The sequence below is a fragment of the Diabrotica virgifera genome, chromosome 10 (assembly GCF_917563875.1).
Source record: "Diabrotica virgifera virgifera chromosome 10, PGI_DIABVI_V3a".
In the NCBI taxonomy this organism is placed as follows: domain Eukaryota; kingdom Metazoa; phylum Arthropoda; class Insecta; order Coleoptera; family Chrysomelidae; genus Diabrotica; species Diabrotica virgifera.
The window spans coordinates 65355652-65427740 of record NC_065452.1 but is presented as its reverse complement, the minus strand read 5'-3'; the positions used below and the strand labels follow the sequence as shown (position 1 = coordinate 65427740).

At 33.6% G+C, this 72089-nt stretch overlaps 2 protein-coding genes across 2 annotated transcripts; one reads left to right on the top strand and one right to left on the bottom strand.

Moving 5' to 3' along the window:
- Window positions 1-30216: 30216 nt before the first annotated feature.
- LOC126878678 (uncharacterized) lies at window positions 30217-36762 on the top strand. Its single transcript, XM_050641530.1, has 2 exons — window positions 30217-30719; window positions 30779-36762. Exons 1-2 carry the CDS (start codon window positions 30467-30469, stop codon window positions 31981-31983), a joined length of 1458 nt encoding a protein of 485 aa, XP_050497487.1. The 5' UTR covers window positions 30217-30466; the 3' UTR covers window positions 31984-36762.
- LOC126878679 (uncharacterized) lies at window positions 35212-40012 on the bottom strand. The gene is made up of 6 exons (XM_050641531.1): window positions 39347-40012; window positions 38906-39240; window positions 38628-38846; window positions 38266-38525; window positions 37576-37857; window positions 35212-35727 (listed from the first exon to the last, which is right to left on the bottom strand). Exons 2-6 carry the CDS (start codon window positions 39232-39234, stop codon window positions 35438-35440), a joined length of 1380 nt encoding a protein of 459 aa, XP_050497488.1. The 5' UTR covers window positions 39235-39240; window positions 39347-40012; the 3' UTR covers window positions 35212-35437.
- Window positions 40013-72089: the final 32077 nt, after the last annotated feature.

The following is a 72089-nucleotide window of genomic DNA, read 5'->3' as shown; positions in this document are numbered from 1 at the left end:
GACATTGATGTCCACAACGTGTTTGTAGACTTCAAACGGGCATACGACTCAGTCAAAAGGAACAAACTCTACAATATATTGGCTGAATTGGCAATACCACACAAGCTAATTAGACTCATTAAAGCCACAATGGATAAAACTCAGGCATGTGTACGAATACAAAAACCACCGGACAGACTTTTTCAAAATTTCGCAGGGACTAAAGCAGGGAGATGGGCTGGCCCCAACTTTGTTTAACCTGGCACTGGAGTATGCGGTTAGGCAAATGCAAACTGGACGAGGAAACCTACTGACCAACCGAACGGTTCAACTGGCTGCTTATGCCGATGATATTAATATTATGAATAGAACATCAATAGGAGCACAGGAAACATACTTTACGCAGAGTTAAAAACGCAAACAAAAAGGCTAGGTCTGGAAATTAACACAGAAAAAAACAAAAATAATAATACAGAAGAGAAGAAATATAGTCCCACAAAACATACATGCAGATGACATTGAAACGGTTGGAAAGTTTACACACCTGGGAGTAAAACTATATGCCGACGGATCAGAAGATGGAGAAATATAAAAGAGAATAACGCAGGCAAACAGAGCTTATTTTGCCCTCTCCCATATATTTCGGTCTAAAAATGTCCACCGAAATACAAAGATCAGAATCTATAAAACCATAATTCGACCAATAGCCATGGCAGTGAAGCATGGGCCCTGAAAGAAGCATCCAAAAACAAACTCGACACATTCGAAAGAAAAGTACTGAGGAGAATACTAGGACCTGTGAGGGAAAACGGAATCTTCAGAAGCCGATACAACAAGCTTTATCAACTTTATAAGGAAACACCCCTGTCAGACTTCATTAGAATACAAAGATTGCAATGGGCCGGACATGTGATAAGAATTGGAGAGGATAGGCTACCAAAAAGAGCACTGAATGCTAGAATGCAGGGAAAGAGATCGGTTGGAAAGCCAAGAAAGCGCTGAGAAGACACAGTAAACAGCGACGCACAGACAAGCAAGGGTGGAGGCAAAAAATAAAGGAGGCTGAGGCTGAGAAAGAACAATATTTAGTCTGCTAATCACTTTACATGCTGTTACTTTGTTATTGTTCACACAATGTTGCCTAACAGAACTTTGTTATTTTCCCCTTAAATTATCTAGCCGAATTCCAAATCTACTTCAATGCTAGTCATCTGCATATAACAAATATCTCTTTGGTTTTATATAAAGCATTCTTTTCATCTCTTGAGCTAGGAACAAAAATTAGAATTTTCTTCATAATAGTATATCTAAAATATTATTTTGTTTGATGTCTTTTTTATAGGGATTTTAGAAGGAATCTAGAGTCTAGCTAGAGGATTGCTAGGGTACCTGTATTGTTTATGTATAAACATATCTAAAGATTTTCATATCCTGCTTAAAAATATCTTGTACATTCCCATAATGTGCTGTTTTCATATCTAGTGACATACCATGGTTATTAATTTTCACTTGGATAGTATAAATCTATAAGGATATTTAGGCCAGGGTAATGAGAAAAAAATATACCCTGTCCGTGACACTTGAACAGCCAGGATACTGAAGCGTTTTTTAGACAGGTAATACATATAAGAACAAATTGTAACTATTTCCTGCTTAGGATCTGGCGGCCATTTTTATTTATAAACAATTTAGTGTCAAAAATGGTCTTTTTTCCTGTTTTTTCAAATCAATGGAAAACAGTGAAACTTTGGGTTTTTTAGTACAAACATCTTTGAGAGCATGGAAAAAGCTTTAAAATGGCGTATTACAAAGTATGATATACTCATTTATTGTTAATATAATTTCGAAAAAAGGTCAAAAAAAATTATTTCGCAATAACTAGGTATAAAAATTAGTGTACAGCTTTGAAATTTTTGTCAAATGAGGGTTCTTTGGTGCTTAATATGTGATAAAAATTTCAAAAGGGATTCATTCAATTGTTTAAATTTTATTTAAATTGTTTATCCCAGAGAGCTTTTTTTGTAATAACATAAGTCAGAAAAAAGATTTTAGAACCATTCTACAGGTGTCAAATGAAAGTACATGAGCTAAACTTTCAAATTGGTTCAAAAAAAGTAAATAAAAATGCATTTATTAGTAAGAAATAATTATGCAAAAGTATCGTCAATTTTTCCTTATAAACTATTTGAAAATTTTTTTCAAAAAAATCTATTTTTTACCCTGTTTTAGGTTCACAACTACCAAGTAATGTTATTTATATAATAATTGATAAAAAATTGGAATAAAATGTTGAGATATACAACAATGTACAAACTACAGGGCTATAAAACTGCTTAGCCACACCATGAAAATATGGGAAAGAGTAATTGATAGACGGATACGTGAAGAGACCGAAATATCCGAGAATCAATTTGGCTTTATGCAGGGCAGATCAACAACAGATGCAATTTTCATTATAAGGCAGTTGATGGAAAAATACAGGAGTAATATGGAAAAATACAGGAGTATAAAGAAACAAACGCTCATATGGTATTCATTGATCTTGAGAAAGCATATGATAGAGTTCCTCGAGATATTCTGTGGTGGGCCCTCAATAAGAAAGGAGAGACTGATAAATTTCATGTGAAAGTAGGATTGCACCAAGGCTCTGTGCTTAGTCCGTATTTATTCTCATCAGTTTTGGACCAGATAACAGCGAAACTACAGGGTAACATTCCATGGTGCTTAATGTATGCTGATGATGTCGTGTTAGTAGGAAATAGTGAAAGAGACTTACAACAAAAACTGGAACAGTGGAGGCAAGCTCTGGAGGAAAAAGGTTTAAAACTTAGTAGGACAAAAACAGAGTATTTGGAATGTTCATTTAAAGATGGAGTTACTACAAATAAAATGGTATCTTTGGATGGTGAACTGATTGTAAAAAGCAATAGTTTTAAGTACTTGGGATCGGTATTACAGAGTAATGGAGAAATAGATGGAGATGCATGCAGTAGAATTAGGGCTGGATGGATGAAGTGGAAAGAAGCGAGTGGTGTGTTGTGTAACAGAAAAATTCCAATACAGCTGAAGGGAAAATTATATAAAACAGCCATAAGACCGGCCATGATGTACGGAACTGAATGTTGGGAACTGAAAAAGAAAGAGGAACAACGAATGCATGTGGCGGAAATGAGAATGCTTAGATGGATGAGTGGAGTGACAAAGAAGGATAAAATTAGAAATGAGTATATTAGGGGAAGTCTAGGTGTGGCACCAATTGATGCCAAAATGAGAGAGCATAGGTTAAGATGGTTTGGTCATGTTCAACGTCGATACGTTAATCACCCAATACGAAGAATAGCTGAAGTGCAGATTCCTGGAAGGAGTAGGAGAGGAAGACCAAAGAAGACTTCGGGGGAGACAATAAGGCAGGACATGTTGGTAAATGGGATTAACAGTGATATGATCCAAGATAGAATTGTGTGGAGAAATGCAATTAGGGAAGCCGACCCCGCATAGGGATAAGGCAAAGAGAATGATGATGATGATAAATATATATAATTTATTATATAAAAAAATAAAAAGTTTATAAGGAAATATTGACTATACTTTTGCAAAATTATTTATTACTAATAAATGCATTTTTTTTTAACCAAGTTGAAAATATAGCTCATGCTCTTTTATTTGACACCTGTGGAATGGTTCTAACATCATTTTTTCTGACTTATGTTATTGCAAAAAGTGCTCTCGGGGATAAACAATTTGAATAACATTTAAACAATTGAATGAATCGCTGTGAAATTTTTATTACATATTAAGCAACCAAAAAATTGACAAAAATTGACAAAAATTTCAAAGATGAGCACTCATTTTTACAATAGTTATTGCGAAATTAATTTTTTTTTTTGCAATTTCGATCTTCTTTCGCAATTATATTAACAATAAATGAGTGTATCAAACTTTGTAATACGTCATTCTAAAGCTTTTTCCATGCTGTCGAAGATGTTTGTACTAAAAAAGGCATAAGTTTCACTGTGTTTATTGATTTGAAAAAAAAAAGGAATAAATGCCGTTTTTTGACACTAAATTGTTTATAAATAAAAATGGCCGCCGGATCCTACGCAGGAAATAGTTACAATTTACTCTTATAGGTATTACCTGTCGAAAAAACACTTCAGTGCCCTGGCTGTTGAAGTGTCATGGAAAAAACCATGTGATACATGTTTGAAGTGATCTTTATTTGAAAATTATTGTGAAAGTAATAAAGAATTTCTTGTCTCAAAAAACTTATGAAATTAGTGAATTATAGACTCTGTGGGAACACATTTCTCTATTTTATTAGTAATTCCATATAATTTTGTCTGCCATTACCTCCGTTTCCGTATACTTAACAACCTTATTAACATTAAGTTTAGAAACGGAATAACTAAACGGAATGTGCTAAATATAAATTTGATATTTTGTGAAATTCACCCAGTTGATAAGGTTGTTGTTTTACTTTTTCAGAATTAGAAACAGAAGTGGGAATGTCATTTGATTGTAAGTATTTTGATGTCTGCTTGAATTGTGTTTTAGTTCTAAGATATTTCAGCATATAGCCATGAGAAGTTTTTCAGACACTCTAGGCATGTGTGTATATTATGTATTCTACCATCACCAATATGTATTTTATGACCATTCAATCAGGTAACATTATGTATAATATATATATATATATATATATATATATATATATATATATATATATATATATATATATATATATATTATATACATACAGGGTGTCACCACTAACGGGACGGAAGATTACAGCGAAATGGTAAAAGATTTGAAAAAAATTTTAAATTAATAGTTTGTAAGTTGATAAAAGCTACATTTTAAAATTATTTTGAAATATACAGGGTGTCCCAATAAATGGCGGCGTATCAAAGTTATATTTTTTCTTATGGAATACCCTGTATTTTATTGCATTTTTTAATTGTCCGCAAAAAATAAAGTATAGTTTCATAAGGCTTCCCTATACCTATGTACAGAGTGTTCTGAGTTATGTGGACTTTTCTTAAAATGTAAAGTTTTAAAAGAAGGCTTATTCTCAAGTTATTTAAGAAATTATAAAAATATTACTTCTACACCTAAATTGTTGGATATTGGTTGAATGTATTTAATGATTCATTATTAAACATTTGTCTACAGGGTGTTCAAAATTTACAGTTTCATTATTGAAGTATTTAATGTGTCATATGATGCTTATTTTAAATGGAACACCATGTATATTAATAAATAATTATACTAAACAAATTTACCTCTTTCGAATGGTATATGGATGTCCTATACCTAGCTGTCATAGTTTTTGCGTAATTTACAATTATTTAAATTCGTAATCTGTAAATCGATTTGAAAACAAAAGATGAAGTTAATTAATGTCATTTTATAACATTGTCAGTTTATGATAATACAGTCTGGTAATTTTTTTTGAACTTAAAAATGGCTTTGGCAGAGCCAATTACATCCAAATTTAATTGTTACTAAAAATGAATAATCACGCTATCTATGAAAGAGTAGACATGCTACTTTGCATTGGGGAATATTTTTAAAATTGTCTTTTAGCTTTTAAAGTTTACGCTTAAACGTATCCTGATATTCAGATTTTCGTCAAAAAAATATAGGTCGATCACGTACTCGCTCAGAATACTGCCCCAAACATTAACACTTCATCGATGTTGGCGATCAACAGTAAAATGTTTGTTTCTGTATCATAATACATAAAATGAAAGATATGTCTATTAACAAGACGATTATTAGGAAAAGTAGGTAGATGCGTCTGTACACAATAAATTCTTAACAAAAAATCAGGATCTTCTTCAAAAGTCTATAAACAAAAAGTTAAATGTTCCTGTTCTGTCTAATTCTGGTGTATTAATTGAGTTTTATACGGATGATAGTGGTTTTTCTTATGTATTCTACATACACTCGTTTGACTGATTTCCAATTGACTCGAAATTTTTCACGTATTTGGGTTTTCCGTAACAGAAAGCAGGACATCAAGTTCGTTGACGTCATCAAAAATAAATGGTTTATTTTTATTTAACTTTTCGTACCTATACAACATTACCAGTAGCACAGAATCTATCGAGAAATCTCTCAAAAACGTCCTTTTTGGGTGTGTTCTATCAGGATACGTTTAAGCGTAAACTTTAGAAGCCAAGAGACAATTTTAAAAATATTACCAATGCAAAGTAGCATGTCTACTCTTTCATAGATAGCGTGATTATTAATTTTTAGGAACAATTAAATTTGAATGTAATTGGCTCTGCCAAAGCCATTTTTAATTAAAAAAAAATTGAATATCATATACGGATGTTTATAGTTTTGATAATTACCAGACCATACTATCATCAACTGACATTGTGATACAATGACATTAATTAACTTCATATTTTGTTTTAACATCGATTTACAGATTAAGAATTTAAATAATTGTAAATTACGCAAAAACTATGACAGCTAGGTATAGGACATCCATATACCATTCGAAAGAGGTAAATTTGTTAAGTATAATTATTTATTAATATACATGGTGTTCTATTTAAAATAAGCATCATATGACACATTGAATACTTCAATAATGAAACCGTAAATTTTGAACACCCTGTAGACAAATGTGTAATAATTAATCATGAAATACATTCAACCAATATCCAACAATTTAGGTGTAACAGTAATATTTTTATAATTTCTTAAATAACTTGAGAATAAGCCTTCTTTTAAAACTTTACATTTTAAGAAAAGTCAACATAACTCAGAACACTCTGTACATAGGTATAGGGAAGCCTTATGAAACTATACCTTATTTTTTGCGGACAAATAAAAAATGTAATAAAATACAGGGTATGCCATAAGAAAAAATATAACTTTGATACGCCGCCATTTATTGGGACACCCTGTATATTTCAAAATAATTTTAAAATGTAGCTTTTAGCAACTTACAAACTGTTAATTTAAAATTTTTTCAAATCTTTTACCATTCCGCTGTAATCTTCCGTCCCGTTAGTGGTGACTCACCCTGTATACAGGGTGAGGCAGATAAAGGGCCTATTAGAAATATCTCGAGAACTCAAGGTAAGAAAATTATGAAAATCGGAATACAGGGGTTTTGAGGTGTGAACTATTTAATGAAAATATTTTGGTCTCTTTGCTACTTCCGGTTATACCGGAAGTTGGTTGTAACTTCGTTTTTTTAAATGGGACACCCTGTATATTTTTACATTTTTGGATTCTCCTTGATTTCTTCTTTCTTAAAATATAAGTTTTGGTAATATTATACAGGGTAGGTTAAAAGATAATTACGTTTTTTTTTATTAATTTCGTAGCAAAATTCACACCCTGTAGAATTGTAGTAGTTTGACATAATAAACTCTGTTTATGTTCAAATGATTTTTAATATAGTCTACTATGTTAATAATTATTGGTATAGTTAAATTTTTCCTTTTTTGTATACAGGGTTGGTCGAAACTCAGAATGAGTATTTTCTGAGTTTTCTTAAATGGAACACCCTGTATTTTAGTATTGTAATGAAATGTTATTTTAGGATACTTTTTAATTTCTTAAGCAATCCCTATACCTAACTGCTTCAATTTGTGAGTTATTGGTGATTCAAGCCAAACATTAATTGCAACACAAAATACCTGAAATTTTATTAGGTTGGCAGTAAAAATTTTTAATCACAAATAATTTTTCGGAAATTAATACATACTAATCGAGACTGATACTTAAAATTGCCAATAATGGTTGAGCTATCAAAATATCTACGTAGTTAAGATTGTTGGTGCGATTAACAATTAAGCACAAATTAAAGCAGTTGGGTATAGGGAATGCTTAAGAAATTAAAAAGTACCATAAAATACCATTTCATTACAATACTAAAATATAGTGTGTTCCATTTAAGAAAACTCAGAAAATACACATTCCGAGTTTCGACCCACCCTGTATAGTAAAATTCAAAATTTAGCTATACTAATAATTGGTAACAATGGTAGACAATATTAAAAATCATTTGAACATATACAGAGATTTTGATGTAAAGCTACTACAATTCTACAGGGTGTGAATTTTGCTACGAAATTAATAAAAAAACGTAATTATCTTTTAATCTGGACTGTATAATATTACAAAACCTTATATTTTAAGAAAGAAGAAAACGAGGAGAATCCGAAAACGTAAAAATATATAGGGTGTCCCATTTAAAAAAACGAAGTTACAATAAACTTCCGGCATAACCGGAAGTAGCAAAGAGACCAAAATATTTTCAATAAATAGTTCACACCTCAAAACCCCTATATTCCAATTTTCATAATTTTCTTTACTTTAGTTCTCGAGATGTTGATGTGATCTTTATTATTGATATGAGATAATATTCTTATATGTTACTTAATTTAATCAATGTATTAATACTAATCTAATTAATTAACCAGATCACATATCAATATGTTTTCAATCTCAGGGCGAATTATAAATTAATTACTTACTTCCGTGGCTTCTAAATATTTCTTAATGGTTCCTAATCGGGATAGAAAAGAAAAGAGTAAAAAAAATACACATATGGGTTACAATTATAATCAAAATATTTTTTATTTTATTTAAAAGGCAATCAATGCTTAATATTTGCTATTTCTTATTATTCTTAAACATAACATTTACAAATGGGAATCTTATTTCCTTTTGGTTTTCAATTGAAAGTTTTTATTAACATTTAACTATTAGGAGTTATTAGGAACAACTCTATTTAAGTTTGATGAAGCTTTTCTGATATTATTGATTATGTTATTCAATTTTTTTATGTGGAATTTAATACGAAAACCCATACATTCATGTCCAAACAAATGAGACTGACCTTTTCCTGGTGAACTGAAAATGTCCTCACACAAGACCCTTTCCTGCTATCCTTGGCTGCGATCAAACCTCGTCCTGGCTTCCAGTGATGTTCTCCTTTGAAAAACTAGCTCGAATAGCTCTCGTTCCTGCTTTTGTCGTGATGCTGTGTTCTACCTTTTTCGAAACTGCTATCAGCTACCGGGACACTCTGGGCTCAAGGAGGTTCTTTTACTCTCGACCTGGCCTACTTCTCGTTCCACGATAGATACTCCACACTCACGGAACTACACCGGCTTTCTCACTCCTCGAACACTACCGTCTACTACTCGACTTCACTTCTCGACAGCTCAAAACATTCTGCTCTCACTTTGTCATCCATTCCCCTACTTTCTAAATATCCCTTCCAGATTCACAAATCAATCTTCCACCACCAACTCTTATTCGCAGTATTCCTCAAAACCAATTTTTAAACTTTCTAAATATGCTTAATGGATTTCCAAAGAAAATATTTAATTCCCATTCTAAAATACTTTCTAACTATTTACAAATTTTAATGACCTATTCTCTCTTTCAAATGAGTCTTATTTAGCATAGGCTAATGATCGAAACCTTCCGCGAAAAACGATAATGAACTATCATCTATTTCACTGAGTTTTATTTAGCATAGGCTAATGATCGACCTTCCGAGAAGAACGATAATGGTACGCGTCATTCACTTTGTTTATCTAAGCACATTGTTCCGAGTTTCGTACGCTTATTCTAATCACTTCTTAAAATTAAATATAACAATTTGTTGTATACAGGTTGTTCTAAATTTATATGCCCGAGGTTGAGAAAATTAAAAATATTTTATATTAAAGTGAATTTTGTTTATAATTATCAAATTTTAATTTTTATATCAAATAGAAATATAACAATATATATATATATATATATATATATATATATATATATATATATATATATATATATATATATATATATATATATATATACACTCACTGGCAGAGAAAACGGGCACCCCAAAAAATGGGTCATTTTTATTTCTTGTATTTCCTAAACCTGATGTCCGATTTAAGTAATTTTTTAATATGTTATAGCCTTATTCTTTATCAATATCGCTGTAATAATATTGTTGCTAGACAGGTACATTGTCATTGTATACAGGGTGTACGAATCAAACTGTGTTTTTTTCTCAAAATATGGAACACCCTGTGGAATGTTCTAGCTTTTATAAAATACTGAAATTATAACCAAACTATAGCCTCAGGTTTTCTTAACATTCTGTTTTTTGATTCATTCGCTTATGTTGGATAATAAAAAAGTTAAGCACTTTAACAACTACCCCTGTTTTTCGTAACTACAGGGTGTTTTTAAATAAGTACGGCAAACTTTAAGGGGTAATTCTGCATGATAAAATAATGACAGTTTGCTTTATAAACGTATGCCCGCAAATGCTTCGTTTCCGAGATAGGGGGTGTTGAAATTGTTCTTACAAACTGACGATTTATTTATTTCTCTAAAACGGTTTGTGATATGCAAATGAAATTTGGTAGATTTTAAGAGGTAGTTATTGCGCATTTTTTGGCATACAATTAAGAATTTTATATTCATCATTGACGTGCATACGGGTATAAATATTTTAGATATATCCCGTATTGTTGCGGAGTAAGGCTGGATGTGTCCATTTTGTCAGTTTGACCCTCTTCCGACTTAGTAAGATCCTTGTCGTTGGACCTGAGAACATTTCGAGTGTCCATGATTCGTATTCGAACAAGTAAGACAAGAATTTCTTATATCTCGTGTGTACAGAGCGTTTCTGACACGAAGAAAATAATATATAGGTGAGCGTTTGATCCCGTAGGGAAATATCACAGACCTGGAGTTGCTGTGAGCTCGGGTGTCTGATCCACAGAGTGGAAATATCACCTGAGTTGCAGAGAAAGTCCACAGAAAGCAATAAACAGCTCGGATGCGTGACTTGCTGCGGCAAGAATACCACTGGAGCGTGTTTATGTAATGGTAAGCAATGATAATCAAAAAAAAGTATTGTGTGATTCCTTAACTTACGGAAGGAATACCTGGCACAGAAATATATATCGTAAATATAAAACGAAAGGTTAAATTTTATACTGTTTGATCTTTTATATTAAAAATGAACAATGCCTGAAAAAGAAGGTGGGCAGGGCATATAGGAGGAGTTTTGGTTAGTTCTGATAAGAACAAGTCAAAACAATTTCTTACATTCGGAAACACGGACCCTAAAAGAGAACAGCATGGAAATATGAAAAGATAAATGCGAGAATAAGCGGAGGTGGTTCCTTAACTTACGGAAGGAAAGACACCTGACCGTAGATATTCTCGAAATCAAACAGTAGATCAAACAGTAGAAGGTGAAATTGTGAAAATAGGCCAAGAGGTTCCTTAACTTACGGAAGGAAGAGCACCTGGGCCGTATTTTCGAAATAAAATTAAACCACAAAGAATGCACAGGTAAAATGGGAAAAATAGCTCTAAGTGTTTGACCTACGGGAGGAATATCACTAGACACTATTTTTCAGCAAGAAAAAAAAATATAAAGTATTGCAACTATAAAATGGCAAATAAATGGGGTATGTTTCTAGCGCGTGGTCTGGCAAGCAGAGATTCCGCTGGAAACAGTACACAAAAATATACAAGTAAATATTATATATCAAGAAATATCAAATATTCAAATAAATGGCAGAGTTTCGTTTCTCTGCAATATACACAAATAGCAATAGGTAAAAGAAATAAAAGTCAGATTCTAGGTGGGTAAACAAGTACCGAACCTAGGAGTCTTCGATTACGAGGTACAGCTCGAACTGATTTTTGATGGAAAATCCACCTCCTTTTATATCCATATTTTCCTTTGTTCTAAGGATTATGACGTAGGAGAGTGGATTTTCCAAGTGGTTGGACCAATCGCGTTTCGAACAATTTGTGGGACATGTTCTCTCTACGCTGATTGGTCCGCGACTGAAGCTCGTCCGATCTCATCCCCCCCCCCCCTTCGAAGACCCTAGGTGTGGTAAAAAGGTTATATTAACTGTGATAAATATATTTTTTACAAAGTTTATATTTTGAATTTGTTTTAGTCTTCTTGTTTCAATTCTTCGTCTCTAGGTGGAAGGGCAGGTCTAATGTCGTCTCCATGGATGGTACGATTTACATCCTGGTCACGGTGAACTTCGTAGGTGTTGTTGCCGAGGACCTTCAGGATTGTGTGTGGTCCTGTCCATGTAGGTCCAAAATTTCCCTTATGGTGGTTTCTGATTCTAACTTGCTCTCCTTGGATGTAGCGTCTGGGGGGTGGTTCGTTTGGGTTGTCAGGATATAGGTTCCTGGCGTACACCGTGGCTCTTCGGACTGCTTGTTCTACTCGTGCTTGCCGTCTGGCTGCGGTGTTGGCCTCTCTGATTTCCTTTTCGCTCTCTTCCGAGCGTCTGGGAAGGTATCCTAGTAATAATTCTGCTGGTGTTTCTTTGGTGGCCTCGTTCCTCCTGGTTCTCAGGCTGAAGATGATGTCGGGTAGGTAGGTGTCCCATCGGGGGTCGTCTGGAGATTTGACCCTGGCCGTAGTCCCTTTTTCAGTTCCTGGGCTCTTCTTTCCACCGGGTTGGCTCGTTGGTGATAAATGGGGCTGAATTCGGCTTGAATATTGTTTCTCCTCAGGAATCTCTCCCAGGCATCCGTCCGGAATTGGGGCCCGTTGTCTGTGATGATGGTGGTTGGTTTCCCCCAGCGGCTGCATATTTCGTCTTGGAGGAACGAGATGATTTGTCTACTTTTGGTTGTTTGGACACAGCGGAACTCCACCCAACTGCTTAGGCAATCCGTGGCCAGGAAGATGTATCTGTTGCGTGTCCCTCGGGCAGCTGGGTATGGTCCTAATACGTCAAAGGAGACCCTCTCCCATGGTTGGCGGGGCTCTCTTGCTACGATTGGTGCTGTGGGTTGTGTTGGTGCTCGTTTTATGGAGGCACATGTCGTGCAGGATCGAACGTAGTTCCGGACATCTTTGGATAGTGTTGGCCAGTAATAGAACCTCTTGATCGCCCGGATGGTCTCGTCTCGTCCTGGGTGATTGGCCTCTTCTGAGTCGTGGTATGCTTTCAGGACTTGTGTTCGGAGTGACTGTGGCACGACCAGTACTCTTGTGTTTTCGTCTTGTTTGTAGTAGGCTGCGTTTTCTACTATGGTGAATTCCCGTAGAAGGCTCTCTTCTACCTCGCTTCTTGGACCTCTGTCGGAGATTTCTTGGTACCGTCTTCGGAATCGTCTCATCCCATGGTGGACCAGGTGGCTTCTCCTTATCTTGTCCTGTAGTGGTAGGTTTGTGAGATCGTCTAGTATTGGGTTGTTTTCGCCCTCTTCCACATCTTCCAGCATGCAGAGTAGTGGGAATGTGTCTTCTTCGACGGCTTGTTTTGTGGGCCAGCTTAATCGGTTCACTTCTTCGTCCTGGTTTTCGTCTTCTTCTCTGTTTTCTACTGGGTTTCTCGAGAGATGGTCTGGGAGCTCATTTTCTTTGCCTGGGATGTGTTGTATTGTGAAGTTGAATTCTTGTAATAATAAGGCCCATCTGGACAGCTTTGCTTTGTCTTCCTTGAACCTGTTGAGCCATATGAGTGCTTGGCTGTCCGTGTATAGCGTGAAGTGTTGGTCTTGTAGAAAATGTTTGTATTTTTTCAGTGCCCATACCAGTGCGAGGCATTCCTTCTCGTTAATGTGATAACGTTTTTCTGCTGGTCGAAGTTTTGTGGAGGCGTAGGCGATAACGTCTTTGTTCTCTGGGGTTCCCTGGAACAGCACTGCTCCCATACCTATGTCGGAGGCGTCCGTCTGGAGGCTGAATGGTCTGGAGGTGTCTGGTCGTTTCAGATGTAGTTGGCCCTCGATTGCTTTTTTGATCTCCTTAAACGCTGTTTCGGCTTTCTCGTTCCATCTTAGCAATTTCCTATTGCCTGCGGTGAGATCGGTGAGGGGTGTTACTGTCTCTGCGAATCGAGGGATAAAATCTCTTAGCCAGTTTGCTGTTCCCAGGAAGCTCCTCAGCTGTCTTAGCGTCTTGGGGGTGTTGAAGCCTTTAATCTTCTCCACGTGTTTTTCTAGGGGTTGAGTGTCTGTTGATGTGATCCTATGGCCTAGGTATTCTAATTCGTCTACTGCGAACCTGCACTTCTTCAGTGATGCCCATAGTCCGTGTGTTCGTAGTCTTTCTAACACCAAGTGGAGATGTTTTTGGTGTTGTGTCCAGTCTTCGGAAAAAATGATAATATCGTCCATGTAAACTTTTATAAATTCATCGATGTATCCAGCGAAGACTGTTGTCACTAGTTTTTGAAAGACGGCTGGTCCATTCTTAAGTCCGAAGGGCATCACTGAGAACTCGTAGGATGATCCGTCTGGCAGGCTAAAAGCGGTTTTAGGGCTGGAGTCTTCATGTAGTGGTATCTGCCAGAACCCGCTTTTTAAATCCAGTGTGGAGAAGATCTTAGCTGTGCCGATTTCTTTGATGCTATCGTGTATTGGCGGCATACTGGAGGCTTCGTCGATTGTGATTTCGTTGAGTTTTCTGTAATCCACGCAGAAACGGGGTGTGCCATCCTTCTTGGTTACAATAACCACCGGGCTATTGTATGGTGATTTGCTTGGTCTGATGACTCCTGCTGTGAGCATCTCTTTCACCTCTTGGAACATTATCCTTTTCTTCTGCGTGGAATACTTGTAGGGTTTGATGTTGATTGGTCGTGTGTCTGTTACTTCGATTGTCATTTCCGTAGCTTTTGTGGTTGGCTGGCGTAGACGGTCGTCGAAAACATCGTTGTACTGTTGAATTATTTGTTTGATTGTCTCGAAGGCGAAGGTAGGAGCCTGGTGTGCCTCTAATGTTTGAGTTTTGGGGTGTGGTTTGCCTTGGTTCCTCCAGTAGATAGTGGTTCGTCTGGTGGTGCCTACGTGTAAACATTTACGGGGTATGTCTACATTGGCCTCTTCTTGTTCCAACCATGGCATTCCGAGTACAACATCGTGGTTTAAGTTCTCCAATACTGTGCATCGTACGGTTGTGGAGAAGTTGTCCAGTGAAATTTCGACATCGGCAGTCCCTGGGCTATGGGACGTGCTGTCCGTGCATGCCAGCTGAATCGTTCCGGGTCGAATCTGCAGGTCTCCCCTCTGGATCAGACTCTGGTGTATGAAGTTCCCAGATGCTCCGGTGTCGATCAAAATCTTCACTTTGCTGTCGTTGATCCTTCCATCGAGGTTTGGGAGCCCTGCCGTCATCGACCGTTGGTGGATGGGATTCAGTTGGGGCACCAGTTCGTCAACGGGGGTTAGTTGGTGCCCCTGTTGGAGTTTTCCGGCTGTTCTTGTTGGGTTTGTTGGTTCTGCCTCTGCCTTTGTGGATTTCTGTTTCGCCAGTCTTGGATGGTTTCTGATTGGCGAGGTGTTTGGTCCTCGTGTCTCCTGGGTCGCAGGTATTGAGCGTCGCTTTCCATGTCTTTGGCTATCACCCTAAGGCTGTCCTCGGTTGTCGGCATCCCGAGTCTCAGGCAAATTCTGATTTGTGGGTGGAGTTGGTTTGCTATCACTCTGCATCTTTGAGCTTCCGGGATGTCTGGTAATAGTCTCTTGAAAAGGGCAGCTTTTCTGGCGATGAAGTCTTCGGCAGATTCGCTTCTTTGTATTTGGCCGTACAATTTCACCGTGAGGGCTGATAGAAGTGCTGGGTCGTCGAATTTTTCCAAAAATCGAGTCTTGAAGGTCTGATAGCCTATCTCGGCTGAATTGTGACTCTCTGCCCAAGATTTTGCTTCGCCGTGAAGTGAATTGGTCGTTAGATAGTCCACCCAGTCGTCCTCGTCAACTTCGAATTTCGTTAGGAAGTCTTCTGCTTTTTGTAGAAACTGTTTTGGGATCTCTGTTTCGCGTCCCTCAAATCTAGGTGGTTTGGATGTCCATATCCTAGGAGGTTTGGCTGGTTCTTTGGTGGTCTGGGCAGCGGAGAAGTATGTTAAAGCTTGTATGAATGTGGTCATCCATTCGGAAGGTCCGGTGTGGCTCGTGGATGGTTGATTTTTGTGGTCTGTGGTCGGTTGTTGAGTGGTAGCTGTGGGTCCAGGTTGAGCGTTGTTGTCTTTGAGTTCTGGTGGGGTCGTGGATTCCTTGTTTAGTTGGGCGCCATGTTGCGGAGTAAGGCTGGATGTGTCCATTTTGTCAGTTTGACCCTCTTCCGACTTAGTAAGATCCTTGTCGTTGGACCTGAGAACATTTCGAGTGTCCATGATTCGTATTCGAACAAGTAAGACAAGAATTTCTTATATCTCGTGTGTACAGAGCGTTTCTGACACGAAGAAAATAATATATAGGTGAGCGTTTGATCCCGTAGGGAAATATCACAGACCTGGAGTTGCTGTGAGCTCGGGTGTCTGATCCACAGAGTGGAAATATCACCTGAGTTGCAGAGAAAGTCCACAGAAAGCAATAAACAGCTCGGATGCGTGACTTGCTGCGGCAAGAATACCACTGGAGCGTGTTTATGTAATGGTAAGCAATGATAATCAAAAAAAAGTATTGTGTGATTCCTTAACTTACGGAAGGAATACCTGGCACAGAAATATATATCGTAAATATAAAACGAAAGGTTAAATTTTATACTGTTTGATCTTTTATATTAAAAATGAACAATGCCTGAAAAAGAAGCTGGGCAGGGCATATAGGAGGAGTTTTGGTTAGTTCTGATAAGAACAAGTCAAAACAATTTCTTACATTCGGAAACACGGACCCTAAAAGAGAACAGCATGGAAATATGAAAAGATAAATGCGAGAATAAGCGGAGGTGGTTCCTTAACTTACGGAAGGAAAGACACCTGACCGTAGATATTCTCGAAATCAAACAGTAGATCAAACAGTAGAAGGTGAAATTGTGAAAATAGGCCAAGAGGTTCCTTAACTTACGGAAGGAAGAGCACCTGGGCCGTATTTTCGAAATAAAATTAAACCACAAAGAATACACAGGTAAAATGGGAAAAATAGCTCTAAGTGTTTGACCTACGGGAGGAATATCACTAGACACTATTTTTCAGCAAGAAAAAAAAATATAAAGTATTGCAACTATAAAATGGCAAATAAATGGGGTATGTTTCTAGCGCGTGGTCTGGCAAGCAGAGATTCCGCTGGAAACAGTACACAAAAATATACAAGTAAATATTATATATCAAGAAATATCAAATATTCAAATAAATGGCAGAGTTTCGTTTCTCTGCAATATACACAAATAGCAATAGGTAAAAGAAATAAAAGTCAGATTCTAGGTGGGTAAACAAGTACCGAACCTAGGAGTCTTCGATTACGAGGTACAGCTCGAACTGATTTTTGATGGAAAATCCACCTCCTTTTATATCCATATTTTCCTTTGTTCTAAGGATTATGACGTAGGAGAGTGGATTTTCCAAGTGGTTGGACCAATCGCGTTTCGAACAATTTGTGGGACATGTTCTCTCTACGCTGATTGGTCCGCGACTGAAGCTCGTCCGATCTCAGTATGCACGCCAATGGTGAATATAAAATTCTCAATTGTATGCCAAAAAATGCGCAATAACTAGCTCTTAAAATCTACCAAATTTCATTTGCATATCACAAACCGTTTTAGAGCAATAAATAAATCGTCAGTTTGTAAGAACAATTTCAACACCCCCTATCTCAGAAACGAAGTATTTGCGGGCATAAGTTTATAAAGCAAACTGTCATTATTTTATCATGCAGAATTACCCCTTAAAGCTTGCCGTACTTATTGAAAAACACCCTGTATTGACGAAAAACAGCGGTAGTTGTTAAAGTGCCTAACTTTTTTATTATCCAACATAAGCGAATGAATAAAAAAACAGAATGTTAAGAAAATCTGTGGCTATAGTTGGGTTTTAATTTTAGTATTTTATAAAAGCTAGAACATTCCACAGGGTGTTCCAAAGTTTGAGAAAAAAACACAGTTTGATTCGTACACCCTGTATACAATGACAATGTACCTGTCTAGCAACAATATTATTACAGCGATATTGATAAAGAATAAGGCTATAACATATTAAAAAAATTACTTAAATCGGACATCAGGTTTAGGAAATACAAGAGATTAAAAATGACCCATTTTTTGGGGTTTTCTCTGCCGGTGAGTGTATATACATATTTATATATACATGTTTATATATACATGTTTGTGTAATCATCATGTACCTCTATGTTTTTACTTACTTGTTTTCAGTTGCTCTGTGAGTTTTTTCTTTTTTCTATTTGTGGAATACATTATTTCCCATGCCTATTATATCCAGTTCAACAATTAATTTCATTCTGAGACTTTCTTGGTGTCATGGGAATCACCTATATTTTTATGTTTCTTGTGGGTTCTTATTTACATATTGTTTCTTTGATATGCTTTAATATATGTTTTTGTGTACCAGTTATTTGTGGTGGAAGAAATGACATGTGTATTTTTAGTTTTAACATATTAGTTTTTTGTGTTGTTTGCCTACTAATATTATTGATTTTTATAATAATTATATTAAACACTCAGGTGCATAAAAAACCGCTTAAAAATAAAAAAAAATAATCTTAAATAACTCCTTGTTTATATAGGTACATAATATTAATGTCCGGTTTATAGTGGCCTGTGCCTTCCGGTTCCCAGTCTCCGTTCACATCTATCGGCCAAGTCTCCTGGTTGTAAATCTCTCTCTGACATTGACTTTAGGACGCCATGAAGCCTTGTTGTTTTCAGTCTTCCCCGTTTTTTTTCCGCCCAGCGGGCTGCCTATCAGAGCCGGATTTAAGGCAGTGGGGCCCTTGGGCAGAATTGGTGTGGGGGCCCCTGGGCAGAATTGGTGTGGGGCCCTACCTCCTACCATTAAACAAATTGTTGTTATGACTATGGCATGGTTAAAGTCCGGGTACTTTTCGAGATTTTTTAACTGAAAATTCCTTGACTATGTCGGGCATGTCTAATTGCTTTAAGGCATTGTGTTCAATGCTCATTATAAAGAGATGGTTCAAACGCTCTTGGCCTATCATAGACCGAAGTCGATTTTTATTTAACTTAAATTTTTAGAATGATCTCTCTCCACTGCAGTTAGCTACCATCAGAAATAAATATAAACGAAGTGTCACTATAGCGTTTGGAACCGCATCATTCACATTTTTCTCTTTTAACCGTCGGTACATTTGAAGTTCTTTACTAATATTTGATGAGCCGATTTCCTCTTTAAATGAATTGAAAAATTCTACAAATTGTACTAGTTCGACACCTAGTTTTTTATCTAAATCATTGCTATAGTTGTCGGTAAGCTTCAGTGAGCTTCAATTTCATTGGGAGAAATTTTCCAAATAATGAAAAAATCCAAAATTGGAATGAATGGATTCATATGCCCAAAGGCCTATGCTATGACTTGAAGAGGAAATGAAGTGATATATAATAGCTATAAAATTTTGAGTCCTAAATTTCTCTGATGTTGTCATTTCAGTCTCTGAAATATTCCTTAAAAGAATATAAATTTTTTAATTGATTTAAGTCCCGCCACTCCTGAATTAAGGTCAATATTTGGATTTTGGAGAATACGACTTGTGCTGTTTGTTTGTCCTCTCTAAGCCAAGCCGCACACCAAAGAAACATGAAACATGAAACGAAAAACATGTTTCATGAAAAGAAAACACTGCTAAAAAAATCTCAAAGTCCGCCTACTAATGAAACGAGTGTGATTCATGCTCATGACACATTTTTATTTTCGGAGAGTCTCATAAATGGCCGGATATATATTTGTTTAGCAGTGGTTTATTTCCATGAAACGTAATTTACGTTTCATGTTTCTTTGATGTGCGGCCGGGCTTAGATTTCATTTTAAAATATTGCAAATATCCCTGTTTTCAGTAAACACACTCGATTATACAAACCATTTGTATTGCTACGAGTTTCAAATTGTTGCCCATCGTCTTTTGAAATTTTGGATAATACTCCTTTAATCTGATTATAACCTTTAACTAGTTCTTTTGCGGCATCACTTCTAGACGACCATCTAGTAGTATTTACTCTTTTTTAGGAACAATAATATTTCTGCCATGGTCGGCGTTGCTCTCGCTTAAAGACGTTTTTAAAAATTCGATTAACAAGTTGTATCTATATGTAGAGGAAGTGAAAAATACATAGGGTTCATACAGTCCTTCCAAGAAATCAAAGAATTCTATGGCAGCAGGACAACACTTAGCTGCAGCTTTACCAACTAGATTTAGAGAGTGGGCGACACATGGAATCTACAACGCCAAGATATTGTGTTATCTAAATTTTAGCTGAACACCATTGTATTTTTCACTCATAACTGACGCATTGTCGTAGACTCGTACGACTGTACCCTGAAGCTTGCAAGAATGTCTTAAATATATCTTCTGCTTTATGACCGTAATTTGCCAAAAATACATTTTTAATAGGAGAGAAACCTTCCATATAACGAAATATTACAGTTAATTGATTGGCAATAATTATTCTATGTGAATAATGTGCTGATTTTTTTAAGTTTGGGGCTTTGTGGGGGGCCCCAAAATGTGGGGGCCCCGGGCAACTGCCCAGCCTGCCCTCCCTTAAATCCGGTCCTGCTGCCTATTCAATATTTACTTAGTTAAGAAAACCATCACCAAGAAAAAAAATATTTCTTGCCAAGAAGAAGAAATATGAAATGGTAACAATGCACATGACCTCTCTTTGTTACTAGCACAAAAGCATATTCTGAGAGAGATATTAAATTTCATAATAAAAATAGTTTTTTCAAACATAAAACTTATGCAATTGGCTATAGGAATTGAGTCAATATAGGCCAGGGTAATAAGACAAAAATATACCCTGTTCGTGACACTTCAACAGCCAAGGTACTGAAGTGTTTTTTAGACAGGTAATACAATATAAGAACAAATTGTAACTATTTCCTGCGTAGGATCTGGCGGCCATTTTTATTTATAAACAATTTAGTGTCAAAAACTGCATTTTTTCTGTTTTTTCAAATTAATGGAAAAGTAAGAATTATGGTTTTCTTAGTACAGACATCTTAGAGAGAACGGAAAAAGCTTTAAAATGGCATATTACAAAGTTCGTGACACTTCAACAGCCAGGGTACTGAAGCGTTTTTTAGACAGGTAATACATATAAGAACAAATTGTAACTATTTCCTGCGTAGGATCTGGCGGCCATTTTTATTTATAAACAATTCAGTGCCAAAAACGGCCTTTTTTCCTGTTTTTTTTCAAATTAATGGAAAATTAAGAATTATGGTTTTCTTTGTACAGACATCTTCGAGAGAATGGAAAAAGCTTTAAAATGGTGTATTACATTACAAAGTTTAATACACTCATTTATTGTTAATATAATTGCGAAAAAAGGTCGAAATTTCAAAAAAATTTCGTAATAACTATTGTAAAAATAAGTATAGAACTTTGAAATTTTTGTCAAAATGAGGGTTCTTTAGTGCTTAATATGTGACAAAAATTTCAAAGCGATTCATTCAATTGTTTAAATTTTATTCAAATTGTTTATCCCAGGGAGCTTTTTTTGCAATAACAAGTCAGAAAAAAATAATGTTAGAACCATTCTACAGGTCTCAAATGAAAGAGCATGAACTAAACTTTCAAACTGGTTTAAAAAAAGTGAATAAAAAATGCATTTATTAGTAATAAATAATTACGCAAAAGTATCGTCAATTTTTCTTTTTTTTTAATCCTTTAAACTTTTTGAATAACTTTTTCAAGAAAATCTATTTTTTACCGTTTTTTAGGTGCATAACTACCAAGTAATGTTATTTATATGATAATTGATGAGAAATTGTAATAAATATATATAATTTATTATATAAAAAAATAAAAAGTTTATAAGGAAAAATTTAACATACTTTTGCATAATTATTTATTACTAATAAATGCATTTTTTATTCACTTTTTTTTAAACCATTTTGGAAGTTTAGCTCATGATCTTTCATTTGACACCTGTAGAATGGTTCTAACATTATTTTTTTCTGACTTATGTTATTGCAAATAAAGCTCTCTGGGATAAACAATTTGAATAAAATTTAAACAATTGAATGAATCGCTTTGAAATTTTTGTCACATGTTAGCACCAAAGAACCCTCATTTGACAAAAAGTTCAAAGCTGTATACTTTTTCTACAATAGTTATTGCAATTTTTTTTAGAAATTTCGACCTTTTTTCGCAATTATATTAACAATAAATGAGTGTATTAAACTTTGTAAGACGCCATTTTAAAGCTTGTTCCATTCTCTAGAAGATGTTTGTACTAAGAAAACCATATGTCTTACTGTTTTCCGCTAGATCCTGCGCAGGAAATAGTTACAATTTGTTCTTATATTTATTACCTGTCGAAAAAACGCTTCAGTACCCTGCCTGTTGAAGTGTCATGGAATAAACCTTATTACCCTGGACTAATAGTCGCAATATTAAGTTTGTATTTTAGTAGTTGTTACATAATCATGGGGCAACCGGTTTCGAGTCTTACAATTTATGACTCATCTTCAGGTCCAGTACATAAAGTCTTCACAATACAAACTACAAGCTAAAATCACAAAAGGAGACAAACATGTACATATACATATATAAAAAACATAAAAAACAACAAACTATGTCTTGGTTTAAATTGCATACATTACATGGCTTTATTGTATGTAATTTAAACCAAGACATAGTTGTTTTTTATATGTATATGTACATGTTTGTCTCTTTTTGTGATTTTAGCTTGTAGTTTGTATGTGGTATTGTGAAGACTTTATGTACTGGGCCTGAAGATGAGTCATAAATTGTAAGATTCGAAACCGGTTACCCCATGATTATGTAACAACTATTAAAATACAAACTTATGATTGCGAGTATTGACTCAATTCCTATATCCAATTGTATAATGGACTCGCATTGGCAACCCTTTCATCATTTTATAAAACTTACGTAAACCTAATTGCTTTGTCAAGAAACACTATCATGCTCCTAATTTATGATATGGGCCAGGATGATAAAACACAAATACTCGCCAGACTATGAGGCTGCAAATATTTTTCACTGGCCCTTTGACGAAAGCTGTATCGCAGAGCACTATAGTTACAGATAGTTACATTGGTAATGAGGAGCTATTATATTTGCACTAACTGATTTTCATAACAGGAGAGAATATATTGGTCCAAGTAAGAAATATTATTGAAGTTAGCAAAGTGGAATGTTCAAAATTGGAGTCGGTTTGTACAGATGTCCTTCCATGATTGGTAGGATCAAATGATTTACAATGTTATTTGAAAACTTTTTAGGAAGAACAGTTTTAAAATTACATTTTATAATTCACCAAGAATCATTATGTGCTAAGGACCTCGATTTATCCTCAGTGATTGAGTCTATATCGTCATGTATCAAATACATGGCGAGCTCCAATATTGACAATGATTCCAAAAACTTTTTCATGGAAAACGGAGGAAGCAGGCGAATTGCTTCTTTTTGCAGTGTTTGATGGCTGTCCAGGGGGTAAGCACTGGCAAGATCTTGGAATTAGATACATACGAGTTTTGCACCTTTTGGAGCAGAATGAGGAATTGCCAAACTAGTACTTTCTGTTGAAACAGGAAGACTGGCTATGGAATGTAGATTTCCTTATGGATACAATGAGATATTTGAACATACTTAATTTAGGATTACAAGGAAAATATGGTACATATTCACTTTTTTAGTCGGATTTGACTGAAAAAACTGTCATTACTTATTTAGTATGAGATTGCAGTATTTACAATCCAATATTTCGAAGAAACATAACAATGTTCTACTTTTCACAAATCCATTTTCCATTTCACTTGAAGCCATTGAAAATTATGCGGCAGAATTCCAAATGGAAATAATAGATTAATATTTTCTTGGAAAGTAGAAGGAATGGAGCTTGTTTCAAGCATAAGCAATTAAAATTATAGCGAATTTTGGAAATATGTCGCCACTAGTGATGTAACGAATGTCATTTTTTTAACATTCGCGAATGCGAATATCTGCTACTGACATTCGCGAATACGGATGCGAATGTCCAGTTTTTTTAATTTGTTTCTATTTTTGTAATGTTTCCTAAATTTTTAATGAAAAGTTAATTGATATTTAGTGTAAATCAATCTGAATCTTAAGCTTTATTACATAATACCAAATAATAAAACAAAAGTGAAGGTTAATAATGTGATTATACAAGGTTAAGTTCTATCTATCTATTGCCCTTCATTTGTCCAAAGTTGAACGTAGGCCTCCCCCTTACTTTTCCACTCTTCTCGGTTCAGTGCTAATGCTGTCGATCTGGTCGCTGCGTATCTCTTTAGGTCATTCGACCATCTCGTGTGTGGTCTGCCCCTTCCTCTTTTGTAGTCCCAAGGTCTCCAGTGAGTTATCGCTTCATTCCATCTTCCGTCTCTTTGTCTGCTGTTGTGTCCTGCATATTTCCATTTGAGAGTAGCTGCATGTTTGAGGTTAAGTTACCTTTTCTTAATAAAGAAAAGATGAGAAGTGAATAGATTTTGATTTTATTAACCTGCGGTGATTTTATTAATAAATGCGGATGCGGATGCGAATATGCAAAAACATGCGAATATTCGCGAATGCGAATACGAATATTCGTTACATCACTAGTCGCCAAAGATCATTTCCTACACCTTTACAATTTTGTTTTGTGGTATTATCGTTTTGTTTTGGCGAATTTTTGTGGAGAAATCTTTTCAATTATAATGTTATTAAGTTACAATATCATTCAAAGTTGTCCTGAATTCATTTTATTAGCTGTAACAAAAATTAACCCCAAATTTCAAGATTTAATCGAACAAATTTAAATGCTAAAGTCACATTAACCACATCAACCATATATATGTATCACACATACAAACCCCACCTAGTAAAGCTTTGTTAGAACATTGTTGATGGTACGAATATCATTTCATTTTCAGATAGTGTCATACTGTAAAGAAAGTTTGACAATTCCTATATTAGTATGACAAAAAAAACTGTATGAGAAAATACAAGATTTTATGACATTTATTTACCATTAGACTATCCACTGCTTAACTTTTCCTCAAGTATTACTTATTGCGTACCGTTTAGAGCAGGGGTGGGGAAATACTTTAAAGCGCGGGCCAAAATGACATTTTCAAAATGTCTCCCGAGCCGGAAGACTATGCTGTGAACGAACGCTGTGTACCCGCCAATCTTTTTGATGGAGTTATTTCCTTGCACTGTCCAAAAATTTTTTTGACACAAATGCTATAAGTATCATTTTAAAGCATTTAGACTAAGAAATTTAATGAAGAATTTTTCAACGGGCCGGATAAAGTAAGCAAAAGGGCTGGCTTTTGCCCACCCCTGGTTTAGAGGTTCTAGATTCTTTAGACATTTTATAGTGCAAAATGTCTCTTCGTATGGTATAAGCTTAAAGCATTATGTCTTTGCTATAATATATTCGTATGATTTTTTTTTATACAGGGTGTCCAGAAACTCTACCGACAAACGAATACAGGAGATTCCTCAGATAATTGTAAGACTATAATTCACTTGTAAGAATTGTAATTCACTTAGTCCGAAAACGCCTCCTATAAGGGTTTGCTCACTACGGAGACCAAAGGATGGTATCCTCGCCTAGAACAGAGTATACTACGCTTCATTTTCGTGAACGCTCGCATTTAACATAATGCATCTAGCGATTGATAATACGGTATACGGTACGAGCAGTACGAGGGATACCAGGGAGCGAGGGTCGGCGCGGCGCGCGCCTCGTTGTGAGCACAACTTAGAGCCCGCGCAGACTGCAGACTTTTTATCGGCCGATAGTTTAGTCGGCTTCTTAATCAGTACAGAGAGGTATGCAGATGCGCACATTACACCGATTCAGTCTCGGCCGACAAAAAAGTTTGATGGGCTTACCCATCATTAGTAGTGTTCGCGCTGTACTACATGAACGTATTCAGAGTAAGTTCGGGATTAGTTTCCAAGGCGCAGGCGTCAACGTAAACTTATCCTGGACATGTTCAGGATTTTTCGCTCCACGAACAATTTTCGGATTCGTAATGTAATGACGGGTTGCATACATTAAGGTTTGAGAAGGAAGCCTTTTGTTGTCCCTTTCTTATTTCGAAATCAATGTCAACAAAAATTGCAATAAATGCAACAAATTTGTATGTCAACAAAGAGAACGAGAATAACAGCAACAGGCAAAGGATTAACTTTCTATTCAATGCCTTTCTTAGAAGTTAGAAATTTGATTAGCGTCTCTATTATTTCGACAATATAATAATCATTTCCAATTTTGATATACCTATAATGTATTGAATTTGATAGGTTGTGGCATTGTGTTGTGGTTTATTACACCACAAAAATAATGAAATATAACAAAACACAAGAAATAGTTTCAGAATAAGTTTGATGTGTTGTTTATGTTTCATTATATTCAATAAGAGACTAATTTAACTCATAAATTAAACTGAAAAATAAACCATAAGAATATATAGGTACTTATAAGTTTATCTAGATAAAAGAAATTAAGTAAAAACAGAGTACAATTTATTGTAATACATACTACCGTAATAGATAATTATCGAATATGCAATGAAAATAATACTAGAAAAGGTACCTACTTATTTATAAACATACGAAATAGACAACATTGACAAAAACAACTAAAAAAGCTTTAATATAAAAAATATTAAAATTTGTTTGAAGAATATTTAAATGATACACTTTACATAATTTCAAAACTTTAAAAACCAGAGTCTACATCTACAAGTTGTTTAACAAAACAATATTTTAGGTTAAGAATTGGAAGGAGTAAGAACTAAGAACAGAATGTCAAGAAATTCTTCCCAAATATTTTGTTCGCCTGTGCGAACTTAAAATCCGAAACAAAATCCTCGAACGTCGCGCGTCGAGAGGGTATTCCGGACAAGTTCAGGATCTTTTTTCTGTACTGCGCCAACACCGAATTAAAAATCCGGAGGGTGTTCAGAGGGAAAGATTCGACCTCCGCGAACGCTCGATTTTTTAATGCGCAGGCGTTCTCCCTCTGGGTACCCTCGGGCTGTCCAGCGCGATCAAAGCTATGGACAGCCCAACCCGACTAAACTATTGGCCATGAGCCGATGGGTAGAGGGGATTTGACAGCTTTCACCAGCGCTGTTAGTGGCAGTTTTGTGCATTTATCTGATAAATTTAAATGACGCGCCATGGGTAGAGCAGAGGGAATTTGACGGTTTTCGCCAGCGCTGTTAGTGCAGCGTTGCCACATTTGGTAGATTTCTACTTTTTTGGTAGATTTTTGATATTTTTTAAAAAATTCTAGTAGGCAATATTTTTTAGTAGATTTTTGGTATATTTCAACATTTTCTTATGACAAAAATAAAAATTTGTTACAATTTCCCAATGTCATTACCGAAAATAAGATTCAGGGGTGGGATTCTGTGTACAATCGCTAACACCGCCGACCGCTTTCTATCAATGTTTTTAGTTTTAATTCAAATATTTTCTTGTTTTACTAAGTGTCACTTCAGCATCAACTAGCAAAACTAGAAAATAATTCAATTAAAGCTAAAAATTCAAATATTTTCACGACAATTGACATCGATAGAAAGCGAAGTGTAGATATCTACAGTGCACGGAATCTAGCCCCAGGACGTAGATGATGAATATTAAACAGAAATGAAACTGGATTCTGGTGTAACAAACTTGCAGATTTCAAGTATAGCAGTGCAATCAGTACCTATTTCAGGTGTTATTGAAGAGTTCTGGCATTCGGTGAGCCCTTTTAGAAGCTAACGATGGAAAACTAAAATATCTGAGGCCCGGTCTTTTCACCTCCGAATAAAAGTTATTCGGAGGTTTATTTGACAGATTTACATGTAATCTGCCGGATAAACTTCCTAATAAATATTTATTCGGAGGTGAAAAGACCGGGCCTAATTATAATACATATATGTAACTTTGCAAAACGACAAATGTTGTGTTTGCGTGTTTCTAATGTAAAATGCGAAATAATTGTTTGAAGAATATGATCCAGACATGCAGATGTTAAAATCAGTGGATGACAAAATATTATATACAAATATTAAATATAAAACTGATAAAAATTAAAAATAATTGGTCCACAAGCCATACATACTCATAGACGTTTCACGTAAATTGTCAAGGTCAAGACAGCAAATTAGTTACCATTCCAATCCAGAGATGTCGCTGTCAGTCAATTCTCTTGTCATATTTAACAACTGACAGTTGACAATTAAATTAATTTGTTATTTACATTTTATTTTACAGTTTGTGGCTTAATTATTTTATTCTAGTGGTGTTACGTTTTTAATTAGATTTAATCACAATTTTAATCAAGTGTATTAACCTCCTCTCCGTTTTTATGAGTAGAATTTTTTGTTTACATTGATCATCCCGTGTTGTGTTTCTCCCAACGAACTGTCAACACTGATGGAATCGCCATAAAACGAAGTTAATGGCGCCAGGATAAGATAGAAGATAATCAGGTAAAGGAGGGAAGATAATCGGACAGTGCTAGTCAGGTACGTTGTAGTTGTAACAAAATTTTACCTGAAAATTCTCTGTCTCTCTCATGTCTCTCTAGAAGTGCTAGAACCTCTCTCTTGTATGTTGGCGCCTATCTCGCTTCACTGTTGGAATGGGACGGGGCCATTCCATCAGTGTTGACAGTTCATTGGTTTCTCCACATTAAAAAAAAAAACAATATAATAGATCCTGAAACAGTTTATTCCAATTAGTGTTAAATTCCAATTATTATTAAATAGACAAGTGTGTCATCAACATTTCGGACCTATATATTTTTGGAAGTTTGTAAAAGATTATAAGGTAATATTTATATCTAAACAATCATCCTACAGATTCTTTCAAAAATTTTCATTCAACTCCATACACATCAGTACATTCATGTGACACATAGCAGTAGTGTTGAGCATTTTGAAAACAAATTGGAATATTTGAAGTTTTCAGTAAAATATGGAATAAAACATTGAATTGTCTTTCTGTTGTTTTAATTTCCTGTGAAATTTCATCAAAAATCCCGCAAATTTTATAATTTGAAATTATCACGTAACTAAAATTTGTCAATTTAGTTCCCATTCTAGTCAAGAGATGGCGTTAATTCGATCCGAAAGATTAACATGGACGTGAAACGTCTATGAATGTATGGTTTGTGAGTTGGTCATTTTTGTTCCCCAGTTACAATATAAAAAAGTTTGGTTTTTGTTTACAGTCATATTAATTTCTAGTTAAACTCCCTCTGTGGCTTAGTGGTAAGAGCGCCTACCTTTGGATCGAAAGGACCGAATGGTCGTGAGTTCGAATCTCACCAGGGTAGAGAATTTTTCGTTTATTATAAATTAATAAATGAAAATAGTTTATATCCTTGTGGGATCGGTACCCACCGGAGGGACCGCAGACGTTCGGATACAATTAGCGTCTCTGCAAAGACAATGACATCGACTTTGCAAAGTAACAAGACACTTACTCAACACACACACTACACATAACACTAGCTACCTAATTGGTAAAATCCACTATACCATCACCATGAAAATGCCCATTAGTTGTCGAGGCATTAGCTAAATAAAAAAAATTTCTAGTTAGTCAGCTGTTATTTTTATTATAAAAAGTCCTAAATTATATACAAATATATTAATAAAGTTTTATAGTATATTTTAGTTTTTGATAAGTAGATTTTAGTAAGCTAAACTTAACAGTAGATTTTCTAAATAAAATGTGGCAACGCTGTGTTAGTGGCAGTTGGCAGTTTTGTTTTGTGCATTTGATAAACTTCATAAACTGAAATGGCGGATAATATGGATTTTTCAAAAAAGAAAACAAGATATTGCATCTGTTGTATTGATTCATGTAAAAATACTGAATATAACAGTACTGGATGCATTTATTATATTCGGAAACATTGCCTACATGTCCTGCATCAACTAAATCCTTTCCTTTTTTTGGTGTTGCTGATTGAAATTGGATATCATGGGAAATAAGACTTGAATCCAGTATAATGTTTAATATCCATTTTGATAGAATTCAAACGAATTACAATTCATACAAATTACAAATTTTAATAAGCAAATCAGTAAGCACACAAAAATAAACAGAGGTAACAAATAATTCATTTAAACTTATTCTTTTCCTCAATGGTCTCTTGCGTAAGCAGTCATCCAGTCGCACGAACTTATATATTAAATATTAAAATTATAATGAATAAAATAAAAAAAAAACATAATTAATTTTACGTATTCATTTAGTAATCAGGTTACAATAATATTTCAGTTCATAATTTGTGTCTTTCTAGATAAGTATCTATTTTTCTCGTTTTGTATATTTCACATACATAAATTTTATCAGAAAAGTATAAGTTTCAAACCGCGAGATAGCGCTACCGTCGAAACTCACAGCCAATAGGCAAATCAAAATAAGCGGTACGCTACCTAGTGAGCATAGGAGTAACTAGAAATATTGACATTGTTCGTCCATTTTGCTTTGAGTTTGTGTATTTGTATACAAATATTTACGTATTAAAAGTATAAGAATTATGAGTCGTTCAAATCGGTATTGTTCCGTTCCTCAGTGTTCCTCCTGGGAAAAGAAAAACACAGATGTTACTTTCCACGCTTTCCCCCAAACCGGGGACAAATATCCTGTGCGGATAGAAGGAAAATTGGGAAGTAAAGTGTTAATGAAGAGACAGGAAGCTTGGAAATTAAAGCTGAAAATTGGTAAACCCATAACAAAAAACATGAAAGTATGTTCACTGCATTTTACCGATGATGATTATTTTTATAGGGGTAAGTACGAATTACACATTTCATTTTAGGTTATGTTTATAGACATAAATCCTTTACAGATTCTAGTTCAAAACAAAGAAGATTTTTAAAAAAGACGGCCGTGCCATCCAAAAGGCTTCCTATTGGATCAACTGCAATAAAGGAAGAAGCTGAATGTTCTAGTAGCAGGACAGAACGATTAAACCAAAGAAATTCCAATAAAGAAAATCCTGGTGTAGAATGTGTTTGTGAAGAAATAAATCCTGCTGCAGAAACCTCTGAAAATGAAATTGAAGCAGCACATGGCCTATTACAGCTTCTTCAGAGTCAGCCCAATTATAAGGGACCCAAGTCATTTAAAGATTTTCAAGTCCAAGTGGATACACCTAAAGTGTCTACTGTCTGTGATCTAATAACAACAGATAGTGCTCTGAATAGTTTTACTGGCCTCAATAGTTTCAAATTATTAGATACAATAGTGGAAGCAGTATGTTCAGTTTACAGTGATCAGAGGTCACATCGTTTAAGTATTAAACAACGTATCTTTTTAGTTTTCACAAAATTGAAGTGTGATCTAACTTATGTAACAATATCGCTTTTATTTGGCATTTCACAAGAATTGTGTAACAAATACTTTAACGATATGTTACCCATTTTAAGTAAAGTCTTGAGTTCAGTAATAAGGTTTACAGATACTACTGAAATACAGAAAAACATGCCTGAATGTTTTGAAAGTTTTCAGAATGTTAGAGTGGTATTAGATTGTACAGAAATTTTCATACAAAAGCCAAAATGCCTTTGCTGTCGAATTAGATTCTATTCTCAGTATAAATCTAATAACACTGTTAAATTTATGACAGGTATTTCCCCAGGAGGTTTAATTACATATGTTAGTGAACCATATGGTGGAAGAGCCTCTGATAAAACTATTTTCGAACAAAGCAACATAATTTTAAAGTTGGATAGTTCAAAAGATGCTGTTATGGTCGATAAAGGCTTTTTAATAGATGATATTTGTAACCAATTCAAAATAGAATTAATCAGACCACCATTTTTAAAAAATAAAAAACAGTTTAGTACAGATGAGGCATTACTAAATGCTAAAATAGCAGCTGCTCGAGTACACATTGAACGTGTTAACCAACGTATTAAGATTTTTAAAATTTTAGGATGTAAGCTACAGTGGTCTCTAGTAAAAAACATTAAAGATATTTTTACAATTGCCTGTGCTATAACAAATTTGTCAAGTTCAATATTAGCAGACCGTAGATATTTAACGAATTAAGTTATGTTTTTTTTAGAATAGAATAGAATAATTTTTATTTGCATTAAATTTTTACATATTTTAGCAAATTTAATAACGTCAAGTTATTAGTATGTAGATATTAAATAACTATTATTATGTTTTTTGTTAAATATTTAAGTAGTTAGGTTAGGTATTTCAGTGTTTAGATCAAAAACTTAATTTTTGTTTAAATAAAAATAACTTCCTAAAGTTTTACTGTTGTACTAGAGTACTTTCAAGTTTTGTGATATTGGTAAAATCAAATGAAAATATTCTTTTGTGACATAATTTTTTTATAATCCATCACTGGACACTGTTCCTTTTAGGGCAAAACCAGACGGACCATGCTGCAGTGTTATGCTGTGGATCCACAAAAGTAGTTTCCGATGGTTTACTGTGGGTTCTTACATGTAGAGTGGATGTTACACCCCAGACGAGCGACTGTAGCTGGCCACAGTCGCTCGTCTGGGGTGTACTCTCCAATATACCTAAGAACCCACGGTAAATCATCGGAAACTACTTTTGTGGATCCACAGCGTAGCACTGCAGCGTGGTTTTTCTGGTTTTGCCCTTATTTTCAACTTAATGTGTAGTTCTTTACTGTTAGCTTAGTACATTAATCAAAAATAAATTAAAAATCTTTTTTAATGTACTAACAATTTAGTGAGAAATTGTATTTAGTAAATATAACATTTGTAATTAATAGTAATGAAAAAAATCAGCATACACTCCGTACAATATACTGTTCACTTCCTCCATGTCATAGCATGTGACGTCACATGAGACCAACACGAAATGTTTAAATAATAGGTCTGTTTCTATTTAGAATTGTTTAGCCGAGTACACTGGAATTAAAGCCACTAGACATATTTTATTATATATGTGTAGAAATAATATTGGAAGATTTCTTTTAATGTAAATTTAAAGAAACATACCCTAACTTGTTTCATTTAATTTGTATAAGTGGAATATAAAGTGTTTTTATAAAGCATACTTGTTAGGAGTATACTCTAACTGCAATCGAAGAAGGGTAACATTTTGGCATAAATTTTTTTTATTTAATTTCAAATTTACAATCTGCTCCACACTAACATTGTAACATTTAGAGTAATAAGTAAATAGTCGGAAAAACGAAAGAATACCCATGAACGAACATATAAAACACGCTGTATTTTTCTGCCACTGTGTCACACAAAAAATTGGCCAGCACAAGTACATGTAATAATTATTGTTACATGTACTTGCACTGGACAATTTTCTTTGTGACACGGTGACAGAAAAATACAGGGTGTTTTATATGTTCGTTCATGGGTATTCTTTCATTTTTCCGACTGTAGTTTGTAGTATGTATGTACCTGGTACCATTCAGCAATTGCTCTCCATACAGTTACTCAAGTAGGTTTCTTATGAACAAATTGTCATGATCTGATGTTTGTTCTTTATATTTATTCAGTCTAGATGATATTTCATCGGCTTACTGCCAAAACCAACCAACTCCATTTTTAAAAGTTTTGAGAAACCTACCTTTAAACTTTAATTTGAAATGAAAAATCATCTGAATTTAAATAATGATTTAATAATTGAAAGGTACGACAAAAATATTTTTCAGTTATTAAATAATTTTTTTAAATTCAGTCGATTTTCAATTTCAAATTAAAGTTTAAAAGGTAGATTTCCCAAAACTTTTAAAATGGAGTTGGTTGGTTTTGGCAGTAAGCCGACGATTTCATCTTTTATTAATGGGGTTTTTAGATCACTATGTATGATTAGAATTGTTACATACTAAGGTGCTCCAGATATCATACGAAGTGTCTTTTACTGAAATGACTAATATTTTGATATTTGATGGCTTTGTACATCCCCAGAGCTCAATCCCATATGTCCAAATTGGCTTTTGTATATATTTGTAGATGGTCAGTTTGTTTTCAAGTGATAGTTTGGACTTTCTATTGAGTATCCAGTATATATTTTTACTTTTCAGATTAAGTTGGCTTCTTTTTGCTTTTTTGTGTCTTACATGTCAGTTTCTCATCCAAATCTAGAAAGGATATCCAGGTGATATTGCAGCTTCTCAGATGTTCTCATCGGGTCCATGTCCGAGGTTATTATTGCTGTATCATCTGCAAATGTAGCTGTTGCAATATTGTCAGTTTGTGGGAGGTCTGCAGTAAAAATTAGATAGTGATTTTTTAATCCGTTGGCATTCCATACAGCAATTCTTAATGAGGATGCCATTATTTAGCCAACTTATTTATTACTGTTGTAAGCATGGTTAGAATCATGATATTCTGATTTAGTTCTTAAATTCAGAAATCTTTGGAAAAATTTAGTTCTTAAATCCTAGAAAAATTGTTGCTTCTCTGAAAGTTACTCAATACCATTTGTCTTTCGTCTGGTTGTTTAGGGCTTACGCCTAAGAAAAAGGATTATGTTGTAAATTTTATTGTTGGTCTGGAACCTAGACTTGCTAGGTGTTGATTAGCTATTCAGGAGCAGCTGGATTTTGATTAGCTATTTAATTTCCATTATTTTTGCATTTTATTTTAATTAAATCACCATAGACAGTACTTCCTTTATAATTTACCAGGTGTTCACCATTGCATAATGCGCATCTTGCAGGAGTGTTTTTGGTGTAAGGCTATAGGTCAATGAAGTTTTATGAAACTGGTTCCTTACTATGTGATGTGCATAGTATTTGTAACATTTTTTATTTTATGGTCTTGTTTTTCAAGTTCAGCTTTTATTTCAGATGTAGGTATTGAATGGTGTAAACCTCTTATAACCACCTAGTACGTTCTTTCTCCCTTCAACTGGTATGTGTGGTGGATTTGGCATAAATTGGTAACATTCTTTATTAGACAGTTGCGGTATTGACACTTCAGATTTGTTTTTATTCTTTTAAGTATTTGTTTTATTACATTTATTATAAATTATGTGATATATTTGATTTTAAATGAATTCAAGAATTTTTTGTAATTGGGCAACAATGTCAACTTAGATCTCTGACGTAGATAATAACATATAACGGTATCAATATTGTACGAACTGTATATTAGTATCAGTATTATTTTAAGTCATTCTTCATTTTATTTTCTTGTTTCTCCTTGATGTTATACTGATGAAAGCAAATGAAGTACATCCTGATAAACGAGTTTCATTGCCTTTCATTATTTATTTGTCAAGTTGTAAATAAATGGGATAAGTAGGTAGCGTTTTAGTTTTAAGTAGGGAATGATGGTAAACATTTGCCTTTGAATATTATCATTTTTATACAAATATATTTGAATTATTCAATAAGAGCTTGTATAAATCCAGTTTGATTATTAATTAACAAACAATTGTGGATATGTGACTTTATTGTTTTCCTAAAAATAAAATATTTGATATCCTTTGTTGCAACTGTATAAATTTAAAGGGTAATGTGGAATGGTAATAAAAAAATCTTTCAGCCTAACTATAGTTTATTAGATTTACAAACAACATGTAACATATTTTCAAAAAAATTTTTCTTTACCACTGTGAGCATTTGTTTTGAGAAAGTATAATTAAATTCTATTTTAAATATTTCCATACTTTTATCAAAAGAAGCATATAAACCAAAGTAACAGGTAGGAACGTTCAGTAATGCCATACCTAGTTGAACTTGTCCATAATATTTATGATTTCTTTTTAAAACATATGTGTTACCTATTTTCTCTATAAATTTTGTTGTAGACAGCACTTCCTTGATGTTCTTAGTAGCCCCTGTAAAATATAGCTATTAAAATTTCTATAATTGAAGAACATTATTCCACATTTTTAAAAGTGGTATTTTTTATGAAAATAGTTTCTTACAAAGTAGATGTATGGTTCTATATGAGCCGTTGAACACCAGAGTGGACCAAGCTAATTTTATTTTCTGTGCTCTCTCGGTATATTATTTTTATATAATATATTAATATATGCATGAGTTAAAAGAAATGACCAGAGACAGAGATCTTTGGAGACGGACAATACACGACATCACGTCAACCACTACACTCCCTCCGGGGGGTCAGGATTGAAGAGAGAGATTAATATATAATATTGACATATGGATGCTTCAGAAGTCAAATGGTGTAAGTCATATTCTGCATAAAAATTACTCATGAGATATAACACATATTAAATATTACAGTTTGTATTATTATTATATAATATAATTACAATTTCCTTGTTTTATTATGATAAAAAATGGAGATTGTGTATTTATTTTTAATGACTCCTTATTTTTCTGAAACTACTATCACAAATGTTTTAGTATCTCATTTTTAACATTTATTAACTTGCACAGATTGGCTTCTGAGACATCGATATATTACAGTAGCTTCGTCTGTGAGTGGGTGGATGCACTAATATTTTTCAAATTTTTTAGCAAAATAGATTACTGTTAAACAGAATAAAATTCTTGACATAAATGTAAAATGAAATTCTTGACTTAGACCACTCTGGTTTTTAATGGCTCATATAACAGGTGTAGTGATCTGGCTAACATCCTAGAAGGTTAAGTTTGTATGAATATGGTATGAGAAATGTACCTATAATACTTAACACATTCCCTGCCAGCCATATTTTCATATATGTACACTACAGACCAATGTTATTAAACTAGTTTTTTGTATATAAAGCCTTATATTGAGAAAATCAGCCACGTTTTTGTAGATTGTTTTAGTGAGGTTCCCGCATAATTTTTTTAACAAGTATGTCATACATTGTATTATATATTGTATAGTTTCTAAATACATTTGACTAAAAATTCAATTTTTTTATTTTATCACTTCCTATCAAATAACTGGGACCACGAGGTACTATTTTCAAATAATTCAATGGGCTATTCTTATAGTATATACAGTCGGAAAAATGAAAGAATACCCATGAACGAACATATAAAACACGCTATATTTTCCTGTCACTGTGTCACAAAGAAAATTGTCCAGAGCAAGTACATGTAACAATAATTATTACATGTACTTGCGCTGGCCAATTTTTTGTGTGACACAGTGATAGGAAAATACAGCGTGTTTTATATGTTCGTTCATGGGTATTCTTTCATTTTTCTTACTGTACCTTCTAGGATACATGGGTCCTTTAGTCTGAGATATTAGACATTATTATGAACCAGCAGCCTAACAATATTTGATCTATTGTTGAGCTTCCAGCATGAAAGCCTCATTGCTAGTTGCCTAAAGTATCTTCGGAATATGGAGTGAGCCTCTTTAGCAAGATAATTGATAAAATTTTATAGCTGTGCTAATAAGCGATATGCCTCTATAGTTTCGAAATTATTCTTAAGCTTCCATTCCATCTTCTGTTGTTACCATACTCTCCAAATAGTTACCTAAGTTCAGCTAATGGATAACAGTCAGGAAAATTGATAACACACACACATATAATATATTTTAAAATTAGGTGACTCAATTACCTGAGTGTATTCAACAAAGATAAGAAAAAAACACTTTTACTAATATCTCACTTTCCATCATATAAACTGTGCAATAGCCTATTTGTGGAGCACAAGAAGAAAAAAACACCATATTTATGCTTTATTTCATAATAATTTTTTATGAGCATTACCTTGATATAAACATTTCACTTCAAGTAGGGCAACAGGTCTGTTGTTCTCAAAGATCACACCATCTGGAGAATAGCCAAGCCAAGGATTAGAATGTGAAACAATCATTCCACAATCCACAACTTGGAGGGATGTTTGAGAAACAAAGGCATCTTTAGCATCACCCTCGTATTTCACACCATGTTTGGTAAACTTATTACTGAAGCCTTTACTATAAAAGTATCTTGTGGCTTTGTTGTCCCACTCAGATTTCGAATATGTATATAATTCATATATTCGGGAACCTATAAAAAATATATTAATACAAAAAGTACAATAACGCATTAGAAGTACGGTATATAACACATTATATGGATGCTTCAGAAGTCGAACAGTGTAAGTCACATTCTCCTTAAAAATGACTTATGAGATGTAACACATTATTATATTATAATTTCCTCGTGTGTATTTACGAATATAAGTTATTATAGGTTTGTTCTAGCAAACAGTCAATTCGCAGTATTCGCTGATGGTTTCAAACCGTTTGAGACTGATGCTTGAAACAACCTTTTATTATATAATAAAGACAGTTTATTTATTTTTAATGACTCGCTAATTTTCTGCAACTACTTTCATAAACATATTATTATCCTATTCTAAACATTTATTGACTTAAACCAATTGGCTTCCGAGGCATCGATATACAACTTTACCTGTTACTCGGTATTTTCTCTGTTCATGCCACTCTTTGGATTGTTGATTTATATTGATGATGGTATCAGAAGTCATATTAAAAAGTTTTGAAAACAACACTTTACAACAATCATTTTCATTACATATTGAAATGATGGAAGCTTCTAACATTGCTATAGACTGACAAGCATTGTCCAAAATTGCTTGGATATAATAATTATTTATGTCAGATCCTACTTTTTTGTCCACAATTATGTCAGCAACTTCTCTTCTTCCGATACTTGAAAAAAGAAATAGTTTGTTTTAATTTTACACACATAAAACGTCTGGTATTATAGTATAAAATATTCTAAGTACATAGTATTACATACTATTAACTTACTTATGTTTAGAAAGTGCAGATTGAGGTAACTGGCCCATGAAAAAATTATGCAATTTATTGGTATCCAATTCTAAGCGACACTGTTCAATTTTATTTTTGAAACATGGCATATCTTTTATGGGAACAGGTTTGTATTTTTCTTGTGTCACATGTTTCTGTGTTGACCAAACACATTTCACATCAGTTTGGGAAATTACTTCCAATTCTTCAAGATTTACCCTAAAACAAAAAAAGAGTATATTAAAAAATTAATAACACATAATAGTAAAATGATATACCTTGTACAGTTGAGCAAAACAGCAGATATGTGCTTACATCTACCACTAGCTCCAGCTTTGCAGGAACAAAACATGCTCTTGATTTTGATGGTGCCTTTCTCTGAATTACATTGAAGTAGTTCTCCTCGAATTTTATGTGGATCTGAAGTAAGTGCACTAGTTTGAAGACACAAAGCGTATATCAGAATTTTATCGGAAGTGGAAGAATTCGATTTTCCACATAAAATTACATGACCAGCATTTAATACTTCTTCGCCTTCACAGACACTTCTAGAAGTATTTGTGCCCCCAAGATACTCCAAATATTCAACTAACCTTAGTCTTGCCATTTTGATCTAAAAATATTAGAATCTTGTAGTATAATAATGCTTATTTAATCATTAACATAATAATTATAACATGCACCAATAATTCGAAATTTTTATTATAGTCTAGACTTACCTCAAATTGTTTGAACAGGGTTACACTGAATTGAGAAAAAAAATATACGTATTGTCTTTCTAAGATATAAAATAAATAAACAATAATTACAGCCGTTCACGATAAAAGTCCTAATATTACAAAATAAATTTAATATAACAAACGATATCTACTAGGTTTTAAAACTTATTATTATTGAAAACTTATCACTATTAAACTTATTACTATTAAAAACTTATTACTATTAAACTTATTATAAAACTTATTAACGTATTAAACTTATTACTAATGAATTATTACTATTAAAAATTATTTTAACATTCAATAAATACAAAACTCATGCAAAACACCAACGACCATGTCAATATTTATAGTTCTAGAATTGCTCACTTTGGCGCTGCAATCTTATTTTCAGTTGCCTATCGGCCGATTAAAATGTCTGCAGTTTGCGCGGGCTCTTAACCTTTTCACTGCGGCTAGTTAGTTATAAACGTAGTATGTAGTATGGTCTCTGGTACGGCTGTTTCATGCCTGTGCTGATCAATCCGGTTGCCGCAGTCAGTCGATGTAATACTATATGGCGTATAAATACGGTTCGCGCAGTGTATCAATACAGTGTATTCAGAACTGTATTTGAAATTTTGTAGAAGTACCTGTTAATCTGTTGCTCTTAGATTCTTGAAAATTAATAATTTGTGGACGTAATAGACCTTATACAACTGATTGAAATTTTGTTTTTGAAGATTTTTCCGACTTTTATTAGTGGTGGCAAAACTGGATATAATATGTTCTGCAATTTTCGGTCCTCATTTGCAATCATTTTGATGCTAAATGCTACACACACAAAATCTGGAAAATGCAACCCAAAAATCTCAGATTATTTACTATTATTTTTGTATTTATCAAATTACCGATCATAACGCTCTTGTACTTTTTTCAAAGTCAATAATAGATTTATCAGCAGCTTTAATTCGCAAAATTGAATTCTTAAACTAAAATTAAACAAGTTGATAAACACTATCCTGCATAAATACAGCGAATGGGGATCCTAAGATTTTACAAGTAAATCCTCCAGAGTGCGTGCTTATATAAAAAGGTGCGGATTTATACGGCTCCCGCAGTAAAGTATAAAATTTTTAAAAGTATTGTAAATGATATAATATGTCTAACTCTCTTCTATAGGCAACATACAATACGCAAACAATATCTGATTCATACGGTTGCCGCAGCGAATGCCGAAATAGGTTACGCGTATTTATCCGGTTCCCGTTGTACGGGCACGAAATCATTTTACGTATATATCCGGTTCCCGCAGTGAAAAGGTTAAGGGAGCTAGAGCTATTTGAAGATGGCTTCTAGTAATTAGTTTTTCTTAAATACCTCCGGAACGCTTCTATTTATAAAAACAAAAATTGGTATGCGTATTTATCTTCCAGAGATAAATCGATTCCATCCATTGCAAATTTCTAGTACCGGTCATAGACGTCCGTTTTGCGTACGGCAACGGTTATTATTTCGCACAACTTTTTTGTCTGTAACTTTTAAGCATTTTTGACTCTGGATTATCAAATTGTGAGGTATTTTTGTACTAAAAGATACTCTTGTTTTAAGTCGATAGGATACACCGTTTTATAGAAAAATCGATTTGAAAATTTTTCGTTTTTTAAACTTCAAAAAAAAATCAAACAAAAAACTATTTAGAAAAACGAAAACTTGTAGGTTTAATTATATTAAAAAGATGAATCGATTTCATTAATTGCGAATTTCTAGTATCGGTCATATGCGTCGGTTTTGGGTAGGTCAACGGTTATTTTATCGCATAACTTTTGTCTTTAATTTTTAAGAATGTTTGACACTAGATTATTAAATTATGAGGTATTCTTGTAGTAAAAGTTACTCTTGCTTTAAATTGGTAAAATACACCGTTTTTTTTTAAATTTTTTTTCAATTTTTTTTTCAAATTCAAGAGACGAAAAATTTTCAAATTGATTTTTCTAGAAAACAGTGTGTCCTAACGACTTAAATCAAGAGTACCTTTTAGTACTAGCATACGTCATAATTTAATAATCCAAAGTGAAAATGCTTAAAATTTAAAGACAAAAAAGTTATGCGATAAAATAACCGTTACCCTACCCAAAACGGACGCCTATGACCGGTAGTATAAATTCGCAGTGGATGGAATCGATTTATCTCTGGAAGATAAATATGCGTACCAATTTTTTGTTTTTCTAACTAGAAGCGTTTTAGCATTGAGACTATGTTTTTACCCAGTAAAAACACAAATATTTACATTCTTCTAATCAAAAAAAAATATTTTTGAATTACACCATGAGCAAAGAACAGTTAGATTTTTGTGGATTAAAGCTCACATAGGGCTCGAGTATAATGAGCATGTAGATATATTAGCTAAGAAAGCCATTGATTCTGGTGTGAAAACAGATTATAATAGATTATTCCAGATGTATTTATAAAAATCAAGAATGATCTACTAAACAATCAGTGGAAACAAGAATATTATGAATATAGTCAACACTCCCACTCACAATATGCACTGATACAACCCACAATCCCGAGTGAATTTTGGTTTAAAAATTACTCTGTCCCACGTAGATACACTACATCTATTATCAGAATGAGATCTGGACACGCGTGTTATCCAGCCCATCTGGCAAAACTTAAAATTTTAAGTTCCAATTTATGTGAAGATTGTCAAAAAGAAGCAGATTTAAACCATATTTTCTTTGAATGTACAAAATATATACAACAAACTGATGACTTAATAAAAAATTTAATTAAACATAAAATCCTTCTTCCCTATAACATTTGCTACCTTTTGTCATTAAATAATAAAACCGTATATGACTATTTAACAGAATGTATTTCAAAAAGTAACCTTAACTTGTGAGCACAGTTAAACTAGTAACCTTTGTTTTACCCCATTTGTTTAAAACCTTTCCGTGACCCAGTCTAGTTTGTGTATTAATTTAATGTCTTGATGGGTCCCTAGACGAGAAGCGAGTAACCATGTTTGTTCCTTACTGATAATCAAATAGGTATTGTGATAATTACTTTCTTTTCTTTGCTTTAGGAAGAACTTAAAAAGTTGTGACTGGCTGAATGGCAAAAGCCTGTGCCAAAAAAAAACTAGAAGCGTTCTGGAGGTATTTAAGAAAAACTAATTACAAGACGCCATTTTCAAAGAGGTCCAGCTCCCTTAGGAAGCATTTTGGGACTAGGTGAATTTGGTTAAATTGTCTTAAAATTACGTGAGGAATCTCCTTTCTTCGTTTGTCGGTATAGTTTCTGGACACCCTATATATCAGTATATGTCATTAAAATATCTTTATGGACGACCAAGCGGCGATATTAGCGGTAAGAATTCACATACCAAGATTAGATTATGTGAGGTCGTTAAGACGCAGCTTCTCAGCACTTCAACCTATAGAAATCTGTTGTGCATACCTTAATCTAGTTAAACTCTAGGATGCCAATACTTCTGATGATGTTGATTAGCCTCCTAAGGTGACTTGTTTCCAATGTCAGAGGGCGCTAGAGTGACCTCTTCTAGGAATTTTAGTGGTTTGCAGAACAGGGCTACACAGTTGCATAGTATATGTTTTGCTGTTTATTTTTCGTTGTCACAGAAACGACAGTTCTCACTATCTGATTTGCCCATTTTTTTAGATGAAATTTCTGAGGGCAGTGACCAGTGACCATTTTTATATCTTTTTTTACTCATTTCGTGAAGGCGGTTTGTTGCAGTAGGCGACACTTTTATGAGTCTCTTTGCTTGCCTTTATCCTGGTGTGTTAGACCAATATAGTTGTAGTTGATTGAGCTCCCATGTCCGGAGTTCATCTCTGATGTGACTTTTCGATAGTCCACAGAAGAATTCTGGATCTAAGAATGGGTTATTTGCCCCTTCTTTTGCTAAGCTATCAGCTTCCTCATTTCTTTGAGGGGTTGTTTACAGTCCCAAACCAACTTTGACTCACAAGTAAATGACTTTAGAGCCTTTAAGACAGCTTGGCTGTGTGATAAAATACACTACTTTTGTCCTACGAGTGGAGTGTCTTGGTTGAGACATTTTTGGGCAATAATGTCTATAGCATGTATTTCTGCCTGAAAGATAGTTCCAAGAGATTTGGATATCCTGAAATTGGGCCCAGTAACTTCCACTCCTGCCCTTTCATCTATCTTAGATCCATCCGTATACCATACGAGTGAACCTTCTTCCAGTTTTGGTTCAACTTCTTCACCCATTTGGTGGTTTTTTTTATGAACACTTCAAAGGGTGTTCCGTCGAATGTTTTCGTTGTTTCAAAGTCGAATTTGGCTGGATGTCTGTCGGCCTGTAATGGAATTTCTTCCCAAGATTTTTAGGTGACCCACTAGATCTCCAAGTTTCATTATTTGTGTCTGTCGCAACATTAAGGCGGTGGTTACTGCCTCCCTCCCTATGCAGATCTGCAAGGGAGAAAGGTTCAGTATCGCCTCTAGAGCTGCAGTGGGCCATGTTGACATTGCCCCTGTGATTCCCAGACAAGCTAGCCGCTGCAATTTTTGCAACTTGGCGTTAGCTGTTGTTTATTGGGGTCTAGGACGTTTCATCGCCGCCGTTTCGATGCAGCCAGTTCGATGCCGATGCCGGCCGATTCATCGCCAGTCAATTAATCGCTATCTGATATATTTCCGAATTTTCGACAGTTACAATTATTATTTATTTTTAGTATTAATTAGGAATTCGAGGAAATGACTAGGAGATATGACGGCGATGAAATGGACTGGCGATGAACCGGCGGCATCGAAACGGCGGCGATGAAACGTCCCATTCCGTGTTTATTGTGTTCACGTACCAAATCAAAACTGATAAAAAGCTGCATGGATCTCGTTGATCAAAGTGATACCAGAGGTACAATCAAATCTAATGCGGGTGCCATGGAATGAATTGTTTCTATCAATCCTATCATATAATATAATTTGAAAATCAATAGTATTTAAATTCAGTAGTGTACCTCACTGGTTTTGTCTGTATATGTGTTACAGAAATTGTTTTTCCATTGTTTCCAATCAAAATTTAATATATATTTTATAACCATTGAAATACATTTGTCAACACATGACCCTTCTATAAATAATCCCAGAATCTCAAATTGATTAATTTTTTATTGTATTTCTAATTTTGTGCATTCCATCTCAAATATTTCCATCTATTGTAAGGCGATAATATGTACACATAGTTTCAAAAGTTATGTATCGCCCAAAACTTTCACTATTATTAACTATTTTCAGAAATTACTGTTATAATACACTCTGGGCCAAAATTAACCGCCCACCTTTAAAGTGGCTCATTTTTGATGTCTCATATTTCCTAAACCTGTTGTCCGATTTACGTGATTTTTTTAATATATTATAGCCTCATTCTTTAACAATATAGCTGTAATAACATTGTTGCTAAATAGGTAAATTTTTGTTGTATACCGGGTGTACGAATCAAACTGTGTTTTTCTCTCAAAGTTCGCATCACCCTGTGGAATATTCTAGCATTTGTAAAATACTGAAATTAAAACCCTATTATAGCCTCATATTTTCTCAACATTCTGTTTTTTGATTCACTCGCTTATGTTGGATAATAAAAAAGTTAGGTACTTTAACAACTAGCCATGTTTTTCCTCAATACAGGGTGTTTTAAACAAGTATGGCACACTTAAAGGGATAATTTTTCATCAAAAAAGAATGACAGTTTGCTCTATGAACATATGTCAGCAAATGCTTCGTTTCCAAGATACGGGGTGTTAAAATTTTTCTTATAAACTGACGATTTATTTATTGCTTTAAAACCGGTTGATATATGTAAATGAAATTTGGTGGGTTTTAAGACTTAGGTATATATTACACACTTTTGGACATACAATTAAGAATTTAATATTCAGCATTGGCGCGCATACAGGTAATATGACGGCTCATATTACCCGTATGCGCGCCAATGGTGAATATTAAATTCTTAATTGTATGTCAAAAAGTGTGCAATACATACGTCTTAAAAACCCTCCAAATTTCATTTGCATATCTCAACCGGTTTTATAGCATTAAATAAATCGTGAATTTGTAAGAAAAATTTTAACACCCTCTATATCGGAAACGAAAACTGAAACAGTGAAGGCAAGCTCTGCAGGAAAAAGGTTTAAAACTTAGTAGGACAAAAACAGAGTATTTGGAATGTTCATTTAAAGATGGAGTTACTACAAATAAAATGGTATCTTTGGATGGTGAACTGATTGTAAAAATCAATAGTTTTAAGTACCTGGGATCGGTATTACAGAGTAATGGAGAAATAGATGGAGATGCATGCAGTAGAATTAGGGCTGGATGGATGAAGTGGAAAGAAGCGAGTGGTGTGTTGTGTGACAGAAAAATTCCAATGAAGCTGAAGGGAAAATTCTATAAAACAGCCATAAGACTGGCTATAATGTACGGAACTGAATGTTGGGCAGTGAAAAAGAAAGAGGAACAACGAATGCATGTGGCGGAAATGAGAATGCTTAGATGGATGAGTGAAGTGACAAAAAAGGATAAAATTAGAAATGATTATATTAGAGGAAGTCTAGGTGTGGCACTAATAATTGATGCCAAAATTAGAGAGCATAGGTTAAGATGGTTTGGTCATGTTCAACGTCGAGACGTTAATCACCCAATACGAAGAATAGCTGAAGTGCAGATTCCTGGAAGGAGTAGGAGATGAAGACCAAAGAAGACCTGGGGGGAGACGATAAGGCAGGACATGTTGGTAAAGGGGATTAACATTGATATGACCCAAGATAGAATTGTGTGGAGAAATGCAATTAGGAAAGCCGACCTCGCATAGGGATAAGGCAAAGAGAATTATGATGATGTTTTGGGTAAAATAAAAGAATCAATTTATTTCTTACACACCTTTAATGTACTATTTTAAAGCCTTTAACACTCTTAAAAAATATTTTACTAAAAATATTGGCTACGTACCGTAAATATACATAAACACAGAAATACAATATGGCGAGATCTATCACAAGCTGACGTAGACATAACTACGCCCACACATGCGTGGAATCTTATCTCTTATATTTTTCAGTATGTAGTATGTGGCCTAGGTATGATGTTTTTCTAACTTTCACTATGTTGAAAAGTTCTCGTTCCTTACCTATTCTATGCTATGCAGCACTTTTTCGTTTGAGGTATGCGATGTTCAAGAAGTTTTGAGGATTCTATAGTAGATCCACATTTCAAAGGCTTCCATTTTATTTACGGTTGATGTTTTAAAGGTTCACGTTTCAATTGCATAGAGAAGAATCGACCAGATTAATTTTGATAAACTTAGTCGAATTTCGAGTTTTATTCGAGATTGAACTTGTTGACCTGTTCTAAAATGTGCCCGTCTATATTGCAAGGTTGAGGTACATTTTGTTTTTTTCGGATTGACATATCTTTGGTTTTCTTAATGTTGATCCTGTCGATCAGTCGTTGTAGACCCAAGTCGGATTTTCCAATATTAACACCGTATCATCGTCATCAACATCATCTACGTATCTGACGCTGTTGCTATTTACGCCATTCACCTTGTCCCCATCCTTGGAATCCTTCAGTGCCTCTTTAAGTAGAAACTCAGAATAAAGATTAAATAGCAGGGGTGACAAAACACATCCTTGTCTAATCCTAATTTCTACTTCTGCGGACGTGGAACCTTCGATGCTACCTCTAGCGTTTTGGTTCCAGTGCAAATTTTTTTAGTAGTTTGATGTCCTTCCCATCTACACCGACTTCTTGCAAACATTCTAATAGTAGGTCGTGTCTTACTCTATCAAATGCTTTTTCGAAATCTTTCTGTTGGTCGTAGCATTTTTGGGCTAGAACTAGTAAACTTCTTTCGTTCCCATGTCGGCTCTGAATCCAAACTGATCGTGTCCTATGGTTGTTTCGCACTTTTTATAGATTCGATTATGTACAACTTTTTACACTACCGATCTAGAATCAGAATATATGCAGACACAAAACCAATAAAAATCAAACGAGGAATCAGTCCAAGGGACACAATATTCCCAAAATTATTCATTTAAATATTAGAGAACGGATTAAAAAGTAAACTGGAAAAACAAATGTATAACAACCATAAATGGACAACGTTTGAATAACTTGCGATATGCAGATCATTATGTGCTCATTGCAGAAAATTACAAACATCTTAAAGAGATGAAAAGGAACGCAGATAGTGAAACAAGAAAAATAGGACTGAAAATGAACTACAAAAAAAAAACAAAGTAACGACTAATAAATTACCAGACAGAAATTAAAATAGGAGAAGAAACAATAGAACTGTTTGGTGTTCATAATTAATGAAAGCACCCAGATTATCTTTCATACATAAAATTATATATCGATATAATTTAAAATTGAAGAAGCAACTCTTTTTAACGATTAGAGGAAAATATTTTCTGTGTAATAGTGTTTTCAGCATATGAAAAGAATTTCCCAACCGAAATTACAGTCTATTAAAAACAAACTTGACCTTTATTAGTTTTTCGCCTGAGCAGTAATTATTGTCCACAGCGTACTAGTGTGTAATTTATTTACGTAACTAATAGTCCGGGATCCCAGGCCTATTTTCACCATTTATTACTAACAAGCTAATTTTTCGCGAATAGCTTCACTTCGACGACACGCCCAACTTTTGTCCTTACAATTTTCCTTTGTGGTAGAGCGATTCCAGGTCAAATCAACACACTTTGAATTAATTTTTTTCCTGGCCTATTTAGATTTTGTTAGAATTTAGAGTATTCATAGTGGATGGTCAGGTGAAGAAAAATACAAAATTTTAAATTTTTATCTCAAGCCGTTTCCGAAATATATAAAACTTAACCAAAATATATTTTTTTTGTTTGAGAAAAACTTGTTTATCGTAGCATCATGCTGTATATTATATCACTGTAAGGAGCTGTAAAAATGCTGCAAAATGGCACCTCTCCCTGCATTCTAGCTCAATTATGTCAGCTTCTACAACCATTCCAATAAAGTATGATCGGGGTGTTTTGGACCTTTTTGGAAAACTTTACATATGGGAGCGTTCAAGTATTACGTAACGCAATTTTTGAAGATTTTTGACCCCCCTCCCCCCCATGTAACGCACCGTAACGTTTTTCTGTACCCCCCTCCCCTTACCTAAACGTTACGTAACACCCAAGTGACCATTTATTGAACCTAAATGGAAAACGAGGTTCCGAAAAGTACCGGAAACTCGGTAAAAAAACTGTGTTATTATTTTAATCGCATTTGAGATAATAATAAAAACTTACAATCATCATCCAGCCTTAAATGTCCACTGCTGAACATAGGCCTCCTCCCCTCGTTTCCAACCACGTCTATCCTGCGCCGCTCTCATCCAGTTTTTATTTAGCTTTCTTAAGTCGTCAGTCTTCTCTTGAGCTCCATTCCAATAACCTTTTTGTCCATCGCCCATCTGTCATTCTGGCTATGTGTCCTGCCCATCTCCACTTCAACCTGGCTATCCTTTCGATGACGTCAGTCACCTTTATTCTTCTCCTGATTTCTTCGTGTTTAATTTTGTCTTGCAGAGTTATTCCTAACATTGACCGCTCCATTCTTCTTTAGTTAAGGTAAGTGTTTCTGATCCGTACGTCAAGACTGGGAGGACGCACTGATCAAATACCTTTCTCTTTAGGCATGTGGGCAACTCACTTTTAAAAGTTTCTCTCAGTTTTCCAACCCACCCAATAACGATTCTTCTATTCAGTTCATGTATCTGGTTATCCCTGCCAATCGTAATTTCATGTCCCATGACATGAAATATGTCCAAAACTTACAATAATAATCTTTTATTATTAATTTTACATTTACATTTACATTTTCCCTACTTGGCCCCATCCTTACATACATTTTTGGCTTTATTCTTTATTGTTTTTCTCATGCATTCTTCTATTTTATCTTTTTTAATAAAAGCTTAAAATAAAATGACATATTTATTATTTCAACATTTTATTTTGCTTAGTAAAAATTTTTGTATAACGAATAATATACGATATTACCAGTAGTTTCGGAAAAATAGTGAAAAAATGTGTAAAACTTTTTGTTCTTCAACGCCCTGTATCGTGAAAACGCATGCCGTTACAAAAATTATTTAGTAAGCAAACCCCAATTATTTTTTAATTTTTCACCTATCCTAAAAATCGTGTTAGCTTTTTCTGAAACACCCTGTATATATACAGGGTGTTTCATTGGGAAACGGAAATACTTTAATTGTGAATAGAGGTCACCGAGGCGGTTCTAGGTATACAGTAGAACCCCGATTATCCGTGTGCGGATTATCCGGGTTGCGGATTATCCGTGCTATGATTTTCTATTACTCAAATTGCATTTTTGAGGTTTTACCAAAGTAGCATGACCGTAAATCACTCAACTTAAAACCTATACGCCGAGATGGAGACTCATAATGAAAGATTTATTTTTTCTGTTATCCATTTATGATAGGTACATATGTATGTATATACGTACATAAATGTATTGTATTATATATGAGAAATAAATATTTGGATTATCCCTGCATTTCAATTATCCGTGCCAACGTCCGGTCCCAAGGAGCACGGATAATCGGGGTTCTACTGTACTACATTTTTTGCCCTACCGACTTTTATAACCGAGTTACGGGGTGTATTTGGTACACATGTGTTTCATCCAAAACCCAAACCACCGACATACTAATCACAGGAAAAATCCAGGTCCGGATTAACAAAAAATTATAAAGTAATTGTGACCTTAAAACAACACCCTGTATATTGAAATTCTGAAAATCTGTTTGCATAGTTGAAAAGAGCACAAAAAAATAATTTGCTCGTTTTTTTCGGCCAGACAATTTTTTGACTAATTTTGAAATTATATTGATTTTCTAAAAACTCGTGACATTAAAAAGCAGGTATTATTAACTTTTAATTACAAATTATTAAATCTATTGAATAAATACTCATTTTAAAATTAATCAATACTTATTTTCAAAAATCACAAGAGACCTTTTTTGCTCAGAATGACCCAAATTATTTAAAAAAAATTGTTAGAAATAAAAATATTGATTTTTTGAATTTGTTTAAAAAAATTGTTTAAACAATTTTCCGACCGCGGCACCTCCCGGCACCCTGTGGATTTGTTATAAGGACCTCTTTTTGATTAAGTTTGTGCAAAAAAATCGAATCGGAATAATTTCGCTAACGGGGGCGAAGATACGGCCCGCTCTAATTGGTTTACAATAATTGGTTGTGTGACTTGACACCCACTACAATTTTTCTCTATTCGTTCCTGTTTTTGCTTATGGTTACCTATTCTCTAACTCCCATCTTAAGGTCCTCGACTATCTGGTTCTTCCATCTGGTTTTGGGTCTTCCTCGTGGTCTGCCTGATACGGGTCTACCCCAAAATCCCGACAGCCAAAATCCTGACGGCCAAAATACCGACACGCCAGAATCCCGACAGGCCAAAACCCCGACACACCAGAATCCCGACAGGTTTGATAAGTTCCTTTTTAACATATTTAACATTTATTTTTGGTTTTTTGTCTATAGCCATCTGTTTTTTTGTTATTTTTTGTTAATAAACATTTACCATTTAATATGAACTAATTTTCTAAATAAAATTTTTAACATGGTTATATGAATTAAATTATTTTTATATAATATACCATATATTGGTCATTTCTCCTTGGACTTTCTAACTAGAAGAGAAGCATCGATTATTAGAAGACTCCGAATTAACCACACCAAACTTACCCATGGTTTCTTGATGTCCTCAGAAACTCGTCCAACTTGCCTCCATTGCAATGTATTCCTGACTGTGAAACACGTCCTCACCGAATGTAACTCTTTCACCAACCTGTATACATCACTTGATATGAAACTTACTGCTAAAGAAATGCTTAACAGCCCTACAGAGATCATGAAAACTATATCGTTTTTAAAAACTACTCAGCTATACAAGAAGATTTAATACCATAGTCATTAGTTAAAGTTATATAATTATTATATGTTTTCGTTATTTAATTATGTATTTAATGTTAGTGTTCTTGTACCAATGGCCATAGTTGTCGAGGTACTTTATGTAAATAAAAAAAATATTTTTTTGCCAATATAATAATATAGTGCAATAATACGAGCTCAAGTTACAGTTAATCCTGAAGTTAAAAGAATTAAGGTATTTAATAAAGGAATTTCTAAGGGATTAAAGGCTTGAATTAATTTCTAAGGGATTAACGAAAGTACAGGTCATAAATTTAATCACATATTCTGGGACCAAAAATAGTTTGATTGAACCTAACTTACCTTAGTACAAATGTGCATATAAAAAAAGTTATAACATTTTGAAGTTACAAAATGAAAATCGATTTTTTCCAATATATGGAAAACTATTAAAGATTATTTATTGACAATGGACATATATATAAAGGGTTGTCTACAGCTAATGCCGTTTCCCTTCCGTCAGCCAGGACTTCCATTTTTTTCGATCTTCCCAGTCTCCGTCTTCCAATCCTTTCTTAGACATGGCTTCGTCGACTTCATTTTTCCAAGATCTTCTAGGTCGTCCTCTTCTTCTCGTTCCTCTTGGGCTCCATTCTGCAACCTTGTTTATCCAAGTGTTTTCTGCTCTGCGTACGTGGCCGTACCATTTCAGTCTTCTCTCGTCTATATATTGCAGGGCATCTTTTTCCACTTGCATTATTCTCCTTATCTCCTCATTTGTTATTCTGTCTCTTCTGGTGAGACCACAGCATCTTCTCCAGTATTCCATTTCGGTTGCCAGAATGTTTTTTGGGTTTTTTTGTTTATGACCCAAATTTCTGCGGCATATGTCATGATGCTTCTTACTATTGTCTGGTATATCATTCTTTTTGTTTTTCCCTTGATGTTTTTATTCCAGATTACATTATGGAGTTGTCTGATGCAAGATCTTGTTTGTCCCAATCTACTTTTTATTTCTGCTTCTGTTGTTCCGCTTTTCGACATTATAAAGCCCAAATATTTAAAATTCTTCGTTCCTTTTATTTCAACTTGTTCTTCTACTTCTAAGTTTTTTACGTCTTCTTCCGATATTACTAAGTATTCCGTTTTCTTCATATTTATTTCCAGGCCCACCTTTTTGTATTCCTCTTTTAGTTTTCTTACCATGTAACTGATATCCTCTTCATCTTGAGCCATCACCACCTGATCGTCTGCAAAACACAATGTGTAGAGATAATCGTCCCTTATTGGTATTCCCATACCCCTACACTTTGTCTTCCAAGTTGTTAGTGCGTGTTCTAAAAATATTTTAAATAGAGTCGGTGACGTTGGGCATCCCTGTAGTAATCCTTTTGTTGTTTTGAAGTTAGCAACTACCTTGTTTCCGATTGTTATATTTACTTCATTTCCACTGTACATGTTTTTGATTGCTTCTGTTAGGTTAGGTGGTATCCCTATTTTAGTCATTGCTTTGTACAGTTCTTTCCTTGGCACGGTGTCGTATGCCTTCCTAAGGTCTATAAACGCCATGTGTACATCTTTGTTCTTAGCTCTTTTTTTCTCTATTGTCTGTTGTATTGTATGGATATGATCTAGACATGATTTCCCTGCTGTGAAACCTGCTTGTTCTTCTCCGATTTTACCTTCTATATTTTTCTCTATTTTGTTCCTGAGGATCCTGCCATACAGTCTTCCCATTGTAGCGATGACGCTTATCCCCCTGTAATTTTCGCAATCTTTTCTGTTACCTTTTTTGTATATCGATGTTATGTAGGCTTCCTGCCATTGTTTAGGGATGTCCTCTCCATTTATTGCTCTTTCCATGATTCGGCATATCATTCTTCTTAATTTCTGTGTTCCGTATTTGATTAGTTCCGCCACAATTCCTCCTGGTCCTCCAGCTTTATTGTTCTTCATGGAATTTATTGCTTGTTTCATCTCTTTGTCTGTTATGACTATTTTTTCTTCCTCTGTGGTCATTATTTTTTGTTCGTCTCCATCGATGCTGAATTCTGGTCTTTGCTCTATCAGTAGATTTTTATAGTGGTTCTCCCACTCGTCGTCTGGTATGTATTGTATAAAAGTTTTCTCTTTCCTGTTAGCTCGTAATGATTTCACAATTTTCCAGGCTTCTGAACTTCTTGTTCCTCCCATATTCTGTTCTATACTTCTACATGACCTTTCCCGTTGTTCATTTTTTTCTTTCGTTGTAATAGCCCTAACTTCTCTGTTCTTATCTCTATATTTACGGAGGTCTTGTGGATCTTTTGTGCTTAGGTATTTATGGTATAGTTCTTTTTTTTCTTTTATTTTCTCTAAGGTGTCTTACGAGAAAATGGACATATGGCATTCTTACGACAGTAGCATCTTATGAACAAATTATAGTGAAATTTGGACACCCTATAAAAATTTTATGGGGGTTTAGTTCCTTTAAACCCCCCCCCCCCCCCCCCAAACTTTTGTGTACGTTCCAATTAAATTATTATTGTAGTACCATTACTTAAACACAATATTTTTAAAACTTTTTTGGCTCCTAGTACTTTTTCGACAAATCAGTTTTTACCTAGATATTTTGAATATTTGTCAAATCCACCACATATTTGTATATGGTTAAGTACGATTATGGAGACTTGGTAATAATATGAAAATTTATGTATGATTTACATTTTTAGGTATATTTTGAACCATATTATTAAAAAAGAAGCCATATCTCGATAAAAGGTGCCTTCTCGAAAAAATACAGAGGCAAAAAAGTTTTAAAAACACTGTGTTTAACTAATGGTACCGCAGCAATATTTTAATTGGAATGTACACAAACATTTGGGGGGTTTAAAAAAACAAAACCCCCATAAAATTTTTATGTAAACATATTAACTTTTTTTTATTGATTTCATGTAATCGAATGAACTATCTTTTAGTAAAGTCGTCCCAGGAGCGCAACTCATCAATATTGGCAATATCATTTTAAAGTCGTCTACTTTAAAATGTATAATACGTGTCTGAATTGCCGATATAAATGAGTCAGATTAAATAAATTATTAGAAGAATTTTTTACTAAGCAACAACATTTTTGTTTATTTAGTATTATTTTGTATTTTGACAACGACACCCGACTTGGGCGTCGAAACGTTAATAAAATCATTTTTAGGTAAAATTGTGGCTTATTTCCCATTTGAATATACTTGATTAAAAAATAAGCCTCAACTCGATAAAAACTGCCTTATCGAAAAAATACTAAGAGGCAAAAAAGTTTTAAGAATATTAAATTTAACTAATTATACCACAATAATAATTTAATTGAGACGTACACAAAAGTTTGGGGGGGTTTAAGGGAACAAAACCCCCATAAAATTTTTATGGAGTGCACAAATTTCACTATAATTTTTCTTTAAGATGCTCCTGCCCTAAAGATGCCACATATCCATTTTCAATAAAAAATCTCTAATAGTTTTCGATATATTCGAAAAAATCGATTTTCATTTTGTAACTTCAAAGGGCTATAACTTTTTTTATGTGCATATTTGTACTAAGGTAAGTTAGGTTCATTCGAACTATTTTTGGTCCCAGAATATGTGATTTAATTTATGACCTGTATTTTTGTTACACCCTGTAGGTATATGTATGTATAATCAAATCCTGAATTATTCAAGTTTACTTTCATATAATAGATATTATCATGTCACTTACAACCTTCCATTTCAGTAAGTATAGCTTTTATATTATAAAATAAAGTGTTTAATAATTTTTTCTTTTAAAATACATAATAATTAGTACCCGTACTTATTAGTAAGTAATTAATTTTTCAATTTCAATATTCTATAATATGATTTGATATTGCATTTGAAAAGGAAACAATAAATATTCAAAATGTAGTGGTCGGGATTTTGGCCTGTCGGTATTCTGGCGTGTCGGTGTTTTGGCCGTCGGCCATTTGGTAATTTTCTCGATAACTGCTTCTGGATGTCTCCTTTCTATATGTCCCATCCATCTGAGTCTCTCTGCCTTGATAAATAGGATATCTTCTCCTTTCAAAAGTTCTCTTTCTTCGTTGTTTATTAGTTTTCTAAATTTATTATTACCCAAGTTGAGTGGGCCTGCTGTCCTCCGAATTATTTTTCTCTCTAGGATCCCCAATCTTTCATCTTTCTGTGTCAGACACACTGCTCTGTAAATTTTCAGTTTAGTATTCTGAGTAAGCTTCTTATCTTTGAGGAAGTTGTTGTATTTCCAGTAGGTTCTGTTTCTTGATTGGATTTTTTCATTGATTACTACGCTTCTATCATTAGTTCCATTAACTGAGACCTCAAGATATTTAAAGTGTTCTACATTTTCTAATTCATATTCACCAATATTTAAACTTGTCATATTAACTGAATTTTTTCATGAACATTTAGGTATTTTGTTTTGTTTTGATTTATTATTAAACCCCTTTTGGATGCTTCCTTGCACAATTTCGCAAATTCTTCCTTTAACATGTTTAGGTTTTTGCTAATCAATGCTATGTCATCAGCATACGCTACAAGTTGCGACATTGATGTTATAATAATTGTACCTTTTATTTCTGTCGCCCTTATTGTTTTGTAAACATAGAACGAGGAGTGCGTCAAGGGTGCATTCTGTCCCCTCTACTATTTAACGTCTATGCCGAACATATCATCAGAGCTTCTCTTGAAGATCGCCCTGAAGGTGCCAGAGTCAATGGAATTATCATTAACAATGTAAGTAAGATATGCCGATGACACCTTAGTATTAGCGGAAACAGAAGACCAACTAAAAATATTGATGAACAAAATATTGATGATTTTTCTCCTGCGGCGCTTATTCACCGTTTGTATAATTACATTCTTTAATTGAACACCCTCCTTAAATTACCACGAGCCGTCACTGTATCCAATACCAGGTAAAATATATGCAATATTTTAAATACTAACAAACCCTAAGGGTTTGCTCACTACGGAGAGCAATGGATTGTATCCTCGCCTATTATCTATTGTTGTCGTCCCCCTTCGTATTTACTCACTGTTTGTTGTACATTTGCCGACAGTATTTAAAATATTGCATATATTTTATCTGGTATTGGATACATGGGTACGGATACATTGATCGGAGTAAGGCTTGGCGCCTCGTAATGAGCACAACTTTAGAAGGCAAAATCGAAGGTAAAAGGGGTATAGGAAGAAAGAAAAAATCCTGGCTCCGAAACATCAGAGATTGAACCAACACAACAGGGACTGACTTAATCCATTAAGCCCAGAACAGAGAGAAATTTGCCGTATTGATCGCCAACCTCAATAGAGAAGGCACTTAGGAGGAGGAGGGCCCTTACTGTTCCTTCTATAGCGACATCAAATAGTGACGTTTATAGCTAGTCGCCCTGTCGGACACCATTTGCAATTTCTATATGTTTGGTCATTCCGTCTTCTGTTATTATTGCTGCCGTCGATCCTTTCATTGTCATTTTCGTAAGCTTTATAAGTTTCATTGGGATATGTCTTTAGGTCGGGTCTTGTTAGGCTGTCAAATGCGTGCTTGAAATCTATGAAAAGGATGTGAAAGTCTGTAATCATGTTCGTAACACTTCTCAATTGACTTTGGGATGATGTGTTATTTGCGTCTATTGTATACTATACAGGGTATTAGTAAATAAGTATGAAAAATTTTAAGGGCTAATTTTACATGAAAAAATAATGCCGGTTTGCTCTATAAACATATGTCCGCAAATGCTTCGTTTGCGAGATACGCGGTATTGAAATTTTTATTTATCAAACTACCAATTTATTTATTGCTCTAAAACCAGTTGAGGTATGAAAATAAACTTTGGTGTGTTTTAGGAGGTAGCTATTGCGCATTTTTTGACATACAATTAAGAATTTTGTATTCATCATTTGCGCGCATACGGGTAATAGTCTGAATTTTTTTAAAGAAAAAAATAGTACGCCACTGGGATATTTCAAATTAAAAATTATTTTTAAATTCCACGTTTAATTTTTCATAAAAAACTTTTCTTGCCTTTTTTTCATATAATGCACCGTTTCTATGCAGAAAAATAAAACATCTTGGCGCGTATTTTTCATTTCTTAATACATCATCAAGAACTATCCAATATAATAATACTAAACTACAACAAAGCTGCAAAAAATGTTTAAAATGATCTCCTTTACAGGTAACAGAAGAATTTTATATTCATCATTGGCGCGCGTACGGGTAATGGTCTGAATTTTTTGAAGAAAAAAATAGTACGCCACTGAGATATGTCAAACTAAAAATTATTTTTGAATTCCTCGTTCAATTTACGACAAAAAATCTTTCTTACTTAGTTCAAATACTTTGTACACGTTAAGATGTTTTATTTTTTTACATAAAAACGGCGCCGCATATGAAAAAAAGGCAAGAGAGATTTTTTGTCGTAAATTGGACCAGCAATTCAAAAATGATTTTTAATTTGACATATATCAGTGGCGTACTATTTTTCTCTCAAAAAAATTCAGACCATTACCCGTATGCGCGCCAATGATGAATATAAAATTCTTCTATAACCTCCAAAGGAGGTCTTTTTTAACATTTGTTGTAGCTCTGCACCTAGTTAAAATCTTATTAGTAATATTTTCTGTTATTGTTCCAGTTTAGTATTATTATTGGATATTTCTTGATAATGTATTCAAAAAATGAAAAATACGCGTCAAGATGTTTTATTTTTCTGCATAAAAACGGTGCACCATATGCAAAAAAGGCAAGAAAGGTTTTTAATCATAAATTAGATGTGGAATTTAAAAATAATTTTTAATTCGAAATATCTCAGTGGCGTACTATTTTTTTCTTTAAAAAATTCAGACCATTACCCGTAGGCGCGCCAATGATGAATACAAAATACTCAGTTGTATGTCAAAAAATGCGTAATAACTACCTCCTAAAACTCACCAAATTTCATTTTCATAGCTCAACTGGTCTTAGAGCAATAAATAAATTGGCAGTTTGAAATAAAAATTTTAACACCCCGTATCTCGGAAACTAAGCATTGGCGGACATATCTTTATAAAGCAAACCGGCATTAATTTTGCATGTAGAATTAGCCCTTAAAATTTTTCATACTTATTTACTAACACCCTGTATAATTATCTATATTAATTGTAATATACAGTTTTATTTTTCTTGTAAGTGGGCGTAGCCTCAATTTATGTAATAATATTTAATTAATAATAATAATTGGCTATTAAAAATATTACATTATATCCCTTTCTTATTTTCGTCGGCTAGAATGAATTCATGTTTATTTTAAATTATCACTCGTGTTAACATTAGTTTACGTTTACACAATATGTATCTCCTAAAAATTACCGTATTTTTTATCGAATCTACCAAGTTCACCACGACGCTAGTCGGTGAGAAATATTTCAGTCGGTGTTAAGTCCGGTACTGTGAGAAATATTTCAGGGTGATATGTTTATTTGGTGTCTCCTTCTAATTGCGTACTTGTAATATGATCGGAAATAAGATGAATAGTTATCAATAGGTGTGTATGATATTACCAGATATCCTCGCGGAATCTCGGTTTTTGTATTCCATTTCGAGTTCTTTACATCATCGTTGTGATTTCATCAAATCAAAGTATTTAGTCGGTTGATTACCACACTTGGTTGACACCCATTGTTTATTGTCTATAACTTTAGATACAAATTTATGGAGTAATTCAAACAGTCGATAGTTAATTAGTGAGGATCGGAATGTAATTTACTTAAGAATGTGAGTGATAGTTTAGACTTAGACAATTAAATGTGTACAGTTTTTCGTTAGTAAAAAAAATATGAAGGTAGATGCTGACTTTGTTCTAGAAGCAGTTAGGATAAAATTATTGCAAGGTGAGTTCAAAAAAGGACAAATAAATGTGTAGGTTAGGATGGTAGGCAATTTTTTAAAAATTTTCGGACAATCTATTATTTATAAATTAATGTTTTGTTGAGACCTCACAATAATTTTTAAAAAATCACGAGAATGTATTATTTATTTATTTATAGTAAGACGGTTATTTTTATAAACAAAATATTGTGATTCCGATATTTTAGAAATAGTTGGAAAGTTTGCTGTAGAACATAAAACAGCTTCCGGCAACACTCGACATTGAAAAACATCAAACACAGCTGTTTGTTTTAATAGAAAGCGGTACTTCTTTGAAAGATATGATCATTGGTACTAAAATGTATTGAACGTACTGGATCCAAAATGTTACATTATTATTGTTATTTATATTTTATTTTTGTTTTTTTTTTGTGTCATCTGTGTTGGGAATTTTATATTGTCATGAAATATAATTATGTTCCGATTTTTGAGTTAGAAAAAGTCCATGCTTGACTGTCTGAGTTTAACATTTTTTTTAATCTTGGAACTTTAATTTGTGATCTGATGCTGGTTGTTATTGTTTCTTCTACCATTCCTAATATTTACTAGTGGGTATTTGATACTACGTAAATTATGTAGGTTCAGAACGAATACATTTTTGCTTGTCAAGGACGCTTAAAACAATAATGTGATCAAGCACATTCAAATGGGAAACAAGCCACAATTCCACCTAAAAATGATTCTACCAACGTTTCGACGCCCAAGTCGGGTGTCGCTGTCAAAATACAAAATAATACTGTATATTATATATATAAATAGTATTACTTTGTATTTTGACAGCGACACCCGACTTGGGCGTCGAAACGTTGGTAGAATCATTTTTAGGTGGAATTGTGGCTTGTTTCCCATTTGAATGTGCTTGATTATAAAAATGCCACAAGAAAATAGCTTCAGAACAACAACAATAATGTGATGTATCGGTCTGTATACATATAAGGATTGTTCTAGTATTTATTTCAAATAACATAATCGAGTCCAATATGAAGTAGAGAAAATAGAAAACTCAGATCGTTCGGAGAAACAATAGCTCAATACAAACAACATTTGATCAAAACAAGAAAAAAATAAATTCTTCTTCGTCTTCTTTTTATGTAGACATGACTGTCTGTTTTTCAATGTGCCTCCAGTAAGTTGTCATTCCATCGTTTTCGTGGTCTTCCCACTGATCGTCTTCCTATTGGGGAACCGTCTCTCGCCGTCCTTTGTACTTTATTTGTATAACTACTCTATTTGTTGTCATTTTGCTTATGTGGCCATTCCATTCTACTCTTCTGTTTTTCACCCAGTTATTAATGTTGTCCACCTTGCATCTCGGTCGTATATCTGCACATCTAGCTCTATCCCACAGTGTCTTGCCATCGATTTTTCGCAGTAAAAAAATTGAGAATGAAAATTTGGGAATAGATAATTGAAAGTATTTATTATTTAAAAAAAAATATATTGTTCTGTAGCTATTTCCTTGTGGCATTTTTACAATCAACTATTTTTAATGGGAAACAAGCCACAATTTTACCAAAAATGATTTTATTAACGTTTCGAAGCCCAAATCGGGTTTCGTTGTCAAAATACAAAATACTGTATTTTGACAACGTATATAACTCGATTATGTTATTTGAAGTATGTAGTATTTTGTATTTTGACAACGAAACCCGATTTGGGCTTCGAAACGTTAATAAAATCATTTTTGGTAAAATTGTGGCTTGTTTCCCATTAAAAATAGTTGATTAAAAAAAGTATAAAATCCTAAAAGACCCCCATTTTGCAAAGAAAATACAAAAATACTGTATTTCGTAAAACAATGAAAAAAGAAATAATTTTTTTTAGAAAACTTATTGGCATGATTTAAACTTAATATGTATGTGTAAAAAATGTTTTTATAGTTCCAGTAGTTTCTGAGATATAGTAGCTCTTTCTGCTTGCGCGCGCACAAAAATAAGTAATATTCTTTAATTATTGAGTTATTAAGTCAATAATATAAAAAAACCTGAAATATTATCTGGATTAATGTTGTAGTGAATTAAAAAATTTATAATTAAAAAGATTAGTTAAATATATATGTAAACAAATAAAATGAAAATAAACAATTATTTTTCGCATAAAAAACTTTTAACAAGGTCCTGAAACTGTCCTTATGGCATGTCTAATTTAAGTAGTGTATATGGGATTGAGTCACAGTTATTGGTGTAATGAAAATTACAGTTTTAATTAACTAATGTTTCACGTTTCGATTTCCACTCCGAAAATCGTTTTCATAAACGATTATGTTCTAAATAAAAATATCCACATCAAATATTCTGGGAACATTCCCAGAATTTAAATGATTATAAAATTTTATGACGAAAAATGTTTGTTACTCTCAAAAACTATATCAGCCTTATTAATAAAAATTGCTTAGTCCGAGATTAAGCGAGTACTAACTTCATTTTAAGATTGTCATTAATAAACACGGACTAACTAAACCTTCCTTAGTCCTAGTTACAACAAATTTATGTTGGTAACCCTTGCGAAAAAGAAGAGAAATGGAGAGAATTTTGCGAAAAAGAAGAAAATGTAGAGGATTTAACCTCTCTTTCCTCTAAACCGAACAGCTGTTCGGTCGGTGCCATTTCTGCATAAATTTTGGTTAATTTTTGTTGGACTTCGTTCTGAGAAGGTGCTACCTGGTGTTTTATATTTTATATTATTGTTTTGTATTTCATATTAACTGCTGTACCTTTTGAAAATCGCGGTATATTGTGATTGCGCGCAGCGGTCAAATACCTCCTGGGGTACTCTACACTCTAATACCCGAAAGTTAGGTTTGGACCGAAGGGTTAGGTCTTTCTCCTTTGAAAATTGTACTGTATAATATATAATATATATAATATATAAATTTTTTAATTAATTAATTTTTTAAAATTAGCAAAATTTCCGTTCAAAACGAATAAGAAGTAAATAAAACTTAGACACCCTGTTGAGAACCCTGACCGCTGCGCGCAATTGCAATCTGCCCGAAAATCGGTATTTGACTTTAAATTTACCTTCTAATTCCTCTAAACTAAAGATTTTTTTATAATTTTTGTATATTTTGATGTGACTCACAAGAGGAATATCGTTCCGCTGATTTCTATCCTCATTTAATTCGTCTATTAATTATCATATATCATTAATAAAATAATATCTCGCCATTATCAATAATAACATAATAATGTTATTATACAGAGAGAGTCTGTAAAGTGGAATAAATTCAATATCTCAAATACTAATTGTTTTTTTGGAAAATGCTCAGACCCGTCGATTAGTATTTCAAATTGTCCTTTTTGACATTCAATAATAATGTATACAGGGTGTCCCAATTTAGAGATATGACGTCTTCGTCGATTTTCTTAAATGGCAACACTGTCATTTTGATAGCTAATTTGATAGGGTTTGTAAAGTTATACATAACTGCAAAATATCATATTTTATTCTCTACCATTTACAAGATAATAGAAAATAACAAAGTTATATCTGTAATTTGGAATAAATATATTCAATAATTAAAATACTAACTGTTTTTTTGAAAAATGCTCAGACCCGTCGATTAGTATATCAAATTGTCCTTTTTGACATATAATAATAATGTATACAGGGTGTCCCAATTTAGAGATATGACGTCATCGTTGATTTTCTTAAATGGCAACACTGTCATTTTGATAGCTATTTTGATAGGATGTGTAAAGTTATATACAACTGCAAAATTTCAAATTTGTATTCTCTACCATTTAGATGATAATAAAAAATAACAAAGTTATGAAAAAGAAGTAATCGACTAATAATTGAATTTAATTATTTCAATGAATTAAGCAAAAACTCATAATGTTGCCCTCAATTATTGTCAAATTGTCAATGGGCAACGTTATGAGCATTTGCTTAATTGAAATAAATAAATTCAATTATTATTTGATTACTTCTTGTTCTTCATAACTTTGTTATTTTTTATTATCTTGTAAATGGTAGGGAATAAAATTTTGAAATTTTTCAGATGTGTATAACTTTACACACGCTATCAAAATAGCTATCAAAATGATAGTGTTGCCATTTAAGAAAATCAACGATGACGTCATATCTCTAAATTGGGACACCCTGTATACATTATTATTATATGTCAAAAATGACAATTTGATATACTAATCGACGGGTCTGAGCATTTTTCAAAAAAACAGTTAGTATTTTAATTATTGAATATATTCCAAATTACAGATATAACTTTGTTATTTTCTATTATCTTGTAAATGGTAGAGAATAAAAATTTGATATTTTGCAGTTATGTATAACTTTACAAACCCTATCAAATTAGCTATCAAAATGACAGTGTTGCCATTTAAGAAAATCGACGATGACGTCATATCTCTAAATTGGGACACCCTGTATACATTTTTATTGAATGTCAAAAAGGACAATTTGAAATACTAATCGACGGGTCTGAGCATTTTCCAAAAAAAACAATTAGTATTTGAGATATTGAATTTATTCCACTTTACAGACTCTCTCTGTATATTTATTATACAAGCAAGCAAAAGCAAATAATGCATTTAGCAAGTTTGTAAGGTTATGAATACAAAACGTCAAGTTAGTCTCGGTTTAAACCTACTATTACCTCGGATTAAATTTTAGTCCGAGACTAGAGAGGGTTTAGCTTAGTCCATCGTTAGTCGCTGTTTATTAATAGGGAAAATGAATGGTATTGACTTAGTCCTCGGACTAAAGTTAGTCGGGCGTTAGTCCGTGTTTATTAATAAGGCTGTATGTGTTTATCAGCAGTTTATCAGGCAGAAAAATTTATAGTAAACGAAGGATTAAGACAGGGCGATCCTCTGTCATCTTTACTCTTCAACTTATGCCTAGAAAAAATAATGCGAGAAGCAAAAATCAATAGAGAAGGACTCATATATCAAAGAAGACACCAAGTTTTGGCGGAATAGTAAAAGCAGCGAAGAAAATGGGACTATATATAAATTCAACTAAAACAAAATGTATGGAGTGGACAGATGGTCAGTTTAGGAATGGTCAAAAGTTTAAAGTAGAAGTAGAAGAAGGAACATCATACGAATTCGAAATGGTAGAAAGATTTACATACCTAGGGGCAATAATATCACGTAAACCTATCATTAAAGAAGAAATACAAGCTAGAATAATGGCAGGCAATAGAAGTGTACATGCGCTTAATGTAATGTTGAAAAGCAAGTTTCTATCAAGAAGGGCAAAAGTACAGCTATACAAAACAACTATACAGCCAATAGTAACATACTGCAGTGAGACATGGACAATGACAAAAAATGAACAAAATTTACTGGAGATCTGGGAAAGGAAAATACTAAGGAAGATATATGGAGGAAAAATAAGGGACGGTTTATGGATAAGAAGATCAAATGATGAGTTAAAGCAATTATACAACCAACCTAATATAATAGGAGTGATAAAGGCTCAGAGACTTAGATGGCGAGGTCACATTGAAAGGATGCCAAACACGAGGACTCCAAAAAAGGTACTAAACTACACTATAACTTCAAGAAAGAGAAGAGGAAGGCCGAAAAATAGATGGAAGCAAGACGTCGAAAAAGATTTGGAAAGAATGGGGCTAGAGGGCCAAAAAAGAAAAATGAGTGACAGGAAGGAATGGAGGAAAATCACATATCAAGCCAGAGAAGAGCTCAGCACATAAAGAAACGTGAAAATGAAGAAAGAAAAAAACAAACTTTTCAAGCCATGGGCCTCTAAGGCCTTTAGTGCTATTGTATATATATATATATATATATATATATATATATATATATATATATATATATATATATATATATATATGTTTATCTTTAAACATATTTTTCTAAATTAAGTAATTTTTAATTTACTATGCAAATGCATTCATATTAAAATTTTTGAAGTGAAATCTTCTTTATGGACGTTGTGCCCTTTTTAGATGGAGAAAAATATTGAATTATCGACCGTCATCGCTTCGGCGAAATAAATTTTTCAAATGAAAACTTCCTTAGGGACGTTGTGCACTTTTTGGATGGGAAAGAGGTATTGAAGTAGCGACCGTTATTGCTTCGACGAAGTAAATTTTTGAAGTGAAAACTTCTTTAGATACGTTGTGTCCTTTTTAGATGGAGAAAAAGTATTGAATTGTCGACCGTCATTGCTTCGACGAAATAAATTTTTGAAGCGAAAACTTTTTTAGGGACGTTATACACTTTTTAGATGAGGAATAAGTGTTGTATTAGCGACCGTCATCGCTTCGGCGAAATAAATTTTTCAAATGAAAACTTCTTAGGGACTTTGTGCACTTTTTAGATGGGGAAAAAGTATTAAATTAGCGACCGTCATTGTTTGACGAAATAAATTTTTAAAGTGAAAACTTCTGTAGGGACGTTGTGCACTTTTTAGAGGAAAAAGTATTGAGTTTGCGACCGTCACACAGTGGTTCCAAATGCTGAAAACGTGGTCATAAGCTAAAATAAAACATCCCAATTTAGGGATTTTTATGTTTACAGTTGTTTTCTCATACTATCGTAGAGTCGTAATACGCAGGTATAAAGATCAGACTGGATGTATTCTGGTTCATAGCTTAGGAACAAGTGAACCATGTCCAAGGTTATTTTGGCCGGCAGAGAAAATGAAAAAGAACGTGTATATTGAAAACGCTGTAATACGTTTTTTAGTTTACCAATTTTATTGCTGTAAAGCAGATTCTTCTTTTTTCAGTATGTAGTAATGTAAGATGTAAGTTAACTTAAGATTTAGTAAAAATAAATGCCTTAAATTTGTTAATGCATAAATAGTGAAAATATACTTGAAATAATCAGAATTTTGTAAAGATACATTCAAAAAGTACAAAATTCTGCATAGTTCTGCAACTAATGTTTATTAATCTTAAAATATATAGTACCAAGATACAGAATCACTTTGCTTTAGCTGCCTATAACTGCCTATGCACTGTTGGCAGTTGTTTGAATAGAAAAGTGGGAACTGACGCATTTTACATAATTCTGGCGATTGTTAAGTATGTATGAGAGGTTGTACATAAGAAATAGGTTTTTAATATTGTACTTCATAAAGAAAATGTATTGGTAATCAGCAATTTCAAAAGTCGCTTAAAATTTCGTACGTACAGTCACAATCACTGAATAGTTTACACTCTTTAATATCCAGTGGCCAATTTTTTGAATGTTTACCTCGTTTAAACGCACCTTTTACGTCAAAGTGACGTTACCAGTGGCGGACCCAGAATATGTTGATTAAAATTAAAAAATCAAAATAAAATAAATATATTTTACAAAATTTAACAAACGGAAAGTATAGAATAGTTATTTTCTTAACTAGTGCGGAAAGTGATACTTTCAACGCACGAGACTGCCGTTGACCCGAACGACGCGATAGCGGAGTTCGGGCAAGCAGTCGAGTGCGGAGAAGACACTTTCCGCATGAGTTAGGAACAATATTTTTCTAGGGCCGTACGTTTGGAAAAAAGCCACAAAAAATTGAGTTATATCAATTTTTATTTAGAAGTGAAAATACACAAATTAATTCTTTGACAAGGTTGTCAAAACCAAACTATCAATATAATGGGTTACCACGACGACGATATTGGTTTCCATGACGACGATTCAAAACCATTGTAATTGTCTACTGATCTGACTTTTAAATATTATGTCAAAATAATTTTATTTCATCGAATTATCGCGCTAATTTCATTAAAACATGAACACAATAAGATAAATTTGAAATAAATTAGTAAATAATATCTAAATATTAGTTTATTGCATGTATTATAATATATTATAATGCTAAATTACAAGGTATTTTACTTTCCCGCACGCGTGCGTGAAAGTGGCTCTTTTAGCACGGCCGTAGAAAAAGGCATTTTTTAAAATAAAATTGAGTTAAAATTATTGAGTTTGGCAATTACTTTTGGTTTTGTGCGTGATATAAACGGCATTTTGGACACTTTTAATGACTTCTTATTTTATTTTTCAATACGCACTAAAATTTTTGACAAGCAATTTGACATTTAGTAAATCCGTACGATAACCTATAAAAATAGAGGTGTAAACTATTCAGTGATTGTGACTGTACATAATATATATATTATGTGTATGTATACATAAATAGCATAGAACGTACGCAACGCTTATATAATATGTATAGGTATAGCACTTCTTTTTGGATGTGGAAAAGCATTGAGCTTGTAATTTATATACTATAAGAAGTTTTCACTTCTGTCGGCACTCCCATGAGTGCTTTAATTTTTTTTTCAATATTTTACGAAATACAGAACGAATATATTTATTATGAAAACTCGATCCTTTTTTGAAAAATTTGCAAAATTTTTGAAGAATAGTGGTACCTTAGGAATAAAACTTTTTTTATTTAATAATACACACTTCCATCTACCTATTTCCAAATTTTCATCCTTGATTTATTTTTTTTTGTCATTGTGAAAACTGTGGATATTCTTTGTAGTAATATTCTATTGTACGACCTTACTCGCAATGTTTATGGGTTGAAAGTCCTATTTTGGTCATCTTTTTTTTCTATCCGTTAAAATCAAGACATCAAGAATCCGAATGCATTTATGGCTGCACCTACATCGGATCCGTATTTCTCCGATCCGATCCGACGTCGGTTTGAAAACAAACTCATGGTATTGTTGGGTTATTACTGTACTGATTTATTTATTTGTGAACTATTACGCGAATTGACTTTTAATTATTATTAAATAAATAAAAGACTTACTTGAAATTGTTTAATTTATAACACTTACAATTTAACACTTAATTTTACAACAATATATCTAATTTATTTTACACTTACATACTAACTTATTTAATTCATTTGCAAATATTTATTTATCTACTTTAAAAATACATTTCAACCCGTTCACAAAAACGTAACAATATAATATCGCGTCGAATTTAGTAACTGACTGGCCTGCGAATGAGTTTCGGTTCTTTATATATACTTCGGCAGCGCTCGCTCCGAACGCCGTGGATAGGAATGGTATTGTCTCGTAACCCCGGGAAGCATCGAGAATAATTAGGCCGGGTTGTGAGGCGTCACAGTATTAAATGGCTGCACCTACATTGGATCGGTATTTCTCCGATCCGATATCGGGCTATTGATAGGAGAAGCTACAGCGGACAGTAGAACCACTCTCCGAAAATATGGAAGTAAAATCTTTAGTCGCGCATGGCGACCGCGCAATGTTCGCAGTCGCTTTTGCCCCACTCTCGCATTGCTAGTCGCATAGAGACGTACGGGTTTTAACAGGGAAAACCCGCATCCACCACTGATGAATTACCAATTGCGTACTGCCTATGAGATCAAAGTGCCGACATGGAAGAGGTTTTTACTGGTGCTACAGCAGAGAAGCAGTTCGACGTCGGTCGATATTGGATCGGATCGGAGAAAAACAGATCCAATGTAGGCGCAGCCATTTAATACAATGGGTTTATTTTTTAATCCGACGTCGGATCGGAGAAATACGGATCCAATGTAGGTGCAGCCTACATTGGATCACCAATTATACACAATTTGGGTTTCGCAAAGGCCTAGAAACGCGTGAAGCTCTTTTCTCACTTAATATCCTAATACAAAGGAGCCTAGACGTCAATCAGGATATATATGTCTGTTTTATTGACTATAATAAAGCTTTCGATAAAGTACGACATGAACAATTAATGAATGTCCTGAAATTAAAGAATATAGACTGCAATGACCTCAGGATCATATCTAATTTATACTATAAGCGGCGAGCAAAAGTACGTGTTAACGAACAGTTGTCAGAGGAAATTGAAATTAGACGTGGGGTGAGACAGGGATGCGTATTGTCTCCAGTTCTCTTTAATGCCTACTCGGAAGAGATCCTAAAACAAGCGCTTGAGGGTGAAACAGCTGGAATAAAGGTGAACGGAATTCACATTAACAATATTAGATATGCGGATGACACTGTCTTAGCCGAAAATATTAAAGATCTTCAGAGACTGGTTAACAGAATAGCGACACATAGCCAAAAATACTATTTAACAATGAACATCAAGAAGACAAAATTTATGAGAATATCTAAAACTCAAAGAAATAACGAGAATCTCCTCATAACCGGAACCAACGTCAAACAAGTAGACCAATATGCATATCTTGGAACAATGATCAACTCCACAAATGATTACTTCCAGAAGATTAAAATTAGAATAGAAAAGGCTAGAGCGAATTTTAACAAAATGAGAAAAGTGCTCTGCACAAGAGATCTAAGGTTAGAGCTAAGAGTAAGGTTGGCTAGGTGCTACGTTTTCTCGACTATGTTTTACGGAATGGAAGCTTGGACCTTGAATGCGGCATCAATGAAAAAACTGGAATCATTCGAGATGTGGGTATATAGAAGAATTCTAAAAATATCATGGACAGAACACGTCACAAACAAAGAGGTTTTGAGAAAGATGAATAAAGAAATGGAAGTCTTAAATACAATTAAAACCAGAAAATTGGAATATCTCGGACATATTACACGTGGAGAGAGATAAACTTGCTCCAACTCATTATGCAGGGAAAGATTCAAGGAAAAAGAAGCATAGGGAATAGGGACGCAGAATATCGTGGCTGCGCAACCTGAGAGAATGGTACGGATGTACATAAAACGAACTTTTCAGAGCAGCTGTCACTAAGGTCCGAATAGCTATGATGATTGCCGACCTCCGTCGCGGAGATGGCACTTGAAGAAGTTGATGTTATTAAATAATTAACTGGTGTTCTGAAGTATGTTGTTAATGTCCACAATTCAAAATGAATCAAAAATCTTTAACAATGAAAAGGTGTTGCAGACTCTTGTTCTTGAAACTTTACCCAATTATGGAAAACATGCCAATATTTAATAAACTTTTTGAAAAAAAATGTCGATGCTAGGGTATCAGGTAACCGCCTGATAACCATAATTAGCATAGGCGCCCTTCGGTTTTTTTAAATTTAATTATATTTATTTCATCTTGTGGCAATCATACAAAATTTAATGTAGATGTAAGTATATAATTTTGAAAAATTACTCTTCTTGTTTTAATTTTTACAAAATTATCATTAAGATTATTAATTTGTAATTTCAAATATTATACAGATTATCATATATACAAATATTATCAAATACTTTAATGGTGAATAGAGGTCACCGAGCCGGTTCTAGATATAGTACATTTTTTGCCCTACCGACTTTTATAACCGAGTTACAGGGTGTTTTATCGATTTTGCCCATTTCTTTCCTAAGCCATAACTGTAGAACCACCCTGTATATTTTTTTGATATTTGGTACACATATGTCTCATTCAAAACCCAAACGATCGACATACTAACCATAAGAAAAATCCAGGTCCGGATTAACAAAAAATTATAAAGTAATTGTGACCTTAAAACAACACCCTGTATATTGAAATTTTGAAAGTCTGTTTGCATATTTCAAAAGAGCACAAAAAAGTAAGTTTAATGGTTCGCTTCAATTTTTCGGCCAGACAATTTTATGACTTTAATTTTGAAATTATATTGAATTTTTTAAGAACTTTGACATTAAAAAGCAGATATTATTAACTTTTAGTTATAAATTATTAAAGTTAATGAATAAATACTCATTTTAAAAATAATCAATACTTATTTACCACATTGGAACGACCCAATTACTAATGACAAGAAAAATCCAGGTCCGCATTAAGAAAAAAATACAAAGTAATTGTGACCTTGAACCAACACCCTGTATATTGAAATTTTAAAAATTTGTCTGCGAATTTTACAAAAGCATGAAAAACTGTGATTAAAGGCTTATTTTAATTTTTTCGCCGTTGATTTAATTACATCAATTTTGAAATTATATTGAAATTTTAAAGAACTCTCGAGATTAAAAACCAGGTATTGATAACTTTTAATAATAATTTAATGTTAATGAATCAATACTTATTTTAAAAATACTTAATACTTATTTACTACGATGGCTTCATAGATTCTCTGGATTTGTAGCTATGTATATGCACATCATTAAAAATTAGAATTGCGAGAATTGGGATATTTTAATGATTTAGTAAAGAATTAAAAAAAACTGCTATATCTAATAAAACAAAAATTCGTTACAATTCAACAATTTAACATAAATTAAAAATATTTGAACTATAACAGTGGCTCAAAATGTCCGTCATTTTGTTCGATGCATTTCCTTGCTCGTTTTAAAATATTTCGAATCGATTTTCTAAGTACATTGGGATTGCTCTTCATTTTTCTGGTAGCTTCTTGTGACCTTGACAGAATTAAGGAGCTATCCTAGTGTAAAAGTGCGAAATTCATATGGTTTTTTTGAGAATTTCTAAAATAAAAAGTACTGTACCACTTGTTTTGAAAATTTGCATGAGCATTTATTAGAAAAATAAGTACGTGTAAAACAATTTTCATAAAAAAATATTGAAAACTAAACGATTTATTCGCCATCTACTGGCACTGTGAAAATAAAAACATAGCTCCACTGCTGCAGTGATTGACTAACAGAGATCTTGAAACATAAAATTTCAAAGTGATTATTGAAACATAAGTTATTTCCCATACCATCAACTAGGATTTTTAAAAAATATTAAAGTTTGAAAAAATTACGAAGTGTTGAAATTTTTTTTTTTAATTAGCTAAAACATTTTCAGTTTCAAAAACCGCCAAATTCACATTTTTTATCCGATCAAAAAACCCCTAGTTGATGGTATAGAAAATAACTTATATTTCAATAATATCTTGGAAAGTTTATGTTTCAGGATCTCTATTAGTCCCAATCATTGCAGTAGTGGAGCTATGTTTTTATTTTCACGGTTCCA

Coding starts and splice junctions, on each gene's coding strand:
- LOC126878678 (XM_050641530.1), top strand. CDS start 30,467: ATGAGTCGTTCAAATCGGTATTGTTCCGTTCCTCAGTGTTCCTCCTGG. Junction 30,720..30,778: donor TGATGATTATTTTTATAGGG/GTAAGTACGAAT, acceptor AATCCTTTACAG/ATTCTAGTTCAAAACAAAGA.
- LOC126878679 (XM_050641531.1), bottom strand. CDS start 39,234: ATGGCAAGACTAAGGTTAGTTGAATATTTGGAGTATCTTGGGGGCACA. Junction 38,847..38,905: donor GTTTTGCTCAACTGTACAAG/GTATATCATTTT, acceptor TTTTTGTTTTAG/GGTAAATCTTGAAGAATTGG. Junction 37,858..38,265: donor GAGAAAATACCGAGTAACAG/GTAAAGTTGTAT, acceptor TATTTTTTATAG/GTTCCCGAATATATGAATTA.